General features: G+C 46.7%; 4 protein-coding genes across 13 annotated transcripts in view; 2 read left to right on the top strand and 2 right to left on the bottom strand.

Annotated features, from left to right (window-relative positions):
- Positions 1 to 26,049, top strand: part of GARNL3 (GTPase activating Rap/RanGAP domain like 3) — a 102,024-nt gene extending 75,975 nt beyond the window's left edge. For 3 of the 5 annotated variants that reach the window (XR_009152281.1, XR_009152279.1, XR_009152280.1), the window contains exons 22-30: positions 335 to 493; positions 3,133 to 3,199; positions 4,717 to 4,824; positions 4,961 to 5,079; positions 6,388 to 6,523; positions 8,679 to 8,888; positions 10,369 to 10,483; positions 12,810 to 13,499; positions 13,602 to 26,049. Coding sequence is in view for 2 of the 5 variants with exons in the window: in XM_058159071.1 (XP_058015054.1) it covers positions 335 to 493; positions 3,133 to 3,199; positions 4,717 to 4,824; positions 4,961 to 5,079; positions 6,388 to 6,523; positions 8,679 to 8,888; positions 10,369 to 10,483; positions 12,810 to 12,996 (1,101 nt within the window). In the remaining 3 variants the exon portion in view is untranslated. Of the gene's footprint in view, positions 1 to 334; positions 494 to 3,132; positions 3,200 to 4,716; positions 4,825 to 4,960; positions 5,080 to 6,387; positions 6,524 to 8,678; positions 8,889 to 10,368; positions 10,484 to 12,809; positions 13,548 to 13,601 lie in introns of those variants that run through there. The other 2 variants (XM_058159071.1, XM_058159070.1) reach the window with 2 other exon arrangements.
- Positions 26,050 to 29,091: 3,042 nt separating this feature from the next.
- SLC2A8 (solute carrier family 2 member 8) lies at positions 29,092 to 43,942 on the bottom strand. Of its 2 annotated transcripts, none has more exons than XM_058159075.1 (11): positions 43,716 to 43,942; positions 41,596 to 41,749; positions 40,695 to 40,857; positions 40,384 to 40,590; positions 37,921 to 38,020; positions 36,345 to 36,556; positions 34,552 to 34,698; positions 33,439 to 33,547; positions 32,612 to 32,776; positions 31,459 to 31,604; positions 29,092 to 29,547 (listed from the first exon to the last, which is right to left on the bottom strand). In XM_058159075.1, the coding sequence occupies exons 2-11, from the start codon at positions 41,688 to 41,690 to the stop codon at positions 29,407 to 29,409; spliced, it is 1,485 nt and encodes a 494-aa protein (XP_058015058.1). In that variant the 5' UTR covers positions 41,691 to 41,749; positions 43,716 to 43,942; the 3' UTR covers positions 29,092 to 29,406. The 2 variants fall into 2 exon arrangements, with proteins under 2 accessions (XP_058015058.1, XP_058015059.1); XM_058159076.1 differs by lacking the exon at positions 43,716 to 43,942 and adding an exon at positions 42,119 to 42,860.
- Positions 43,943 to 44,139: 197 nt separating this feature from the next.
- FBXW2 (F-box and WD repeat domain containing 2) lies at positions 44,140 to 64,323 on the top strand. Of its 5 annotated transcripts, XM_058159403.1 has the most exons (9): positions 44,140 to 44,214; positions 48,203 to 48,308; positions 48,912 to 49,303; positions 50,112 to 50,621; positions 52,113 to 52,307; positions 53,380 to 53,513; positions 54,900 to 54,986; positions 57,176 to 57,345; positions 61,660 to 64,323. In XM_058159403.1, the coding sequence occupies exons 4-9, from the start codon at positions 50,132 to 50,134 to the stop codon at positions 61,946 to 61,948; spliced, it is 1,365 nt and encodes a 454-aa protein (XP_058015386.1). In that variant the 5' UTR covers positions 44,140 to 44,214; positions 48,203 to 48,308; positions 48,912 to 49,303; positions 50,112 to 50,131; the 3' UTR covers positions 61,949 to 64,323. The 5 variants fall into 5 exon arrangements, with proteins under 5 accessions (XP_058015386.1, XP_058015383.1, XP_058015382.1 ...); XM_058159400.1 differs by lacking the exon at positions 48,912 to 49,303 and having other exon boundaries at positions 61,660 to 64,322; XM_058159402.1 differs by lacking the exon at positions 44,140 to 44,214 and having other exon boundaries at positions 47,714 to 48,308.
- Positions 64,324 to 68,941: 4,618 nt separating this feature from the next.
- LOC131186118 (uncharacterized) overlaps positions 68,942 to 69,267 on the bottom strand; it is a 1,350-nt gene continuing 1,024 nt past the window's right edge. Inside the window, exon 2 of the mRNA XM_058159393.1 lies at positions 68,942 to 69,267. This exon is cut by the window's right edge and continues 821 nt beyond it. Coding sequence (XP_058015376.1) covers positions 69,059 to 69,267 — 209 coding nt within the window. The 3' untranslated portion in view covers positions 68,942 to 69,058.

The following is a 69,267-nucleotide window of genomic DNA, read 5'->3' as shown; positions in this document are numbered from 1 at the left end:
TAAAACAGGCTGCATGGGGACTCCTGGAAGGAGCGGGATGGGGTGGGGAGGCAGTCATGAGTAGTCATGAACTCTTTCTGCACAGAATCTTAGCTAGAGGTTTGCCCGAACCCCCAGCAGCCCGCTCCTGCCTATCTTGAGATGCAGAGAGCTTTTTCAATCTTTTGCAAAAGCCAAAAAACGTTACAGACAATAAGAAATCCGGTTAGGTGGTTTCCTATGGACATCCTTAATTTGCCTGTGCTGTTTTTCATATTCAGGATTTTCCACCCACCCCCGGTCTGTTCCTGCCAAATTTCACAGTCCCTTTTTTTTTCTGATTTTCCTGGCGCAGGAAATCTGCTTATCCGACCCACCTGTGGTCATGACATTGGTGGATGGCCCCACCGGCGAAAATGACAACCTGATCTGTGTGGCCTACCGACACCAGTTTGACCTGGTCAGCGAGAGCACGGGCGAGTGCTACCGGATGCACAATGTGGACGCGAGCAGGGTAGGTTCAGTACAGAGTCCGGTACACAATTCAGAATTAGGTTCGCATTGGAAGATCCTGTCCTTCAGAATCGGAGGGAGAAGAAACCGAGGTATTTTCCCCCGATAGTCCAATAGTAATGGGAATATTGCGCCACGCTGGCACAGTGGTTAGAGTGCAGTACTGCAGGCTATTTCTGCTGACTGCCGGGTGCCTGCAATTTGGCAGTTCGAATCTCAACAGACTCAAGGTTGACTCAGCCTTCTGTCCTTCCGAGGTGGGTAAAATGAGGACCCAAATTGTGGGGGTAATAGGCTGACTCTGTAAACCACTTAGAGAAAGCTGTAAAAACACTGTAAAGCAGTATCTAAATCTAAGTGCTATTGCTCTTCCTCCCTTCCTCCCTCCATTCCTTCTTTCCTTCCTTCCTCCCTCCTTTCCTCTCTCTCTCCTTCCCTTGTTTCCTCCCTCCGTCCCTCCCTCAGCCTTCCATCCTTCCGAGGTTGGTAAAACGAGGACCCAGATTATTGGGGGCAATAGGCTGACTCTGTAAACCGCTTAGAGGGGGCTGTAAAAGCACTGTGAAGCGGTATATAAGTCTACATGCTATTGCTATTGCATCCAATTTTGGTCGTCATGATATAAAAAAAGATGTTGAGATTCTAGAAAGAAGGCAGAGAAGAGCAACCAAGATGATTAGGGGACTGGAGGCTAAAACATATGAAGAATAGTTGCAGGAACTCGGTATGCCTAGTTTAATGAAAAGAAGGACTAGGGGAGACATAATAGCAGTGTTCCAATATCTCAGGGGTTGCCACAAATAAATGGGAGACAATCTATTCTCCAAAGCACCTGAGAGTAGAACAAGAAGCAATGGGTGGAAGCTTTTCAGAGGAAGAGCCAACCTGGGTAACTAAGGAGAAATTTCCCGACAATTAATCAGTGGGACAGCTTGCCTCCAGAAGTTGTGGGTGCTCCATCACTGGAGGTTTTCAAGAAGAGTTTGGACAGCCACTTGTCTGGAATGTTATAGGGGTCTCCTGCTTGAGCAGGGGGTTGGACTAGATGATCTCCAAGGTCCCTTCCAACTCTGTCATTCAGTCAAAAGTCTGTAGAGATTCTCAGTCATCCAGGTCATGGTTGTCCCAAAGGTGCTTTTTCAAGAGGCAACTGGACTTTCTTGTTTTTTTACTTTTGAAGATGTTTTGCTTCTCATCCAAAGAAGTTTCTTCAGCTCTGATAGGATAGTGGAGAATGGAAGGATTTATATTCCTTGCAGACAGCTGGACATTTGCATCCTTCTGGTGGGTGGAATGGATTTCCAGAGGAAAACATTGCAGATTACAGGAACCAGAAGGACTACTCAGGAGATCCTGAAGACACAGATAAACCTCCAAGCGCTTCAATGACCCTCTAAAAGGGATTCCCCACCATCCAGTCGGAGCTGAAGAAGCTTCTTGGATGAGAAGCAAAACATCTTCAAAGAAAACCAAAGGAAGTCCAGTTGCCTCCTGAAAATGCACCTTTGGACTTGGATGACTGAGAATCTCCATAGACATAAACCTCCAAGTGCTTCAATGACCCTCTAAAACAGGGGTCTCCAACCTTGGCAACTTTAAGCCATGACGGACTTCAACTCCCAGTCTGCCAGTTAAGTTCCGCCAGGCTTAAAGTTGCCAAGGTTGGGGACCCCTGCTCTAAAAGGATGCAAATGACCAGCTGTCTGCAAGGAGTATAAATCCTTCCCTTCCCCACCATCCAGTCAGAGCTGAAGAAGCGTGTTGGATGAGAAGCGAAACGTCTTCAAAGAAAAACCAGAAAGTCCAGTTGCCTCTTGAAAAAAAACCACTCTTTGGGACTGTCATTCAGTCCACTTTCCAAATTGCGGGGTAGATGAGCACAGGCCAATTCCAGCTTCGGCGGTGACACGAAACAATCGGGAACGACAGTTTCCATAGTGTTGTGTCTTGCCCGCTCTCACCACAGCCGGGACCTTCTTATCTGCTTCCGAACGCTGAGGAATGTCCTAGTATGCCTCCCGGCCCCAGCCCTGGCTCCATGCCCAGACAGGCTGAGGAGGAGGAAGCACCTCCCGGCCCCAGCCCTGGCTCCATGCCCAGACAGGCTGAGGAGGAGGAAGCACCTCCCGGCCCCAGCCCTGGCTCCATGCCCAGGCAAACGGAGCAACTAGACCCCTCCCCCTCCCCCACAGCATGTGAGCCTGAGGGAGGCCAATTACCAACAGCTGCCGACTGGAGTGACCCTTGCTTCAGAAGAATTGATAGGCGGCGGCGTCAGAAGGAAGGGAGGGGCAGGCCTGGATAAGTGCTGAGTCATGGAGCCACACCCCATGGCCTATATAAAGGACCTGCTTTCTGGCATTCTCTGAGTCAGGCAAAGTCGAACATATCTTGCTGAAGTCACTTTGTGGTCTCCTGCCTGCCTTGAGGACTTTGCTAGGACTTTGGCAGAGCTGCAGAGGCATGCCTGATTCAGATTTCCCTGACCCGGCCGTCAGCGGAGGAGTGGGACACGACACATAGAGAGTACAGCATCTGAAAGCTAGAGGGGAGAGGGGAGGGAAAGGAGAGATCCTTGCACTCGGTTGCAGTCAGCCTGGCCTCCAGTCCGCCCACTATCCTTGCCCATTATCATTGCAGGTTAATTTTGTTGCAGCTATTGATGTATATGAAGATGGAGAAGCTAGCCTCCTTTTGTGCTACAATTGTAAGTACCATTTTCTACTCCGGAAGTGCCGAAAAGCTGAGACTTCTTTGGCATCAACCTAGACCAGGCCTAATTTATCATATGTGCGTCAGGCTCTGAGTAATGCTACCCATTACAAATCAATCTCCGAGGCATTGCTTTTCCCCAAAGAACAAATTTGTATTTAGAGACAACATCTTGGAGTTACCGGTGAAAAGCCAGTACTGAAGTTCCCAGACTTTCCACCCCAATATAAGTTTCTGTTTCTCAAGCTCCCAAAAAAACCGTCACGTTTGTCCAACCAAGATGGGAGCTGGTTGCTCGGCGACTTCTCTCCTCCTCCTCCGGTCAGCCAGACGTTGGAATGTATGGTTGACACATCGACTAGCTATTGTTGTGACCTAGGCCCAAGTAGTTATTACCAGACACAATCAGTCCTAAGCTAATGTATTTTATTAGAACAGCTGAGAATTACTTCATTCTCAGCTTAGTCCAAATTAAATCCAAAACAAAGTCGTTCAGAAAAAGTCCTTCGGCCTTATCACAGACCTTTGTCTTCTTTGGCACCCTGCCAAAGGCTTTTCTTGGCAGGAATCCCAAGAAGTTCAGAAACAAGAGACTCTGACAAGAAACAATTGTAGCAACGTTGCTTTCCTACAAAAAGCCCAAGAGCCGTTGCTGCTCTTTTAAGCCTTATGGGATGGGCCAATCATCTCCTGGCCTTACTCCTGAGTCATCCTTTTTGCTTTAGCTGCTCTTGCCTTCTGGCAGCTCTGCACATGCGTGCACTAGGAACAGGATCCTCCTGTTCCTCTGCCTCTCTGCTGTCCCCCTCTGGAGGCTCCGGAGTTCACACATCACTCCCAGATGGCCCTGGTCTCATCTCTACCTCTGATGCAGAGCCCTCATCCGGGCCTTCCCCAGACTCCAGGACTGGCCCATTGTCCTCCCCAGCCTCCTCACTGACTCCACTGCCAGCTCCACAGGCTGCTGGCAGACCACAACAGATTTGTGCAAGCTGTGTGAAGAAGTTTGGAAAAGGACTCCCCCTCCCCCAGCTGTCATGCGATGGCCCGGTAGACCCATTTTTCCTCTCTCACCTGGCTCCAGATCCTCTCTATGAGTCTGGGGAGGGCAAAAACAGCCTTCCCCACCCCCCAGAGGCCCTCTGGAGGCAGTAATGGCCTGTTTGCCAACTTCCAGTTGGACAGGAAGTGACGTTTTTTGCTGCCTCCAGAGACTCCTAGACCTCCTTCTGTTTTTATGCCAGCTCTCCTCCTCCTCTTCTTTTTCTCCTCCTCCTCCTTCTCCTCCTCCTCTTCTTCTTATTCTCCTCCTCCTCCTCCTCTTATTATTATTATTACTATTCCCCTTCTCCTCCTCCTCCTCCTCTTCTTTTTCTTCTTCCCCACCTCCTCCTCTTATTATTATTATTATTCCCGTCCTCCTCCTCTTCTTCTTCTTCCCCTCCTCCTCCTCCTCTTCCTCCTCCTCCTCCTTCTCCTTCCACAGTTGTTCCTTTTTTGTTGTTGTTGCAGATGTTTGCTATTACCGTAAAGTGTGTCCCTTCAACGGAGGCACGGCTCTGGTCCAGCCCCTGGCCTCAGACTACCATTTCAGCTGGAACCAAGTTCCTTACGCGATCGGTAAGAAAACCAAGCCGCCTGTGACCTTTCAGCTGGGCTGGGTTGTCCAGGAGCACATCTTGGAAAGCTTCAGGAATGCCTGTCACCTTCTGGGTTGTCTTCTTCGTTGATGACCCTCTTCTACTGTCTCCTGCAGTTTGCGCCTTTCCTTACATCTTGGCCTTCACTACTGACTCCATCGAGATCCGGTTGGTGGTGAACGGGAACCTGGTTCATACAGCTGTGGTCCCAGCCTTGCAGCTGGTGGCATCGAGGGTAAGGAGAAAAGGGCAGAACCAGATCTGCCCCGTCAAATTCCTTTTCCCCCCAGGATGGGTTTCCTCGCCATTTGGGGTTAGCTCTGAAGATATTGGAATCCTCAATGTTCTCTTCTTGCTTCTCCGACCCATCATTAAATTTCCAGCCCGCTTAAGTTGTACAACTCAAGACGGCTCCCAGTTATGAAGTCTCCTATGGAAGGTTTGGAACCCTTTCTCTCAAAATGTTTGAGGGTTTGGAGGTTTTTAGCAATAGCAATAACTCTTAGACTTATATACCGTTCACAGTGCTTGACAGCCCTCTCCAAGCAGTTTACAGAGTCAGCCTCTGGCCCCCAACAATCTGGGTCCTCATTTTACCCACCTCGGAAGGATGGAAAGCTGAGTCAACCTTGAGCCGATCAGGACCGAACTGCTGGCAGTTGGCAGAGTTGGCCTGCAATCCTGCATTCTAACTACTGCGCCAGCATGGCAGAGTGGAATGGAGTGGAGTGGAATGGAATGGAATGGAATGGAAGTAGAGTAGACTAGAGTAGACTTGAGTATAGAGCAGAGTACAGTACAGTACAGTAGAATGGAACGGAACGGAACGGAACGGAACGGAACAGAACAGAACAGAACAGAACAGAACAGAACAGAAATTGAATAGAATAGAATAGAATAGAATAGAATAGAATAGAATAGAATAGAATAGAATAGAATAATATACCACAGATATGTAATCCTATGGTCCCCAACAATCTGGGTCCTCATTTTAACGACCTTCCAAGGCTGAATCAGCCTTGAGCCTCGTCAGGATCGAACACCAAGCTGTGGGCAGAGTCAGCCTGCAATGCTGCATTTTAACTGCTGCGCCACCATAACTCTTCCTTCTTTTAAAGAGACCGGACAACCATTTTTCTGAAAGGGTTTTCTGCATCAGCAGGGGAGGTTGGATTAGAACAGGGGTCTCCAATCTTGGTCCCTTTAAGACTTGTGGACTTCAACTCCCAGAGTTCCTCAGCCAGCTTTGCTGGCTGAGGGACTCTGGGAGTTGAAGTCCACAAGTCTTAAAAGGGACCAAGGTTGGAGACCCCTGGCCTAGAAGACCTCCCCAGGTCCCTTCCAACTGTGTTCTTCTGTTTGCATAGCGGACGAAAAGGTTCATTTATTGTAGAAGCCTGTAACGGCATCTCCCATTCGCTGGATGTTTGGGAACTCTCTTTCTCCCAGCCGCAGTTATGAGGCCGCTTTCCAAAGAAGAGAGCCCGTTAGACAAGGGCTAGGAGGAGCTGCCTTTGCTAACTCAACTCCCTTCTCCTTCCAGTCAGATATCTACTTCCGAGCTGCCACAGCAGTGAGCGAGGTGTCCAACAGCAGTTCGAAGGAGACCAGCTCGCCAGGATCCCCTCAGACGCCTTCCGTCCAGGAAAATCTGATTTTCTCTCCTTCCGCAGCAGAAGGTAAGGAGACTGGGCTGGATGATTTGCTGAAGCATCGGTACTTTCCGACATCGATTCCAAATATCGGGCTTTCTGTTTTACCCCATCGTAGAGGTTAGGCTGCCTCATGGAAGGATCAGGTCGACATTCCTCCCGAGAAATGTCTGTGGAGATTCTCAGCCATCCAAGTCGTGGTTGTCCCCAAGGTTGCCTTTTTTTTCAAGAGGCAACTGGGTTTCCTTCGTTTTTCCTTGAAGACGTTTCACTTTTCCTCCAAGAAGCTTCTTCAGAATAGAATAGAATAGAATAGAATAGAATAGAATAGAATAGAATAGAATAGAATAGAATAGAATAGAATAGAATAGAATTTTATTGGCCAAGTGTGATTGGACACACAAGGAATTTGTCTTGGTGCATATGCTCTCAGTGTACATAAAAGAAAAGATACGTTCATCAAGGTACAACATTTACAACACAATTGATGGTCAATATATCAATATAAATCATAAGGATTGCCAGCAACAAGTTATAGTCATACAGTCATAAGTGGAAAGAGATTGGTGATGGGAACTATGAGAAGATTAATAGTAGTGCAGATTCAGTAAATAGTCTGACAGTGTTGAGGGAATTATTTGTTTAGCAGAGTGATGGCCTTCGGGAAAAAACTGTTCTTGTGTCTAGTTGTTCTGGTGTGCAGTGCTCTATAGCATTGTTTTGAGGGTAGGAGTTGAAACAGTTTATGTCCAGGATGTGAGGGATGTGTAAATATTTTCACGGCCCTCTTCTTGATTCGTGCAGTATACAGGTCCTCAATGGAAGGCAGGTTGGTAGCAATTATTTTTTCTGCAGTTCTGATTATCCTCTGAAGTCTGTGTCTGTCTTGTTGGGTTGCAGAACCAAACCAGACAGTTACGGAGGTGCAAATGACAGACTCAATCATTCCTCTGTAGAACTGGATCAGCAGCTCCTTGGGCAGTTTGAGCTTACTGAGTTGGCGCAGAAAGAACAGTCTTTGTTGTCCTTTTTTAATGATGTTTTTGATGTTAGCTGTCCATTTGAGATCTTGCGATATGATAGAACCTAGAAATTTGAAGGTTTCTACTGTTGATACTGTGTTGTCAAGTATTGTGAGAGGTGGAAGTATGGAAGGGTTTCTCCTAAAGTCTACCACCATTTCTACAGTTTTGAGTGTGTTCTTCTGACCAAGAAGCTTCTTCAGTCGGAACTGAAGAAGCTTCTTGGAGGAGAAGTCAAACGCCTGACTATTTCTTGAGCTAGCATATGTTGTTGAATTAAACGTTCTGTTTTCTTCTGAAACTTTTCTTTTCTTGGATTTAACCGTGGTTGGCCTACCGGGGGTTGAAAAGCTCAATAAATTGTGTGCCGGCAGGTGTCGCACATTGGCGGTTGCGATGCATATTTTGACTGACAGGGAGCCGCAGCAGAGGGGTGAAAGAGCCACATGCGGCTCCAGAGCTGCAGGTTGCTGACCCCTGGTCTAGATGATACATGAGAGGAAGTGGGGAAACCATGATTTGGTTACCCCGCTGCAGATCCATGGAACTCGGCGCGAAGCAATTCAAAAGTTGAAAAGAACTATCTGTCCTTAAAGGTAAAGGTTCCCCTCGCACATATGTGCTAGTCGTTCCCGACTCTAGGGGGCGGTGCTCATCTCCGTTTCTAAGCTGAAGAGCCAATGCTGTCTGAAGACGTCTCCGTGGTCATGTTCCCGGCATGACTCAATGCCAAGGACACACGGAATGCTGTTCCCTTCCCACCAAAGGTGGTCCCTATTTTTTCTACTTGGATTTTTTTATGTGCTTTCGAACTGCTAGGTTGGCAGAAGCTGGGACAAGGAACAGGAGGTCACCCCATTACGCAGCACCAGGGATTCGAACTGCTGAACTGCCGACTTTTCGATTGACAAAGTCAGCGTCTTAGCCAATGAGCCATCGCATCCCCTATCCTTAGCTACTCTTATTGTTGGGATCCTTATGGGTCACTTTTTTCAGTGCCGGTCACTAAACAATCAGTTGTAAATCAAGGATTACCTGTAATATGAGTGTCTTGTGGAAGGCAAAGATTCCGGGAATGTTCGGTTGACTATCGGCTCTTTGGCCAAACATCTTGAGCCAAGCTGAATGTCATCAGGAACTCTTCTCTTCCCCCCTCTCAGGTGAAGCTTTGTGCAGGAATATCTACAAAATCCCCCTCAGCAATCTGGTTGGCCGGAGCATCGAGCGCCCGCTCAAGTCTCCGATGGTGCCCAAGGTCATCACCACCCCGACGTCATCTGGCATGGCCCCGATTCCGGTGGCACCTTCCCTCTCCTTGTCGCGGATAGAGATCAAAGAGATTGCCAGCCGAACCCGCAAGGAATTGCTCGGTAAGGACTGCGGGAGCTCAGCGTTTTCCGAATTAATCCACGAAACGGGACTTTTCAGATCAACTTTGAGCCTGGCCTCTGGGACCAGGGAAAGGTTCTTAGGTTGCATCATAAGAATTGATTGATCGATCAGAACAGGGCTGGAAGGGACCTTGGAGGTCTTCTAGTTCAACCCCCTGCTCAAGCAGGAGGCCCTATACCCATGATGGCGAACCTATGGCATGCGTGTCCACAGGTGGCACATGGAGCCATATCGGTGGACACGCAAGCTCAGCTCGGTGCGCATGCGCGCACTGGCCAGCTGATTTTCGGGCCTTCTGGGCCATCCGGAAGTAGGGAAACAGGCTGTTTCCTGCCTCTGGAGGGCCTGGGGAAGGCTGTTTTCACCCTCCCCAGGCTCCTAGAAAGGCTCTGGAGCCTGGGGAGAGCAAAAAACAGGCCTACTGGATCCACAATGCTATTGCATGCCAAAAGTGGGGAGAGCACGGGGGGGTTGCGGGCGCATGCGCAGGGGGCGGGGCGCATAGAATTATGGGTGTAGGCATGCATATGACACACCCTCCCCTGGTGCTCCCCCCGCTTTTGGCACGTGATGGCAAAAAGTTTAGCCATCACTGCCCTATACAAATTGAGACAAGTGACGGCAGGCCACAACACCCAGTACCTCTGTCGTGTCCCACTCCCACTCCAACGAACGAGTCAAGGAAGTCCATTACAAACTTGGCAACGAAGCCTCTGCAGCTTGCCACGTTCCTTCGAGGTTTATCAGGGCAGGCAGGAGTCCAAGTTGTGACTTCAGCGATAGAGTCCGATATCAGCAAACTAGATGAGACTTTGCTTGACTCAAGGTTGGAATGCCAAAAGCAGGTCCTTTATATAGGCTGTGGGGTGTGGCTCCGTGACTCAGCATTTATCCAGATCTGCCCCACCCTTCCTTCTGCTGGCGTCGCCTCTCAGATCTCCGGAAGCGAGGATCCTCCCACTCTGAATTGTTTTCAGCTGGATCTGCTGTTAGTAATTCCACCACCTGGCTGGCTTCCTGCTCTGAAGGCTGAGCCAAAGGAACACACGCTGTATGAGTGAGGTTTATCGGGCTTGTCCTTTCATTCCTTGAATCCTCTCCGGGCATGGGGCCAGGGCCAGGGGCTGGAGTCATGACAGGCCGTTCATCTTCATTATCAGACTCAGAGTCTGATAAAAAGCCCGGTTGGACGGGAGGGGCCCGGCTGAGGAGAGGAGGGAGGACGAGTCACAACAACCTCTGTCACGGTGAGCCTCGGTCTCTTTCTTGTTTCAAGGTGTAGGCAAGCTTCTTCATAAAATGGGCATCGGTGAGACCCGTCTTTATTGTTTTACTATCATGATTACGATGATTATTTCTGACAATCATTACCTACCTTAAAGGTCCTCTGGAGTTAGAAATGCGAGAAAGGAAAACGTCTCCCAAGGATTGACAGATCTTCTTTCCTGGTTTCTCCAGGTCTCTTAAACGATCCTTCTTCGAAGTCCGAAAGTGGCCCAAAGCAGAAGAAGCTTCCATCAAAACAATCAGACCCCCCCAAACAGGGAACTCTACGGTCCTCCAGCAGTGACAGGTAAGCAGCCACTGACAGGAGAGAGAGTTGGGGATGAGGCTACAAGCCTGCACCCCAGTTTGCCAAACTACCTGATACTTTGAAGCTATCGATGAGGGCTAGAAGTATACATTCATTGAGAGGATAACATTGGGTGCAAGACAATCCAAGGTAGTTTTCCTATATTCTTAGCTTGGAAGATGCATTCATCTCAAGGCCACTATTCCAACTTAATGTTTCTGTGATGGCTAAAACTTTTCTAAGATCAATAGAGTAGAGTAGAGTAGAATAGAGTAGAGTAGGGAATAGAATAGAATTAAGAATAGAGTAGAGTAGAGTAAAATAAAATTGGGAATAGAATAGAATTAAAAATAAAGTAGAGTAGAATAGAATAGGAAATAGAATAGAATTAAGAATAGAGAAGAGAAGAGAAGAGTAGAATAGAATAGGGAATAGAATAGAATTAAGAATAAAGTAGAGTAGAATAAAATAGGGAATAGAATAGAATTAAGAATAGAGTAGAGAAGAGTAGAGTAGAATAGAATAGGGAATAGAATAGAATTAAAAATAGAGTAGAATAGAGTAGAGTAGAATAGAATAGAATAGAATAGAACTAAGAATAGAATAGAGTAGAGAAGAGAAGAGTAGAATAGGGAATAGAATAGAATTAAGAATAGAGTAGAGAAGAGTAGAGTAGAGTAAAATAGAATAGGGAATAGAATAGAATTAAAAATAGAGTAGAATAGAGTACAGTAGAATAGAATAGAACTAAGAAAAGAATAGAGTACAGTAGAGAAGAGAAGAGAAGAGTAGAATAGGGAATAGAATAGAATTAAGAATAAAGTAGAGTAGAATAAAATAGGGAATAGAATAGAATTAAGAATAGAATAGAGAAGAGTAGAATAGAGTAGAATAGGGAATAGAATAGAACTAAGAATAGAATAGAATAGAATAGAGTAGAGTAGAGTAGAGTAGAGCAGAATAGAATATGAATTTGGAATCGAATCGAATAGAATATGAATTTAGAATAAAATAGAGTAGAATATGAATTTAGAATAGAGACTTCACAACTAACGAAAGAGTAGAGTAGAATATGAATTGAGAAGAGAAGAGACTAGAATAAAAATTGGTCATTTTAAATGCCAACCTAGTTCGAAAGCACGTAAAAATGCAAGTAGAAAAAATAGGGACCACCTTTGGTGGGAAGGTAAAAGCGTTCCATGCGCCTTTGGCCTTGAGTCATGCCGGCCACATGACCACAGAGACGTCTTTGGGCAGCGCTGGCTCTTCGGCTTTGAAACGGAGATGAGCACCGCCCCCTAGAGTCAGGAACGACAAGCACATATGTGCAAGGGGAACCTTTACCTTTACTTTAATCGTCATACATTAAAATGAAATTCCGTTGCATTCAGTTCTCAAAAGACAATCCTTATTCATATACCCACACACACACATATATGACACAGAGAACCATCACAGTCTAGTTCAGATGTGTACATATACATGGCGGAGGGTGGGGGGAGAATGAATCCTGCAAGTTTACAAGACAGATAGAATAGAATAGAATAGAATTTTTTTATTGGCCAAGTGTGATTGGACACACAAGGAATTTGTCTTGGTGCATATGCTCTCAGTGTACATAAAAGAAAAGATACGTTCATCAAGGTACAACAAGGTAGCATAAGAAGGAACGAAGCCATTACAGAATCTAGCAAGTCCTGCTCTAGACGCTTCGGAACCTCTTCCCTGCAGGGATGCAAACAAAAAACAGGCCATGAAAAAAAATCATGACATACTTCTACAACCCATCCACCCAACTGGGATGAGAAAACTTAGAACTCCGCCGACTCCGACCGGACCTGTGTTTAACACACAGAATCATCTATTGCAATATCCTTCCTCTTAAAGACTACTTCAGCTTCAATCGCAATAATACAAGAGCAAACAATAGATTCAAACTTAATGTCAACTGCTTCAAACTTGATTGCAGAAAATATGACTTCAGTAACAGAGTTGTTAATACTTGGAACTCACTACCTGACTCTGTGGTCTCTTCTCAAACTCCCAAAAGCTTCAACCAAAAACTGTCTACTATTGACCTCACCCCATTCCTAAGAGGACTATAAGGGGCGTGCATAAGAGCCCAAAAGTGCCTACCGTTCCTCTCCTATTGTTCCCTTTCATTATATCAAATTAACATAGTTGTTGCGCACTTTTGCTTATATATATATATGTTTTTCTTTTATGATGTGTTGTTGTTTTATGTCGATGTTTGTGTATACCGTTGTGACAAAATAAAATAAAATTTTAAAAAAACCTCTTCCCATTTCTGCTTTCCTCTCCCCAGGCTTGTGGTAACCTCCTTTGAGAGCACTTCTGAAGAGCCTCACTTCTCTACCGTTTCAGATGTTGACCCCGTCCCGCTGGCGGAGGAGAAGGAGGAGGAGAAGGAGGAGGAGAAGGAGGAGGGCCTGCCCAGCGCTCGCTTCCAACTCGGGGCCTCATTTGATGAAGGTGTCATTGACTTGAAGTGAAGACAGCTGTGAGGACCCATTTTTGCACGCACTCGCCTTCCCCCCACCCCCACCCAAGTTCTCTGCCATCGGCCCCCACCCTGCCCGCCCCCATTTTGTACAGCGCTCTTAAAACGGTATCCGTCACAGCCAGAAGTCCTAGTAATTTTAGAAGTCGTCACCACATGCAATCCAAGAGAGGGGCCCAGGGATCCAACTTGGGAGGACTGAATTGTCTCAGTCGATCGATGGATTGAACCAGAGGCCAACTCTGGATGCCTGAATTGTTTCAGTTGATCGATTGATTGAATGAGAAGCCAGCTCTGGACGCCCAAATTGTTTCAATCGATCGATTGATCGAACAAGAGGCTAACTCTGGGAAGCCTGAATTGTGTCAATTGATAAATTGATTGAATGAGAGGCCAGCTCTGGATGTTTGAATTGTTTCAATCAAATCGATTGATCGAACAAGAGGCCAACTGGATACCCGGATTATTTCAATTGATCAACTGATTGAACGAGAGGTCAACTCTGGATGCCTGAATTGTCTCAGTTGATAAATTGATCGAACAAGAGGCCAACTGGATACCCGGATTATTTCAATTGATCGATTGATTGAACGAGAGGTCAACTCTGGATGCCTGAATTGTCTCAGTTGATAAATTGATTGAATGAGAGGCCAGCTCTGGATGTTCAAATTGTTTCAATCGATCGATTGATTGAACGAGAGGCTAGTTCTGGATGCCCAAATTGTTTCAATCGATCAATCAATTGATTGAACGAGAGGCCAGTTCTGGATATCCGAATTGTCTCAGTTGATCGATTGATCGAACAAGAGGCTAAGGATGTGTGTGTATGTGTGTGTGTATTCTTTTTGGTGACGAGAGCGGTCACCCAATTTTTTGTGTGGTGTTGTTGGGGGGGGAAAAGGCTTTGGGCGAAGGATCGGATGAGTTTTAATCAGTGAATTGATTAAACCTCTATGTTTTCACATGGAACATGGATTTTGAGGAACAGACTGCTGACAGTTCAGGGGTGGGCCAAATTCTAAGTGCCCCCTTCCTTCATGGCAACGACCAAGAGTCACGTTCCTTTTCTCCATCAGCGCTGAGGGATGGTGATGACCTTGGACAGCCTTAGAGATTGTCCCCAGATTAGGAGATCAGAATGGAAAGAATGGAAAATGGAAGTTCTCCAACCAACATTTCTCATCCTTTGAAGTTAGAAGGGGGGTCCTGGATCCATGCCGGGGATGGCCTCCACCTTCCTTGTCTGAAACAGGCCAGGGATCCTGCCTCCTCCAGGGTCTTAGCTTATATTCCATATTTATTATTAATTACCCAGCTGCGGCGAAGCAACTGGCCATTGCAATCTGCCCTACGAGGAAGATCCTAGAAGCATCTGGGTTGGTCATTGTCTGTAGGGCACTGTAGGCTGCTGGACCCGAACATCACAATCCAAAGGTGTATTTGGTGTGTGGAGGATTTGCCCCCTGCAAATCCTGCCCGTGACCGCGAGACTTAATTTCTGATTGGATCAGCAGGGAGAGGTTATTAGTAAAGGATGGCCCAGCCATCTCTACTCAATCGATTGCTTTGGCACACTCAAGATTCGGTTGTGCAGTCTTGAAATAGCTTTTTGGTCTGATCCGGGGGAGGGGTGGGTGGCAAAGAAATCTGGAATACTTTCATTTAAAAAGGTTGGAAGTTAGAAGGGACCTTGGAGGTCTTCTAGACCAACCCCCGCCCCCCCCGCCCCTGCTCAAGCAGGAGAGCCTATCCTATTTTGAGACAAACGGTCGCCCAGTCTCTTCTTTGAAATCCTCCAATGGTGGAGCACCCACAGTTTAACACCCCACACCGCACCCCCAAATATATAAATCCTGTCCAATTAACGACGGTTGCTTCTACTTAGGAAAAAAAATTCTTGTCGAGGAACCTAATCCATTACAAAAAAACCAACAACAACACCCTTTCGGTTGCAACAGATAGGAAGACGAGAGCTTTCTCAAGCTGAACATCTGTTCTTCCCCTTCCCGCCTCATTTTGATTCGTGGATAAATGTCTCTCTATTTCCGCCCCCCCCCCATTTCTGCCAAGTAGAAAAGGACAAGGTTAGGTAGAGCAATACAGCTGTTTCTTTATCCCCGGACATCTCCGAAAAATACTGCAAGCCAAAAGCTCTCTTTGGATGAGTGACTTCCTAGTGACCATGAATGGATTGGCCAAAGAGTTTAAACTTGAAGGTGACCGCTGGGGTAAGATCCAGTAAGATCCTGGGATCAGTGGTGAAATCCAGATTTTTTTTTTACTACCGGTTCTGTGGGCGTGGTTTGTTGGGCGTGGTGTGGCTTAGTAGGTATGGCAGGGGAAGGATGCTTCAAAATCCCCATTCCCACCCCACTTCAGGGGAAGGATACTGCAAAATCCCCATTCCACTCCTGGGGGAAGGATACTGCAAAATCCCCATTCCCTCCCCACTCCTGAGGGAAGGATACTGCAAAATCCCCATTCCCTCTCCACTCCTGGGGGAAGGATACTGCAAAATCTCCATTCCCTCCCCACTCCAGGGGAAAGATACTGCAAAATCCCCATTCCCTTTCCACTCCTGGGGGAAGGATATTGCGAAACCTCCATTCCTACCCCACTCTGGGGCCAGCCAGAGCTGGAATTTGCCAGTTCTCCGAACTACTCAGAATTTCCGCTACCGGTTCTCCAGAACCTGCTGGATTTCACCCCTGCCTGGGATCCGGTAACCGGTTGAGCTTTTTCAAGAGAGGCAAGGAAAGCTTGGAAGAGATACCATACCTCCGGGGTAGGGACACTTGAAGCTACTTCCAACCTCTGGTAAATAGGTTTTGGAGCTTTGGGTTTTTCAAAAAGTTGGCAACCCTGTTTTAACCAGAGGTAAGCTGGTACCAGAAGTGTCCCCTGACCCTCTCTTGGGGGGCGGGAGAAATTTCTCTCAAAGCCACCTTTAATCTCGGCGACGTTTCCACGTGCCCTAACCCATCTCCTTGGCCCTTACCTTTAATAATAATAATAATAATAATAATAATAATAATAATAATAATAATAATAATAATAATAATAATAATAATATTTTAATTTGTATACCGCCCTTCTCCCGAAGGACTCAGGGCGGTTTACAGCCAAGATAAAATACAATGGAAACACATACAATACTAAAAACAGACGTTAAAAAACTTATTAAATTTGGTCCAATTTTAAAATACAATCAAACTATCAAACTATCAAATTTGGTAGTTTCTGACCTGTGCTTGGTTCAGACACCCTTGTCTACGGAGGTTCTCAAATCATCCAGGTCATGGTTGTTCCAAAAGTGCTTTTCCAAAAGACAACTGGATTTTTCCCGGCTTTTGTCCGTGGGAAAAACTTCCGCGACTCTCAGAAGGAGCGCTAACGACCAGAGGACTGCAAATGAATATTAAATCCTTCCATTCTCCGCCTTTCAGCTAGAACTGAAGAAGCTTCTTGGATGAGAAGCGAAACGTTTTCAAGGAAGGGGGGGGGGAAAAACCCCAACAAGGAAGTCCAGTTGCCTTTGGAAAAGCACCTTTGGTTCAGACGCTCGTAGAAACCAGATCTCCATCCGAAGGTGATCAAGTAGGGTTTCCTGCCTGGGCAGGGGGTTGGACTAGAAGGCCTCCAAGGTCCCTTCCAACTCTGTTATTATATATTATTAAGGAGTCCTGCCCCAGGTGAGAAAGACTGACACCTGACGGCTGACCTCTGCTCTGGTGCCAACATCTCCTTGCCAGGTTCACCAAGTTGACTCCGATTCGCCCTCCCTTGCACGAACAATCCCGCTCTGCTCGTTTATTTATGTGTAATTTATTTATTTATTTATCCCCCTGATCGGCAGACCGAGCAATACTTCCAAGTTAACGACCCCCTTCCAAGAACCAAACGGTTTGGTTTGGACCACGGAAGACGGCAGGATGTCTATTTTATTTTATTTTTTTATTTTATTTTCATTTTATTTTAGAACCGGATCGTCGTCTTTAAGCTTTCGTGAATCTCCGACTACAGAACAGAATAGAGAATAACAAGAGCTGGAAGGGGCCTTGGAGGTCTACTAGTCCAACCCTCGATGCTCAGGCAGGAAACCATATTCCGTTTCAGACGAAATGGTCGTTCCAATCTCTTCTTTAAAACTTCCAGTGCTCACAACTTCTGAAGGCAAAGTTGTTCCACCGATTCATTGTTCTAATTGTCAGGAATTTTCTTCTTAGCTCTAGATTGCTTCTCTCCTTGGTTAAGATTCCATCCATTGCTTCTTGTCCTGCCTTCAGGTGCTTTGGAGAATAGCTTGACCCTTTCTTCTTTTTGGCAGCCCCTCAAATATTGGAAGACTGCAATTATGTCACCCTTAGTCCTTCCTTTCATTAAACTAGACCTATCCAGTTCCTGCAGCCGTTCTTTATACGTTTTAGCCTCCAGCCCCCTCATCCTCTCTGTTGCTCTTCTCTGCACTCTTTCTAGAGTCTCAACAGTTCGTCAGTTTCCTTCCTTCCTTCCTTCCTTCCTTCCTTCCTTCCTTCCTTCCTTCCTTCCTTCCTTCCTTCCTTCCTTCCTTCCCTGGCAACGTCTCTTCTGAGATTAGAACGAGGCAGGTCTAGGAAGAGATTCCCACCTCTGGGGGGCAGGGGAGTGGCGATCTCCAGTTTGCAACCCTTCCCGGTGGCTCCTCCACTCCGCCTTCGATCTCCTACCTCTTTTTACCCACCAAGGTTCCATGATCCAGCCCCTCTTGGCCTTCGCCTGATTGCCTTATGTTTTTTGCTCATTGGACAGAGCAGTTAAAATCCATCTCGGGCGGGACGGTTATATAAAACAAATCCTTTGGACTGTTTTGCCTGCCCCATTCGTCCTGGGGCGGGGGGGGGGGGCAGGCCTCTCGCACCCTTGGCTGGTGGAAAACAAGCTGCTGAATTTCTAGATCTAATAGAAGAGAGTCATTGGGTTGAGTTTGCAGGGATACCCTTGTTCTGTCCCCCTCCTCAGTCCGGGAGACAGGAGCGATGGCTTAATTAGCCGGCAACTATCAGCTCTGGCAGAAAACTAGCAAGTATCTGCCAAGTGTCTCTGTTATCTCTCTTGATGCCGGTGAGTCAGCCAGGAAACCAGGAACAAACAGGACTTCAGCTCTAATTCTCTCCCTCTAAGCAGTTGATTTGCTTGCCATGAAGTGGTATAGCAGCCCTTGCTGCTTTTATATCCTGTGGGGTGTGGCTCCATGACTCAGCACTTCCTAGGCCTGCCCCACTCCTGCTTCTGTTGTTCCCGCCTCTCCTGCCTACGAAACCTAGGGTCCAGCCAGGCCTGATTGCCATCAGCCGGGTCTGGAGGCGTGGCCTGGGGGGGAAGAGTCAGGGGTCGGAGTCCTCATTATCTCTTCCACCTGGCCTGCCTCTGACTCCTGGAGCTGAGCCAGGGAAGCCAGTGCTCCAGAGGTAAATCCTGATGGCCCTTCCCCCTCACTTTCCGAGTCACTTTCTGGCAGGGCCCCCGGCTCGGGGGGCGCAGACACAACACCCTCCAAGAAATATGATGGGAAAAGGAAGAATCCATCAAGCAACCAGCTGGTCGGTGCAGACTTTTCTTTCCTGAGGATACAGTGCCCCATTCCCCACGTCTCAAAAAACAGCTAGTCGGCAACACGAGAACCAGCGCACAACGAAATCCGAATCTACCCACTGCTTTCCAAACACATTCTAATTTCTAGCCGCCCTGCAGATCGGTGGCACTGAATCATTCACACCCGTTCCCCTTGGCTGAAGGAGCCAGCCGGGGACGATGAGAATTGGAATACAGCCCCTCTTGGAAAAAGGGGGCCCGGCTTTCCCAAAAAAAGTCCCAGAACGGAAAGAAGCTGGGTTGAGAGACAGAGGGAAGGGCGCACAAAAGCTCCGTAGGGCCGCCAAGATTTGGGCAGAAATAGATTCGGTGGCTTTTGGGAATTTCTTTTGAATGTAGCATCTCTTGGTGGTGGTTTTTTTAACGCGTGCGTTTGCTGGAGATGAGGCACTTGCGTTTCTACTTTGGTGAAAATTATCCTCCCACCCCCCACCCCTTCCATTTTCTCTGCTATCACTTCTTTGATTCCAAAAGAACATTTTTATTTTATTTTATTTTTTGGGTGTAATCTTGCTCTTGCAAAATCTCGCCGCAGTGGGTGGGGGTGGGGGCAGGAGGACGCTTGTTGTAAATTAGCCGAATAATTCTTACCTGTCGCTCTCATTTTGCCGAGAGGTATGTTTTTCTTCTGCTCGAAGGTCGTGGCACCGGCGACAGTTGTACAATCAAAGGTCTTCCAGGCAGGGTAGGTTAAGAAGATTTGAGTGCGCACAGCAGATGTGTCACTGGGCTTTGAAACACGGTTATAACCATTTCAACTTTTTACAAGAGTAGATTTGTAGCTCGGGGTTCCACTGTGGGGTTCCTTGGCGGTCTCCAAGCTTGTTTGTGTTCTCACAGATGTTTCGTTACCCAGCTAGGTAGCATCATCAGTGCAAACCCCCCACCCCCTTCTAAGCACTGGTGATGTTGCCTACAGTAGTGGCCAAAATTGTGGAAACCCTTTCGGGGAAAAGTATATTTTCTAAAACTAGCTAATAACACAACTTTTCTTTTCTTTTTTGGGAGGGGAGTAGTACCATAAAATTATATATCAATGGAAAGATAATTTAATCAAGAATGTTAACGCAATGACTTTTATGAAGGATTTGCTGTTAGAATAGCAGTTGCGGTATAAAGAAGAAAAGTGAAAGGCGTAGAAAAAACGAGATATACAAAAATGATCCCCATGTCAGTGAGTACTTCGTTGGGTCACCTTTAGCACGAATGACGGCCTTACGACGTCTTCCCGTGGAGTGAACCAAGTCTTTGAGTTCTGTAGCTGTTCTAATGTGAAACCAAGATTGAATGTTTGCTTCTATTAACTGGGTTTTATTGCTGGGTCACTTCTGACTAACAAGTTTCTTTAGTCGGCTCCATAGCTTTTCCATTGGGTGAAGGTCTGGGCCATTCCAGCAGTGGAATAGGATTATCTTGAAACTCAAAAAAAAAAAAAAAAAGTGGTGTTATTAGCCATCAAACCTCAAAATTACACTTTTCCCAAAAGGTTTCCAACAATTTCGGCCACTACTGTAGCTGGATAACGAAACATCTGTGAGAAAACGACCAAGCTCGGAGAACACCAAAGAACTCACAATGTCAACTCGTCTTTTGCTATCTTCAATTTTGTTTCTTTTTGGTTTTTTTGTGCCTTTGAGTTGGTCTTTAACTCCTGGAATTTGCCTGGAGAAATCCTGGTAGTTTTCTCAGCAAAACTGGTCAGAATTGGTCTACCCAGGGCTGAGAAGAGAGAGAAAGAGAATAACTAGCCCAAAGTCACCCCGTTGGCTTTGCGTCTCAGGCAGTCTAGAACTCCCAGCCTCCTGGTTTTTCTAGCCTGATGCCTTACCCTCTGCCCCAAACTGGGTCTCCGTTGCTGCCGCTCGACACCTGACCGCAAATTTGCCAAGCGTTTTTTACCGCTTCCCCAAAAAAGAGAGAGAGAGAGAGAGAGACTCTTGTGATGTCCCCAATTCAAATGTTGCCTTGAAGCCGAGTCTCCTAACTGAAAAAAAAAAGTGCCCCCCACCCATTAAACCGGGATTAATCCCTCCCACCATCTTCATGGTGAAAAACGGTGCTGTGTTTGTGCGATGACTGCATCGCCCCTTTTGAAATGGCGGTGATAGTAGAAAATTCATCCATCCGGTATCGGGGGCGGGCGGGTTGTTGTTGTTTTTTCTTTCCCCAAAGGCAATTTTGGGAAATCACAAAAACCAAACGCAGAGAAGGAAAACTGGTTAAATTTTGATGCTTTTACCCAAAAGACCATGACTCTTATGTAATGTTCTCCCAGCCGTGGTTAATTCTGATTTTCATTCACGCGGGCAACTCTTTCGCCGTGGCTTGACGGATGAAGCCTCTTAGCAGGGCTTTGCTACCGGTTCGCAAATGTGAGTGTGCGCATATGGGCAGAGTGTCAAAAACCAGGACGTGATGACATCCGGGCAGGTGGGCGGAGCCTCCCACATCCGCCGCTACCGGTTCGCGCGAACCGGAGTGAACCAGCTGAATTCCACCGCTTAGGTGAAACTTGGTGGTCTTTGCTCATCCAGCCACACAAAATACGGACCACCAGGTTTTCCTGCTGAAAGGAGATTGTAGGCGACGGTTATTAATCGCTCTTCTCTCCCGTTACTGAAAGAATGTGCAATCAGGGTAGTGTGTTGTGTTGTTTTGTTTTTTTAAAAAAGAAGGATGATCTGTGCTTAAACTTAAGAGGTGGTAGAATTTACTATACCCATGGACTGCTTTTCCACTTCGCCTCCCAACACACGCTCTTACTCTCGAACAACGAAACCAGGTTAACCTTTTCTGGCCTGGCACCTGGTACAAGTTAACCATACTCCCCTTTCAGCACCGGCCCATGCTGGTTGGGGATGCTGGGAGTTGTAGTCTTAGGAGATGGAGGGAGGCCGATCTGCCTTGTTTTGTTTTGTTTTGTTTCCTGTCTTCCTTTTCAGCCGAAGGCTGAGCAGCGTTTTTTTTTTCCCTGCCCGGTAAGACCTTCCGCTGTTGCAAATAAAAAGAAAAGAAGAAGGGAGAAAACGGCACCTAGCAAAACGAACCACCTTGGCTCCGAAAATGTGGCGCAAAACGTTTTGCCTCTTTTTCAAGATCGCAGCCACAATTGTAGCGTTGGACGTTATTACACCCTGATCTGCTGTGGTCGGCTTTGCACGTCTGTTCCTGTTTGTGCCATTGGACTTGGTGTACTTAAATTTTTCCATGTTTTCCCTGAGGTATTCTGATGTCTCCAGAGGAAGAACTCTTCCTCCTCCTTTCCTCCCTTCTTCATCCCTCCTCCTTCTCCTCCTTCCTCTTTCTTTATTCCTCATCTCTTCCCTTCTCCTCCTCTTTCTCCTCCTCCTCCTTTCTTCCCTTCTCCTCCTCCTCATCCCCTCTATCTTCTCCTTTCTTCCCTCCTCCTCCTCTCCCCTCCCTCCCTCCCTCCCTTCCTCTTTCTCCGTTCCTCCTCCTCCTCGTTTCTTCCCTTCTCCTTCTCCTTCTCTATTTCTTCTGCTCCTGTTCTTCTTCCTTCTTCCTTCTTCTCCTTCCTTCTTCCCCGCCTTCCTCCTCCATCTTCCCCTCTTCCCCTTCTCTTCCAAGTCTTCTTCTTCTTCTTCCTCCTCCTCCTCCCTCCCTCCCTCCCTTCCTTCCTCTTTCTCCGTTCCTCCTCCTCGTTTCTTCCCTTCTCCTCCTCCTTCTCTACTCCTTCTGCTCCTTTTCTTCTTCCTTCTTCCTTCTTCTCCTTCTTTCTTCCCCTCCTTCCTTCTCCATCTTCCCCTTCTCTTCCAAGTCTCCTCCTCCTCCTCCTCCTCCTCCTCCTCCTCCTCCTCCTCCTCCTCCTCCTCCTCCTCCTCCTCCTCCTCCTCCTCCTCCTAAGTTGGAGGTGGGAGAGAGCGGGTGCTTTTGGCAAGAATGACTTGCTAACATTTACAAAATAACTCCTCTCGCCGGACAGAAGGCACTCTGAAGCTGATGCGTGTACAAATCCGTTTGTCGTCGACACTGGTTGCTTGTTTTCCTGTCTTCTCTTTTCTTTCCAAAGAGCGTCCTCCAGCATTATCTGGCACGAGTTAGGTGTGATTCCCCCTGTGCCCCCCCCAACTCCCCAAAGCAACAGATGGAGAAGGAAGGCAGATTCGGCTAACCTCCGTTCCACCTTCCCCTCCCTCCCCCACATCTCCCCTTTCTTGTTATGGGGTGTGAAATCATGTTTGGATGATCCAAGCGCCTTAGAAGAAGAATCAGGGAGGGGACGGACGGGGGAACGACAACCGATTTATTGGCAGGAAGGAGCCGGGAGAAATCGAGGTGATGTTTTACCGCTTAAATCTACGATACCGAAATCTCACTCTTGCGGATTTACTGACGAGTAAAGGTGTCAGCCGCTCCTTTCCAGGGCCAGCTGTTGCTCACACACTCACCTCTGGTTGATCTCACCGGAGATGGATCCCATGGCGGATGATTTAGAAAATGCAAGTTAAAAGTGGCTGTGAAGATTCTCAAGTCAACCACGTCGCAGTTGTATCAGAAGTGATTATATATATAGTGATATATATATATATATATGGATTATATATACATATATATGTAGGTCTTTGGTTATTCGGGTTTTCTCCCGTATAAAATTGGAAGTGTCTTGGCGACGTTTCGACGAAATCTCATTCGTCATCTTCAGGCTGGTGTTTACAGCTTCGTGCTTCTAGGAGCTCTTATGCTCACATAAGAACAAAGCCAAAGCCTGAAGATGATGAGTGAGATCTCATCAAAACGTTGCCGAAATACTTCCAATCTTACACGGGAAAAGACCCGAACATACCAAAACCTGCATATATATATATATTTGAAAAGGCCACTGGATGGATTTTTTTCCCCCCTGAGGAGAAAGAAGACGTTTCACTTCCCATCCTGGAAGCTTCATCAGTTCTATTGCATGGTGTGGGAGATGGAAGGGCAGTTTTTGACTGTTGAGATTAGTTGGCAGGGGAAGAGGAATGATAGAATGATAGGAGGTGGGGGGTGAGAATGGAAAAATTGTGCTTTCTTTGCAGGCAACTGGTCTGAGATGACCCTGAGGTCACGAATAAAACTCCCAAGTAACAACAACGGCTCTCAAGAGTTGTTATCAATCCTCTCCCCCAATTCTCTCTGCTCGATTTGTAGCTCTTGTAGCTCGGGGTTGAACTGTGGGGTCCCTCGTGCTCTCTGAGCTTGGTTGTTTCCTTGGAGACGTTTCATTACCCAGCTAGGTAACATCATCAGTGCTAGAAGGGAGTGGGGTCTGTGGAATGGAAGAGGAGAATGACTGTGAATGTCCTTGGTGCTCGCTGAGCTTGGTTGTTTTCTTGCAGATGTCTCATTACCCAGCCAGGTAACATTATCAGTGCTAAAGAGGGAGGAAAACTCTGGGGTCCTGGTGCTCTCTGAGCTTGGTTGTTTTCCTTGGAGACGTTTCATTACCCAGCTAGGTAACCTCATCAGTGCTAGAAGAGAGAAGACAACTGTATATAAAAAGAACAAATCCCCTCCCTTCTAGCACTGAGGATATTACCTAGCTGGGTAATTAAACGTCTGCAAGAAAACCACCAAGCTGAGAGAGCATCAAAGACCCCGCAGTCCTCTTCCTCCTCCTCCTCCTCCTCCCTTCTAGCACTGATGGTGTTACCTAGTTGGTTAATGAAAAGTCTACAAGAAAACAACAAGGCTCAGAGAACACCCAACAACCTCACAACTCTCAACTCCACTTCGCTGTCTTTAATGTTGTTTTTTGTTGTGCCTTTGAGTCAGTGGTGGGTTCTAACCGGTGTTAACCACCGGCTCGCTTCGCGCAAGCGCATTGACTTACTGAGCAGCTGAGGCATGGCAATCTACTCGGCCGTGCCTTTCAGCTGGGCTAAAAACGAAGGAATAAAGGTAGGCGTAGCGCAGGGGCATAGCCCAGATGACGGTCGGAGCGAACCGGTTTGCTGTCGCATCAAGATCTCCGCTACCGGCTCTCCCGAACCGGGGAGAACCGGTAGCAACCGACCACTGCTTTGAGTTCAATCTTAACTCCTGGAACTTCCCGGAGAAATCCTGGCAATTTTCTTGGCAAGATTTCAGAACTCGCCTCTTTCTTCCCAAAGCTGAGAGCGAGTAACTGGCCCAAAGTCACCCAGGTGGACCCTGAGGTCACAGATAAAACCCCGAGTAACCACAACGGCTCTTGGGGAGTGTCAAGGCCAGGTAACCACAAAGAAAACACAACTTTCCCATTCTCACACATCCCCTCACCCGCTATCCTGTCAGAACCTGCCGTTCCCCCTCCTCCCCCAATTCATCTCGGCTGTCAATCCCTTGCCCTTCCATCTCCTGCAACCGTCCAATAGAACGGATGAAGCTTCCAGGATAGGAAGCGAAACCTCTTTTTTCCTCCCCACCCCCTCAAAATATCAACCCAGTTGCCTTTTTTTGCCCCCACCCAAAAAATAATTATTTATTTCAAAAATTTAAAAAAACAACCCTCACTTTTGATACAAGTTAAAAGTGGAATGGTCTCTTCACCACGCCATGCTCCATGGGTCGATCAGAGAATTAAATCACCCGAAATCTTTTTTTGGGGCTTAAATCTCCCATTCCTGCCCCTTCCCCCTTCTCGACGCCTCTCAGATCATGGCTTTACTCACACCTAACTTTGTTTGCTGGATTGTGCCCCTTTGACTGTTAACTCTTAACTAGGATTTTGTACTTTTCAATGATTCTGTGCTGTCAGCCTGTGGCTTCTCCTCTTGTCAGTCTCAAAAGTTTAAATTATACCACCAAGTGTCTTAAACTTAATTGTATTGGCCATTGTTTTTTCAATGCTATGAGTAAATAATGTATTATTTTCCTTTTTTTTTCTTCTTCTTCTTCCTGTGTGTTTTCAAAGCTTGTAAAAAAAAACAAAAAAACACAGAGAGAGCAAGAGCGCGCGAGAGAATCATACTTTGAATATAATGGCAAACATTTGTTCTGAAAGTTCCATAGACTTTCACAGCTGTAAAAAAAATCAACTGTTGGGGTATTTTTTTTTTCCTTCCTTGATATGTAATAAATATTTATGACATTTGATAATGCGGTTTTATCCTTGGTTTCTTCCCCTGGAGTGTGCTTGTAATTCACGAGCGCCTCAGAACTGTTCTCGCTCCTCCCTGAACTTTTGAATACCGAAGAGGAGAGAAAAATACACCTTTCGCCTTTTGTGAATACACACACACAACACACACATCCTGATCCTTTTTTTCCTGGGGCCACATTTGACCATGTATCCTCACAATTTCCCCTGGGGAAATGAACAGTGCTCAAAAGGAAGCTGTTTTTATTGCTTGAGCCTACAAACAGGAATCTTAAAAGTTAAAATTCCCTTCGCACATATTTGCTACTCATTCCAGACTCTAGGGGGCGGTGCTCATCTCCGTTTCAAAGCCGAAGAGCCAGCACTGTCCGAAGACGTCTCCGTGGTCATGTGGCCGGCATGACTCCACGCTTCAGGCTCCAGGCTTCAGCTTCGTGCTTCTGGGAGCGATTTATGGAGAACAAACAGCACAGATTATAATAAATGGTAGTTTGACAGAAGTTATTAAGATTGCGAAAGGAACGAGACAGGGATGTACCTTATCACCACTATTGTTTGTTTTGACTCTGGAACCATTATTAGATAAAATACGAGAATTAACGAAAATAGAGGGAATTAAGATTAGACAATATGAGTACAAAGTTAGAGCTTTTGCAGATGATGTAGTGGTTATTTTAACAAATCCTATAAATTCAAGTAGATTTTTGTATTTGGTGGATTATTCAAAATGTACTGAAGAAGAAGATAAAGTTCCTGCCACAATTTTTCCTTTTGGGAATTATAAAGGATTGTACAGGGATTGAGACTAAATTGATTCTGAATTTAATAACAGCAGCAAGACTGTTGATTGGACAATACTGGAAGAAAGAAGAGATACCTACAATAGAAGAATGGATACTGAAAGTTATTAATTTGGCTGAGATGGCTAAAATCTCAGCGTTTTTAAAAGACAATATGCAGGAAAGATATTTAATTGAATGGAAAAAATGGATTGATTATCTACAAAACAGATATCAGATTAAGAAATATCAGATTGCCTTTGAATAATTAGAAAGTTATTTTATGTAATGGGGAGGGGGTTGGGAGATGAAAAGCTTTGGATGTGGTTATTTGGATTGGAAGGGAAAATTTTATTCTATGTTTGGTTTATGTATAACAATACCTTGTGATTGACCCGGGAAGCCGGGGGGGGGAGGGAGGGGGGAAGGGGTTTTTTTTTTGGGAGGGAGGGGGGAAAAAGGGGGGAAATGTTTTTGTTTTTTAAAACTCTTTCAATAAAAAAAAAAAAAGCCGAAGAGCCAGTGCTGTCCGAAGACGCCTCCGTGGTCATATGGCCAGCATGACTCCACGCCAAAGGCGCACGGATCGCTGTTCCCTTCCCACCAAAGGTGGTCCCTATTTTTGCTACTTGCATTTTTTTACGTGCTTTCGAACTGCTAGGTTGGCAGAAGCTGGGACAAGTCACAGGAGCTCACCCCGTTACGCAGCGCTAGGGATTCGAACCGCTGAACTGCCCACCTTTCGATCATCAAGCTCAGCGTCTTAGCCACTGAGCCACCGTGTCCCCTGACTGCACCTAAAGGCTAAATCAAGTTCAACAGTATTCAACGAAGGGGTCAGATTCCGCCCTCTTGTGGCTACATAGGGATTCCAGGCTAATTCCCTGTTTGACGCCTCCCCCTCGCTCGGCCATTCTCTCTCCGACATCCATGTTACTTTTATGGATTTCAGATCAAGATCAACCCAGCCAGGAGATCTGGTATGGAGGTGGTTGTCAGGGTTCCAAGGAACACCCCCAACCAAATAAAGCTCCGAGGCTTGAGGTTCCTCAAAGTTCCAATTTATTCGAGATGTCATGTTGGCACAGCTGGGAGAACCCGAAATTGAAAGCTTCCGGGTTTTCCACACCCAGTTGACAGTTCACAGCTCTGCCCCACACCCACAAGTTCATCATATTGTCCAATCCACTCTTCACACTCAATGGGATACAGTCTTCAGGCAGTCTACATCAGACGCAGGCAAAAGTCCTTGAATACGGAATGTTGTTATGACTAACTTTCTACCGCTCCAACAATAACCCCCTCCCAATTTCCCCAGCTAAAATATGTGGCAGTTAAGAAGCAAAAAGAAAACTGCCTTCCAAAACTGACAGTGGTATTCAGATGGTTCGTACCGGTTTGGGCGAACCGATAACAGAGATCGCAGGTGGGTCCGCTCACCTGCCCCAGCTCTATGCCGTCCTATTTAAGCACATTTTCAAGGATGGGCGCATGCACGGAAGGCCAGGCACATACACAAAACGTGCGCACACGAAGCAAGCGTGTGTGTGGCGAACTGGTGGTATGAATATTGGCAACTCCACCGCTGGACCATACACACTCCTGCACAAGCGTTTGACAAATCTTTTCTTGATAATCTCCAGCGATGGAGCACCCACTGCTCCGAGTTTGCTGTTCCCTCCCCCAAACCATCCTGACCAGCAATGCAACTGGAATTCGCCTCCTTCAAATCCAGTCGACTATTCTGCGTTTGTATTCCGGGGCACGTCAGAGCAAATCTTGACCTTTTTCTGTGCGGCATCCTTTCCAGTTTTTTTTTTAATGCAATCTTATCTGCTTTCTATCTTCAGCCTTTCCTTCAGCTATCGAACACAGTTTTCCGTTGTTGTGGTCCGTCAGCAGCCTAAGGAGCTGGCAACGGAGTTGGACAGCGATGAGGCTGAGGTGAGACCATCGGGAAGTGAGGTGCAGACTCCAGAGCCTCCAGAGACTGATAGTAGTGAGGCAGAGGAACAGGAGGAGCCTGTTCCTAATACACGCATGAGAAGAGCTGCCAGAAGGCAAGAGCAGCTCAAGCAAAGAGGACGACTCAGGAGTAAGGCCAAGAGATGATTGGTCCCTCCCATAAGGCTTAAAACAGACCAGCAACGGTGTTTGGGCTTTGCCAGAAAACAAAGTTATAGCTGCGTCTTCTGCTTCGTCTTCTGCTTCGTGTACGTCTTTGTTTTTGTGGCTTCTGGACGTTTGCCAGGAAGGGCCTTTAGCAGTTTGCCTAATTGGACCGAGGTCTGCGATAGGACTGAGGAATTTGTGTTGGGAGGCATTTGTTTTACTTTGAGTTGAACGAAGCTGGGAATGAAGTCATTCCCAGCTGTTTGAATAAAGTTTTCTTTTTTTCACGGACTAAGTTTATTACTAATTACTTGGGCCTGGGTCACAACATCCGTTCTCTCAATCATGCTTTTTATATTTCTTTACCAAACGGGTCCAAGGACGGTTTATTTACATAACAGAAGTTACACCACCCTCGTCTCTCGTTTCCAAACTCCGTAAAGATACAAACGGCTCAGTTACTGTAGTGGTTTTTTTAACGGTTATTTATTGAAGCCACACTCTAAACAGGATCCTTGTTTCCAGTGTCGGAAGATTTACGTTAGGAGATCTGAGCCCCCTGGGCCTGCAAATCACCAAAAAGTAGCACCGCTTTCATTAAGGACATTTTCCTGCCCTCTCGGTGAGAGGAAAAGTTCTAGTTCCAAAAACTGGAACTGGCCAGAACCATGACGCAATCTTCATGGATCAATCTCCTCGGAAAATGAAAAGAACAGAAGGCTTTTGGCCTCCCCAATCAATGTCTTCGCCACCGATTGAGTGAAATCCACGATTAAAAATGAAAATATCGTGTGCCGAAGTCCTAATGCGGCCTGCGAAAAAGCGCCTCGATCTCTTCTAGACTTTTCCCTTTCGTTTCGGGAACGCAGACGACGGTGAAGATCACGTTGAGCAAACAGATAGACGAGAATAACCAAAAGGTCCCATAAGAGGTTAGGAGAACCTGGACAAAAAAGAAGGAAGTTGGGTTAATTTTGGGGCAAGGCATGGGATTCGGGTAAGGGCCCGGCGTGAGCTGCACCACCTGGCAAGGCCGGGATAATGCTCCGTTAATTCTATTTCTTAACCCAATTTAGACGGCCGCCCGTCTGATGAGAAATGACAATGGGTGGCGCACCCCAATTGGGGAAAGTTCATAGAAGATGGCCAAAACTACCTTTAGATGCCACCCAGGTGTGCTATTCACTTACTTTCCCTAGCGGTTCGCAAATGTGTGCTTTTGTGAACACTTCTCTTGCACGGGCCCCATCCACGCATGTGCCCAGCCTTCCACACAAGTGTTTTGCTGTCCACACGTGTGCGCAGCCATAAAAATGTGCCTAAATAGGATGGCCTAGGGGGAGGGGGCACACCCATGATTTCCGCTACCAGTTCAGGCAAACCGGTTCGAAAACCTGTTGAATACCACCTCTGATGCCACCATGGGTCTCCTTCCACACACATCCGAGAAATGTATTGTTCTTATGCAACTGCACCTTTTCTGAAACGCGGTGTGTCTGTTTGTGTGTGTTTGTGTCTTGAGACGAAAAAGGGAAGAGCTACGTTTCAGAGCATGGATAACAGCTCCATCTAAACCTTTTCTACAGACGGTTGTGGAAACTGCAGTGCTGGATCACAGGCAGACACCAAGAGGAAGACGTTGGGCTAAATAATTTTATTTATTTACTAAAAGGTAAAGGTTCCCCTCGCACATATGTACTAATCGTTCCCGACTCTAGGGGGCGGTGCTCATCTCCGTTTCAAAGCCAAAGAGCCAGCGCTGTCCGAAGACGTCTCCATGGTCATGTGGCCGGCATGACTCAACGCCAAAGGCTCACGGAACGCTGTTACCTTCCCACCAAAGGTGGTCCCTATTTTTTCTACTCGCATTTTTTTACATGGTTTCGAACTGCTAGGTTGGCAGAAGCTGTGACAAGGAACGGGAGCTCACCCCGTTACACGGCAGCACTAGGGATTCGACCCGCTGAACTGTCGACCTTTCGATCGATGAGCTCAGCGTCCTAGCCCCTGAGCCACCCGCATTCCTATTTACTACTGTGCCTTTATTATTTTTATAAATAGCTCCAGGTGGCTAGAATTAGCAGGCCAGTCATCTGACTTGTTACAAATCTACTTGATCTTTCTCTCGGCATTTCCCTTCCCCAAACTGTTCTGACCTAGGCTCCCTTAACAAGCAGGAGGCAGGAACTGGTCCCAGCAAAGCCTCTTTTATTTACACGACTGTGAATTATGTTCATTCACATTCAGCAAGGTTGGTCCAAACAGTTTTGCAGAGGGATATTTCTCCACACACCTTAATCTTGTTTGACAAGCCGCCACATAACTTGTTTCCAAACACAGAGTAACTTGGCAGTGTCTCTCAGAGTCACTGAGCGAATGAATTGTTTCCTGCAAAAGCCCCCTCCCCATTTACTCCTCTTTTATTTCCTATGGGAGGGGCCAACAACCTCCAAGACATGGCTTTACTCCCAAGTCGACCCTGCTTCCTGAGTTGTTCTTGTCTTCTGGCAGCTCTGCGCATGCACACACTGGGAACGGGCTCTAGCTGTTCCTCTGCCTCGCTGCTATCTCCCTCTCTGCCTCCGATGCAGAGCCCTCGTCCGAGCTTTTCCCAGCCCCCAGAACTGGCCCAAGTTTCTCCCCAACCTTCTCACTGTCTGACTCTGCTCCCAGCTCCGCTGGCCGCTGGCGGGCCACAACACTTAACAGATCAAAACCATCATGAAGCATCTCGGGACCAAAGCCCAACAAGATCAACCGAAGGACCTTCCCCCCAGCCAATGACGTTTGTCCCACTTCTCCTGCAGAGGCCAGCTGGGATTCCCGCTGCTGTGCTGACGTCACCCTCGTTTACCGTGAGGTCGTGGAACTCCTTGGTGACCAGGAAAGCCATGAGCCAGTTGGTGAGGACACAGGCCCCGCTGGCGATTCCTCGGGCCCTCAGGGGAAATATTTCAGACATCATCAGCCAGGGGATGGGACCCCAACCCAAGGCAAAACCTGTGGGTGGCAGAACAGCAAAACGAGACTGTCAGATCAGGCAATGGAAACATGATAGCCCTACTTAGCAATGGATTGATGGTATAAGGCCCAGCCTCTCCCCCTTATTCAAGAAAGGAAAGACTCTTGAAACTTGGCATTTCAAAAAGAACCTTTTATTGAATAGAGGTGATAGCAGGGCGAAAAGAAAGCAGGCTCCGAGGGCCTTCAAGCCATACAGTTAAAATAAAAGGAATTAAGAAACCTCACCCGACGGTCCAATGTGGATTCAGCCAATCATTACATTACAAACCTTACATTCCCCAAAAGATGCAAAAATGCCAGGGTGCTTAGGCGCCAGGATAGAAGTTATAAATCAACAAATTGCAAGATACAGAATATATGTTCTGTCCCCCCTCGCCTCCGTCCGAGCGATGGCTTAATTAGCCGGCACTATCAGCTTTGGCAGCAAACTAGTGAGCGTCTGCCAAGCGACTCTGTTATCTCCCTTGATGCCGATGAGTCACCCAGGAACAAACAGTACTTCAGCTCTTAATTAAGCAGTTGATTTGCCTGCCACGAAGAGGCATAGCAGCCCTCGCTGGTTTTATATCCTGTGGGGTGTGGCTCCATGACTCAGCACTTCCTAGGCCTGCCCCACCCCTGCTTCTGTTGTTCCCGCCTCTCCTGCCTACGAAACCTAGGGTCCTGCCAGGCCTGATTGCCATCAGCTGGGTCTGCAGGCGTGGCCTGGGGGGGGGAAAGAGTCAGGAGAAGGAGGCCTCTTTATCTCTTTCGCTTGGCCTGCTTCTGGCTCCTGGAGCTGAGCCAGGGAAGCCGGTGCTCCCGAGGTAAGTCCTGATGGCCCTTCCCCCTCACTTTCCAAGTCATTTTCTGGCAGGGCCAGAACATCTGAGAATTGAAAGCTGCTGGGAAAGTTCCAGGATCAACCCCACTACCCAACAACTCCAGATGACGGGATTCCCTCTTTTTTCTAGAACCACCACTGCTGCAAGACTCTCGCTCACCCATAATGAAGAAACTCATGCTCAGCACTGCTAACCAGGCCAGGGGGTGTCCTTCCTCCATAAGGGGGGCGTTCGGCAACTGGAGATAGGAGGAATTGTTGGGGCTGGGGACGGTAATTCTGAAATAGATCCCAAACACCGCATCGCTGGCAGCCATGATCACTCCTAGGGACGGGAGCGGGAGAGAAAGAGAGAGCAGAAGGTTAACCCCCAGGGGTGGGATTCAGCCAGTTCGGACCGGTTCGGGCGAATTGGATGCTAATGTTATATCTGGTTCGCTGAACCGGTAGTTGGAAGGGCTGGCTGGCCTCATCCACCTTGCCTCACCCCTCCCAGGAGTCTCCACGCGGCCTGTTTTAGATGCCAGGTAAGTGCAGCGCCCACGCGGAGGCTCTGGGAGAGCGAAAAATGGGCCTCCCAGAAGTCCAGAAATGAGCCCGTTTCCAGCCTCCAGAGGGCCTCCGGAGCCCAGGGGAGGCTGTTTTCGGCCTTCTGGAGGCTCAAAGAAAGCCTCCGGAGGCTGGGGAGGGCGAAAAATGGGCCTTCTGAAAGTTCCAGAAGTGGGACTATTTCCATCCTCCAGAGGGCCTCCAGAGCCCGGGAGAGGCTGTTTTTCATCCTTCCGAAGGCTTGAGGAAAGCCTCCGGAACTTGGGGAGGGCAAAAATGCCCCCCTCAACTGTGGTGCAGGAGTGGCCCATGCCCACTCAGCAACTGGGCAGAGAACCGGTTGCTAAAAGTTTTGAATCCCACGCCTGCTTTAATTTTTTTGAGGGGTGGGGATGGGACTCAAAACTTGGGGAAAGACCACCAGCCCTTCCTTCCTACCTGAGATGATCAAAAGAATTTTTCGTCCAGTTTTATCGATAATGAGAGCGGCCACTGCTGTGAAGACAACTTGGATGGAGCCAGCGATGACGGTAGCAGCACTGCTGTTCTGGAACGCACAAAGAACACGGAAGGAAGCTTTTTGGGGCCTTTTAGGAAAAGGACAGATACTCAACTTAAAAACCCTTCAAAGTTACAAGCAACACCCCCAATGAAAGAAAACTCCGAGGCTTAGAGTTTCCTCAAAGTTCCATTCTATTAGATGTCATATTGTCACATCTGGGAAAACCCGAATCTGAAAGCTTCCAGGTTTCCCCCACCCAAAAGAAAGTCCAAGTCCCTGCCCAGCACCCACATATCCATCACGTGGTTCAGTCCATGCACCGTCCCAACTGGAGAGGCCTCACAGTCTCACCCCTCCAGGTGCAGGGCAAAATGTCCTTGACTCTCTAAGAAAGGAATGTTATTTTGACTACCTATTTCCCATACTCGATATAATCTCCCCTCCCAGTTTCCCACAGTAGTAAATGTGGCAGGCCTGAAAGTCCAATGCAAAAGATGGCTTTCAGGCCTGACACAAGGACTTTGTAAGTTAAGGAAATGTCCTTTGGAACAATGTCTAGTCTAATAAGGACCAGGGGTGATAGGATAGCAATCTTCCATTATTTGAGGAGCTGCCACAAAGATGAGGGGGTCAAATTAATTTCCAAAGCAACAGAAAGAGGCCAAGAAGCAACGGATGGAAACTAATCAAGGAGAGAAGCAACTTAGAACTAAGGAGAAATGTCTTAACAGCGAGGACAATTAACCAGTGGAACAGCATGCCACCAGAAGTTGTGGGAGTTCCATCACTGGAGGTTTTTAAGAAGAGACTGGACCACCGATTGTCTCAAATGGTACAGGGTCTCCTGCTTGAGCAGGGGGTTGGACTAGAAAACCTCCAAGAAGAACTTGGAGGTCTTCCAGCTTTATTCTGATTGACTACCTGTGTGATTTGTTTTGGTCAATACGACCAAGGGGTGTCGTTCCACCACCCCAAATTCAAATCGAACGGAGCCGAAAGACATCAGCCGGGATAGCCCAGGAGAAACGATCCAGAGTGAACTTCCTCACCTTAAAGTTGGCGTCTTCGAAGATCGTTTCGGCATAAAACATCAAGGCGTTGATGCCGGATGCTTGCTGGAAGAACATCATGGCTATTCCAATCAGGAACGGCTTGTAGATGGAGGGGTTCTTGAACTCGGCGATGCTCATTTCTTGCTGCAAAGGAACAGACGGGTAGTCCTCGACTTACAAAACAGTTCATTTAGGGATCGTTCAAAGTCGTGACGGCACTGAAAAACGGGGCCTGGCACACATCAGACCACTGCGGCGTCTTCATACTTGCATGAACAAAATTCGGAGACTTGGAAACTGGCATGTACTTATGACAGTTGCAACGTCCGGGGTCACATGATTCCTCCTTTTGAGACCTTTTCGAGAAGCAAAGTCAATGGGGAAGCCAGATTCTGGGCCTCTGTGGCTCAGACTGCTAATGCAGTCTGTTATTAACAGCAGCTGCCTACAATTACTGCAGGTTCAAGTCCCACCCAGGCCCAAGGTTGACTCAGCCTCCCATCCTTTATAAGGTAGGTAAAATGAGGACCCAGATTGTTGGGGGCAATGAGTTGACTTTGTATATAAATATACAAATAGAATGAAGACTATTGCTAACATAGTGTAAGCCGCCCTGAGTCTTTGGAGAAGGGGGGGATATAAATGCAAATAAAAAAAAAATTCACTCAATAACGGTGTGACTAACTTAACCGCAGCGATTCACAACAGCCATGGTTAGGTTGGTCGGTTGGGAAGGTTGCAAAACGGAGCAAAGTTCACTTAGCAACGGTCTCCCTTAGCAACAGAAATTTTGACGCTCAGTGGTGACCGTTAAGTCAAGGACAAGCCTGTATTTTACTTTCGCTTTGTTTAAACTGTATTTCTTCATTTATTTATTTTTTAATGGCTGCGAGCCGCCTAGAGCAGGGGTCTCCAACCATGGCAACTTTAAGCCTGGAGGACTTCAACTCCCAGAATTCCCCAGCCAGCTTTGCCAAGGTTGGAGACCCCTGACCTAGAGTCGCCCCATGGCGAGACAGGCAGCAAATAAATTTAATAATAATAATAATAATTTCAGAGTATATATCCAGAGCTGGCATCTTAACCAATTTAGGAGAATTGTATTTTAAGGAAGGCTTATTATTTTCTTTTTTTTCCTTTTTCCCCTCCCCCTCCTCCTAATACTTCTTTTGAATTTTTCTTTGTATTTTCTATTTTGGAAAACTGCCCTCTTTCCCCAAAATAAGAGCTAACCAGAAAAGAAGTCCTAGCATGATTTTTCCAAGATGCTCCTAATATAAGCCCTACCCCCAAAATAAACTCCAGTTAAGATTGTCACCCGGATGGGTGCTTTTTAGTACCGCATTTCCCCCAAAATAAGCCCTAACCAGAAAATAAGCCCTAATGCGTCTTTTGGAGGAAAAATTAATATTTATTTATTTATTTATTTATTTATTTTTCGTATTTTTATACCGCCCTATCTCCCTAGGGACTCAGGGCGGTTCACAGCCAGATAAAAATATACATATAAATACAAATAAAACATCCATTAAAAAACTTATTATAATTGGCCGAATAATTAAAATGATAATAAAAATAATAAAATCCCCATTAAAACCAATTCGAATTTAAAATCTAGTCCAGTCCTGCGCAAATAAATAGATGTGTCTTAAGCTTGCGGCGAAAGGTTCGAAGGTCGGGAAGTTGGCGAAGTCCTTAAGACCTTGGGGAAACATGGTAATTTTTTTTAAAAAAGTGCAACAAAAATGAAGGCTTAAATAAAGAGGCAACCTGGTGGATTCTTTTGTCACCTGTTGGTGGACGTTGGCTTCAATCTCCCGGCATTCCCACTCGTGATCCACCAGAGGGCCCCGCAGGAATTGCAAAGCCGCGATGGCTTCCGACTGCTGATTTTGGCGTAGCAAGAAGCGCGGGGTTTCGGGCATGAAAGTCATGAGCCCCAGCAGGAAACAGGGAGGGATGGAGCACAGCACCGCCAGCCAACGCCACTCCAGAGCCATGCCTGTGGGACGGAAGGAGGAAGAGCTGTTTTTTAGGGCCGCCCGAGGGCGTGAAAGGAAAGGATGGAGTCAAGGAATATCTAGTGTTTTATCCAACAGCTTGGAACTGTTGCAGGTGGCTCAGGGGGACACAGAAGGACCAGCGGGGTCCTCCTCAGAAGTGGCACTCAGAGGTGGCAGCATGCCAAGAGAGACATCCTAGGTTCAAAAATGGGTCTTTTATCTAGGGTGGCTTTTTAAAATCGCTATCCTGTTGGTTGTTCGTTCGTTCTATTTTTTAAGTGAAAATTTAGCGATCGCTTTCTTTGGGTTTTCAGGATGAAAATGACGTAACAGGTGCCCTGTTACCCACTTTTCCCCCCTTCAATCTCCTTCCTTCCTTCCTTCCTCCCTCCTTCCTTCTTCCCCTCCCTCCCTTATCTCTTTCTTTTTTCTATCTTTTCTTTTTTCCTTTCTTCCTTCCTCCCCTCCCTCCTTCCTTTCCTTTTCTCTCTCTCCTTCCTTCCTCTTTCCTCCTTCCTTTTCTTTCTTTCCTTTTCTTTCTTTTTCTTTTCCTCCTTCCTTCCTTTCTTCCTTTTCTTTCTCTCTTTCTCCCTTCCTCCCTCCTTACCTTTCTTTCTTTCTTTCTTTCCTTTTTCTTTTTCTTTCTTTTCCGTCCTTCCTCTTTTCTTCCTTTTCTTTCTTTTCTTCCTTCTTCCTCCTCCCTTACCTTTCTTTTTCTTTTCTTTTTCTTTCTTTTCTTTTCCTCCTTCCTTCCTTCCTCCTTCCTTTCTCTCTCTCTCCCTTACCTCCTTCCCTTATCTTTCTCTCCTTCCTTTTTTCTTTCTTTCTTTTCCTTTCTTCCTCCTTCCTTCCCTTTTTCTTTCTCTCTTTCTCCCTTTCCTCCCTCCCTTACCTTTCTTTCTTTCTTTCTTTCCTTTTCTTTTTCTTTCTTTTCCGTCCTTCCTCTTTTCTTCCTTTTCTTTCATTTTCTCCCTTTCCTCCCTCCCTCCCCTACCCTTCTTTTTTCTTTCTTTCTCTTTCTTTCCTTTTTTTCTTTTCCTTCCTTCCTTCCTCCTTTCCTTCCTTTCTTCCTCCTTCCTCCCTCCTTACCTTTCTTTTCTTCCTTCCTCCCTTCCTCCTTTCCTTTTTCTTTCTTCCTTCCTCCCTTCCCTCCCTCATATTTCTTTTTTCTTTCTTTCCTTTTCTTTTTTTTCTTCCTTCCTTCCCTTCCTTCCTCTTTCCCTCCTTTCTCTTTTGTTTCTTTTTCTCTTTTCCTTCCTCCCTTCCCTTTCCTTCCTCACATTTCCTTCCGGGGCAGATGGGACAAAACACCTCCCTCCGTCCAAGTCTGGATTTAACAATGCAACTTAAGCCAGGACGTGACCTGCTAGGTAAACTCCCAGGATTCCAGTCGCCACCATCAGCTGAACGCAGGAGCCAAGGACTCCTCGGATCCTGGAGTGAGACGTTTCGGATATATAAATCTAAGACATAAGCAAGAAAGGTTAAATTAACCACCGAGAAGACGGAGAAGACCAAGGCAGCTCATGGAATCTTACTGTCGCCCTCATCTTCCCGTTAAAACTGGTAGTTCTCCTATTTTCCCATCTTGCCTTGAAAAGAAGGAACAAAAATGAGTTTCAAAGACAAGGATCAGTTGACTTCAACTCAACACGAGGCAGCTTAGATTATTTGGAGAATTCCCCTATTCCTGTATCCAGAAAAACCTCCTCTGCATAAAAAAAACCTCAGAAGCCATTGCCTTTCAGAGTTCTTAAGGCAACTAGCATAAGGCAACTGGCACATGATGAGTGAAATTCCAAAACTGAAACTTCCGGATTCTTTTCCCAGTTATACAAACCCCAAGAGTCCCACCCGCTAACCCCTTTGCCGGTCACATGGTCCAACGTTCTTCCACTTTATTCGAAACCTCTTATTTTTTTTATTTTTTATTTTATTTCATTTTGTCACAACAGTATACACAAATATTGTCGTAAATAAAACAACATATCATGAAGAATATATATATATGTTTTCTGAGGTTTTCACGGGTGTTTGTATGTAGGTCTTTGGTTGTTCGGTTTTTCTCCCGTGTAAAATTAGAAGTGTCTTGGCGACGTTTCGACGAAGTCTCATTCGTCATCTTCAGGCTTCAGCTTCGTGCTTCTGGGAGCAAAAGCACGGCTGAAGCCTGAAGATGACGAATGAGACTTCATCGAAACGTCGCCAAGACACTTCTAATTTTACACGGGAGAAAACCCGAACAACCAAAGACCTACATATATATACATTTGCAAATATTTAAAAAAAAAAAATAAAATAAATAAAAAAAAAAAAATACATTTGAAAATATTTGCAGATCCCTCGCATCCTGGACATAAACTATTTCAACTCCTACCCTCAAAACGACGCTATAGAGCACTGCACACCAGAACAACTAGACACAAGAACAGTTTTTTCCCAAAGGCCATCACTCTGCTAAACAAATAATTCCCTCAACACTGTCAGACTATTTACTGAATCTGCACTACTATTAATCGTTTCATAGTTCCCATCACCAATCTCTTTCCACTTATGACTGTATGACTATAACTTATTGCTGGCAATCCTTATGATTTATATTGATATATTGACCATCAATTGTGTTGTAAATGTTGTACCTTGATGAACGTATCTTTTCTTTTATGTACACTGAGAGCATATGCACCAAGACAAATTCCTTGTGTCCAATCACACTTGGCCAATAAAAATTCTATTCTATTCTATTATATATATATATATGTAAAAAAATATGCATCAGCTATATTAATTTGATATAATGAAGGGAACAATAGGACAGGAACGGTAGGCACTTTTGTGCTCTTATGCACGCCCCTTATAGTCCTCTTAGGAATGGGGTGAGGTCAATAGTAGACAGTTTTTGGTTGAAGATTTTGGGTTGAAGATTTTGGTTGAAGATTTTTTTTTTGCCACTCCTTCTGCAGATGCGAACACAATCCGACTTTGACCGCTTGAATAATGTTACCATACCCCTCAACCCCCCTTCTTCCCCTCAGGGGAAAAATGTGGCAGCGTCCGGAAACCTAAGGCCTAGTATGGTTTCCAGGCCTGACAGCTTGCACCTTCTCAGCTGCTATGGCCGATTTAGCAGTAGGAATTTGCTCTTATCCTGCGGGGAAATCACTCTGGCAAAAGACTGACACATGATGCCCCTTACCCAGGAGTAGAATTCATTTTTTTTTTTTACTATCGGTTCTGTGGCTGAAGCTTGGTGGGCGTGGTGTGGCTTGGTAGGTGTGGCAGGGGAAGGATATTGCCAAATCCCCATTCCCTCCCCATTCCAAGGGAAGGATACTGCCAAATCCCCATTCCCTCCCCACTCCAGGGGAAGGATACTGCAAAATCCCCATTCCCTCCCCACTCCAGGGGAAGGATACTGCAAAATCCCCATTCCCTCCCCACTCCAGGGGAAGGATACTGCAAAATCCCCATTTCCTCCCCACTCCAGGGGAAGGATACTGCAAAATCCCCATTCCCTCCCCACTCCAGGGGAAGGAGACTGCAAAATCCCCATTTCCTCCCCACTTCTGGGGGATAGTGCAAAATATCCATTCCCATACCACTCCTGGGGGAAGGATATTGCAAAATCCCCATTCCCACCCCACTCCAGGGGAAGATACTGCAAAATTCCCATTCCTTCCCCACTCCTGGGGGAAAGATCTTGCAAAATCCCCATTCTCACCCTACTCTGGGGCCAGCCAGAGGCGGTATTTGCCGCTTGTCCAAACTACTCAAAATTACCACTACCAGTTCTCCAGAACCTGCTGAATAGCACCCCTGCCCTTACCGGAACTACCAAGGATGTGACACCACTGGCCAAGCCACACAGCAGCCGTCCCAGATAAAGCATCCAGATGTTTTGGGCCGAGACGATGATCAAGAAACCAAACACGTATGGGATCGCGCAGAGCATAAGGCTAAGTTTCCGGCCAATTTTGTCCACCACGTATCCTCCAAGTGTCCCGCCAGCTGCGGCCCCCAGCGTGACCACAGACTGCCAAAAAGAAAGGGAAGAAAAATGAGAAAAGGAGAGAAATGAAATGGCGGGTTCAAGGGGGGGGGAGTCTGATTGGCCCACAAGTCCTTGCGGCAACTCACCCCAAACCATGACGCTTGCGTGTCGTCTAGTCTTAGTTCCGGGTTGTGGCTTTGCTTCAAACTAGGGATAGCCGGCGAGCTGTAGCCCAGGACAAAACCAAAACTTAGCGGTCCTAAGACAGCGGCGAAAGTTGCCAAGTAGAGATTGTGGTTTTGGACTTTGCTGTGAGAGAGAAACAAGGATGAGACAAATCGGGGGTAAATATCAGTTTGGGGCCAAAGGGACTGTTCTACCGGGGAACAGAATTCACTCATGCGCGCCATCCACACAGGTGAGCAACGTCAAGCAACATGGCAATTCACTCATGCACACCATCCACACATGCATGTGATGTCAAAAACACAGCAATATAGGACAGGAATGTGCCCGGGCAGGTGGGCAGGCCCATCCGTAGGTCGCCACTACTGGTTTGCCCGAACTGGTCTGAACCAGTCTGAATCCCACCTCTGCATCCATCCATCCATCCATCCATCCAATTTCTACTTTGGGCAGCTCACCAATTCAACTGATCATTTCAGAAGCAGGAATACATAAAGGTAAAGGTTCCCCTCGCACATATGTGCTAGTCAGTCCCGACTCTAGGGGGCTGTGCTCATCTCCATTTCAAAGCCGAAGAGCCAGCGCTGTCCGAAGACGTCTCCGTGGTCATGTGGCTGGCATGACTCAACGCCAAAGGCGCACCGAACGCTGTTCCCTTCCCACCAAAGGTGGTCCCTATTTTTCTACTTGCATTTTTTTTACATGCTTTCAAACTGCTAGGTTGGCAGAAGCTGGGACAAGTCACGGGAGTTCACCCCGTTACACGGCGCTAGGGATTCAAACCGCTGAACTGTCGACCTTTCGATCAACAAGCTCGGCGTCTTAGCCACTGAGCCACCCTTATCAGGAATGCATACACACCTCAAATAAATCTCCAATTGAGAAGGTCTTCCAGCAGCATTCAACTCCGCCTCTGGGTTCGGCTCCAAAAGAGGTCTGTATTCCTCGGAAGCCATTCTCTCTGGCTGTGCCCCAAAGAAGACGCTTAATGATAGGGCAACTTGGCCTTAAATCCCTTGGAATCATGAGGAAATGTGGGGAGAAAAGACAAGAAAAAAAAAAACCCCACGATAAACAGGAAGAAGCAAATCATATGACTTCAAATCACTAGCTTCCTTAAGTTATAAACTGCTGGCTCTTTAATTTTAATTTCCCATCAGAAAAAGACGCACAGCCTCCGTTCTTTGGTTTGTTCAAAATGGAGATAGTTGCAGTGGGTTTATTCTTGGAATAGCTTTGAGGACGAGGGCATATAATCATCTTTACAGCCAGTCATTCTCTTTCCCGATCTCTTTCTTAAGACTTAAGCTAACTTTATTGTCACTTTAAATGTACACTAATCGGCACACATTAAAATGAAATTTCGTGGCATACAGCTCCTTACTTAGACGGTGACCTCTGCTTTCTCTTATCTGACCAACCGGAAAAGCAAGAATGAGATAAAGAGGAAATGATGTTTTAGAGGACAGCATTGATGGCAGTCTGAAGAAATCTCTCTCTAAAAAAAACCCCAGAATTTCAGGATTCAGATCTACAAGCAGCAAGTTCATGACAAAAGCTCAGTGGTGGGTTTCAATTTTTTTAAACTACCGGTTCTGTGGGTGTGGCTTGGTGGGCGTGGCGTGGCTTGGTGGGTGTGGCAGGGGAAGGATACTGTAAAATCTCCATTCCCTCTCCACTCCAGGGGGAGGTTACTGCAAAATCCCCATTTCCTCCCGATCATCTGGGACTCGGAAGGCAGAGAATAGATGGGGATACGGCCAGTCAGAATTTTTACTACCGGTTCTCCGAATTACTCAAAATTTCCGCTACCGGTTCTCCAGAACTGGTCAGAACCTGCCGAAACCCACCTCCGCAAAAGCTCACACAAATCGCTTGCACTTCGACACTACATAGGCTAGCCTTGTCCAGTCTGACATAACCCCCCCACCCCCATGCAATGGATCTCCTTTTCAATCATCATTCCAAACTGCTTCTCTAAACTGGCTTGAAACTGACTAGACCTTAAATCGGTTTCTCGCCTAAGGCTTTTTTGCCCACCCAATCAGCTCAATCCTGTGATTGGAAAAAAAAACAAAAAACCACTTTTTCTGATGTTGGGGAGTTTTCTTTTCGCTTCTTAACTGCCAGGGGGATGAGAAGCAATCTCATCTATATGTAAACTGACGTAATATTGGAGGGGGGGAAGGAGCAGAGGGGCAGCTTTTCACTGTCATTTCTGACATGGATGCCAAGAGGTTGGCAACCTGCGATCTCCGTGTCTCTCTGCTCAGAAATCTTCCGGGAAGATGAGCTATATATAGACTCTTTTGGGGCGGGGGTGTGCATTAATTTTGGGAAAGCTGGCATTGATTTCATCCGTTCCCCGCTTTTTCTCCCCTTTTGGGGAATCAGCTGCCACATCCAAGAGGAGGGAATGCTGGGCATCGCAAACAGAGGCAACGGCTGGCTCTTCCGATTGGAACATCCTTCCACCCTGTAAGGACCTGGAGTCCCAGGTTGACAAAGTAATAATAATAATAATAATAATAATAATAATAATAATAATAATAATAATAATAATAATAATAATAATAATAATAATAATAATTTAATTTTTATACCGCCCTTCTCCCGAAGGACTCAGGGCGGTTAACAGCCAGATAAAATACAATACAATATACAATAAAACCCATTTAAAAAACTTGATTCAATATGGCCAAATTAAAATGACCTGATATAAAACCCCGTTTAAAATCCAATTTAAAACCCATGTTATGCCAGTCCTGCTCGAAAGAATAGATACGTCTTCAGTGAACTGAGATGCGGATCTCTGCAGAGGGCGCCAGGTTGGGGAACGACCCAGGGAGGGATCTGGGCAAAGCAACCATTCCACCTTCTTGCAAAGCCCTCCAAAGGGACAATATTGGCCTTCCAGAGCATGCAACACATGCAAAAAAAAAAAAAAAGGCTGTCCCGGAGGGCCCCCCCCCCCCACTCACCTTTCCACCACCCCCCTCACTCCTTTTTAATTCCAACGCTTCCCCGCCGACCCAAATCAAGACGTGCAGCAAGGTTTGCAAGGTGGAACCAAAGACCCTCCGGGATCCGGTTTCCGAGCGGGGGCCAGAAGCCGCCGGACCGGAAGTCCGTCGACTTCAAAAAGGAAGCGGCATCCGGTCCTGTAGAGGCCTTTCTAGGAAAAGGAATGGGGACTCGGATAGATAAATCCGTTTTCAATTTATTTCTGCCCCTTTTTTTTTTTTCCCCACCTCCCACCCGCCCCGCTTCCCCAGGTCCGAGTCTGGCTTTTCCGGATGGACCTCGATAACCCAAGGCCGACGCGCGGGGAAAAGGACGCTCCGCCCTCTCCGTCTCTATGGACGGAAGCGTCTTCCTCTCCTTTCTAGAGACGCGCGCAGGCGCGCGGGGGGATGACGTCAACGCCCCCGCGCCGGAAGCTCCCCGGCCAGGAGCTCTGCTGGGATCCGGTGGCGGCAGGTTCGACCCCCCTAAATGAGAGCGGCGGGTGGGAGGGAGCGAAGGGGGAGAGGGAGGGGGGAGCCCGGTGGGGGGGAGGCAAGCCTGGGGTAGGGGACCGGGAGGGGGCAGGTTGCTATGGAGACCCCCTGCAGCCGGGGGCGGGGCCAGCAGGGTGGGAAAGAGGAGGGTGGGACAGGCTTTCCATGAGTGGGGGCATGGAGGCCTCTGTGGGGGGTATAAGTCAAGGGGTGGGGGCTGCTATTGCTTGCCCCCCCTCCCTCTCCTTCCAGGGATGAGCCCCAACTTGGCCCTTTGCAAGCTAAAAAGGGGCGGGGGGGCCCCCATCAGAGTTTGGGGGGGGGTCTGGGTGGAGGTCAGAAATCCCTTACAAATTTTATCCCCCCCCTCTTAAAAAAAGGGGGCCAAAATAGAGAAAAATCACAGAGGCAGTCAATCAGGATCCTGAGCTGGAAGGGACCTTGGAGGTCATCTACTCCAGCGGTCCCCAACTGGTTGGTCCGCGAGAAAACGTTGGCGGTCCGTAGAAAAATAATTTGCGTTTTCTTATATCGCGCTAAATACTATTTTATCTTTTTTTTAAAAAAAAAATTCATATTGGCGGTCGGCGGGATTTAAAATTATGAATTTAGTGGTCCCTGAGGTCCGTAAAGGTTGGGGACCCCTGATCTAGTCCAAGCCGATTTGTCGTTCCAGACAAATAAGTCTTCTAAAAAAAAATGATACGGACCAAAAGAAAAAAAAAGGCAAAATAGTTACAGGCGGTCCTCGACTTACAAGTTTGTTTAGTGGACTGTTCGAAGTTAACAACATCACTGGAAAAAAAGTGACGTGGGACCGTTGTTTTTTCCCCCCCCCACACTTAACAACCCGTTGGAGCATCTCCATGTCGGTCATGTGATTAACATTCAGATGGTTGGCCACAGATTCACATTTACGACGGTCGCTGCGTCCCTGGCCCGCGGGGTCCGCCTTTTGCGACCTTCCGACGAAGCCATAAAATGGGGCGAAACTCACTGAGAAAAATTCTCGCTTAGCGACATAACTTCCGGGCTCAATGGTGGTCGTAAGTCGAGGACTCCCTTTAACGTAGTCTTATGAAACGACAGCAGGGTGTATGGTAGGAATGTATCAGTATCATTGAATATAGAACCATAGGGTTGGAAGGGACCTCGGAGGTCTACTAGTCCAGCCCCTTGCTCAAGCCGGGACTCCTATTCCATTCCAGGCAAATGGCTGTCCAATCTCTTATAAGGCTCCATATAAATATAATAAGATCCAGCAAAAAAGATAACAGTAAGAGAGACCCTTAGGTCACACATAGAATAACATAGTTGCAAGGGACCTTAGAGGTCTTCTAGACCTATCAGGAGACCTTATATCAGTGATGGCAAACCTTTTTGGCACCAAGGGCCCAAACCGGAACTGCTGGAGCGCCAGCCATCTGGTGTTTGTGCATGCCAGAGCATCGGAAACCCGAAGGCCAGCTAGCCGTGGCATGCATGCCTGGTTTTTGGCAGCTTTCCGGGTTGTTTTTGGCCTCAAAAACATGAAAATGGCTGAAAAATGGCCAAAAATGGCCCGGAAAACAGCCTGGTTTTTTGGCCTAAAAATGGCCCAAAAATAGCCTGAAAATGGCCCAAAAATAGCCTGAAAATGGCCCAAAAAAACCAGCCTGAAAATGGCCAAAAACGGCCTGTTCTTTGGCCATTTTTCACGCCATTTTCGGGTGTTCTGGCCCCCACAAGTACCAGCTGGCCGCTGCTCATGTGCGCACTGGAAACCAGAAGAACAGCTGGTGATGGCACACCTGCCTACAGAGCATGCCATCTCTGGCACGTCTTCTATAGGTTCGCCATCCCGGCCCTATACCATCTCTGACAAATGGCTGTCCAGTCTCTTCTTCAAAACCTCCAGTGATGGAGCCCCGCACAACCTCTGGAGGCAGCCAGTGATGGAGGCTCCTGCCCATCAGAGCAACCCCCTGTGGGGATAAGGCTGGTGGGGAGAAGCCTCTCTGGTTTTTCACCTAGACAGGCAACCAAACCGGGAAGTCAGAACTTCCCTTTATTATAAGGTGGCAGTAACAGCATCTCCTGTGCATTTCTGAAAGCGCTTCTCTCTCCTTCCCTCCTTTCCGCTCTCCAGAAAACCAGGGAGGGCCCCTTCTGAGTCACTTTCCACGCCCCCCCATTCCTTCCCTGGGCTGATAATTTTTGCTTATCAGTTGCGGCTTTTCTTCCCCGAGGTTCTTTTCTACAGCTTTCCAGGAACGCTGGAGACATGTCTGTGCTAGTTCCAGGTAGTCTCTGCCCAAAGAATAAGAGCCGTCTGTCTGAAGTACACAGCTTGTGGGAAGCAATTGCCCCCATCCTGTGGCTGCAAGTATTAAATCCTCGTAGGCAGAAGCATGGAGGAAATGTACAGAGATAGGCTTATGTGTGTGTGTGGGGGGGATATTTGTGATTTTGTGCTGTAATTGTTGTGTAGAGCAAGTTCCTGGAGGCAGTTGGCTGCAATCCAGGGCCAGTTTTGTGCTGCATGACGGCCCACGAAACGTCATTCCTCCTGTTATTGGCCGTTGTTGATTATTATCTTCTTTTTTTTTTTTTAAAAAAAACTTCCCTGTCATTTTATCCTGTCGGTTTGTTAATCCTTAACAGTTTTCTCCATCCTGCAATCTAGTAAGTGGCTTATATAATGAAGCAAAGCAAAAACAACAAAAAAGAGAGAGCGGGGCCGTTTCCATGAGACGACTTCAGCTTTTTAGCATAAATGATCTGCTAAAAGGAAAAAAAAGAGAGAGAGAGAGAGAAGGGAAGGGCAGGAGGAAAGAATAAGGGAGGGGAGGGGGGAAGGGTGGAGAGGAAAGGGAAGGGAAGAATGAAAGGAAGGGGGGAGAGGAAAGGAAAAGGAAGGATGAAAGTAAAGGAAGGGAGGAGAGGAAAGGAAAGGAAACAGGGAAAGGAAGGATGAAAGTAAAGGAGGGGAGGAGGGAAGGGAAGGATGAAAGAGTAAGGGAAGGGAGGAGAGGAAAGGAAATGGGAAAGGAAGAATGAAAGATGAAAAGAAGGGAGGAGAGGAAAGGGAAGGGAAGGATGAAAGTAAGAGGAGGAGAGAAGGGAGGAGAAAGGGAAGGGAAAGATGAAAGTAAAAGAAGGGATGAGGAAGGGAGGAGAAGAGAGGAAAGGAAGGATGAAAGAGTAAAGGAAGGGAGGGGGAAGGGAGTAGAAGAAAGGAAAGGGAGGGAAGGGAAATATGAAAGTAAGGGAAGGGGTAGGGGAAGGGAGGAGACAAAAAGGAGGGAGGGAAGGATGAAAGTAAGGGAAATGGAGGGGAAGGGAGGAGAGGAAAAGAAGGGAGGGAAGGATGAAAGAGGAAGGGATAGGGGAGGGGAGGAAGGGAAGGGTGAAAGAATAAAAGAAGGGAAGGGGGAAGGGAGGAGAGGGAAGGGGGAGGGAGGGAAGGAAGGACCATTCTATTTTTTTCCCCCACTGACATTTACCCAAATGGGTAGCCCCACTTTTTTATTTTTTATTTTTAAATCTCATTTCTGAATCCTAACTGAAATAACTAAACTCTTGAAAAAATAAAACCAGCTATTGAACGTCCCCGTTTCATTTAGGCAGGTTCTGGAGATGCGTTAGTAACTGTGGCTGTTAGAGAAAAACCAGGCCTATAAGAGATATATTTAATTTAGCCCTAAATTAGAGACCTTCGGAGGTTGGGGGGGGGTCTTTGGTGCTCTCTTGAGCTTGGCTTGTTAGTTTCACGGCCCAACTAGGGTCCCATCCTCAGGGCCTTCCCTGATGTTTTGGGGTTGAATCCAGATGTTCCCCAGGCAGCCAGAGGCCGATCGTTGTAGAGCGACGTATCTGGAGGATCATAGATCACCTGAGCCAAGGCATACTTTAGGAGAGCTTGATGGGTCTCTTGAGGAGCCTATGGCGGCCTTGGTTACTGATACGAGTCTTTGTGATTTGAACAGGAGAAATGGCCACAGAGGAAAGGCAGGCCCTGCTCGGTTCCAAGGAGCAGAAGGAGAATTGGCAGCAACCCACTGAGCACCATCCAATCACAGACAACTATCTAAGGTAGATGGCAACCGCTTTCCCTAGCAGGCTAGGAATAAAAACTGGGGATCAGAGAAGGCGCTAAGGGTTTCCGTTCACCGCTCCTCTTTCCCGTTGAGTGGTTGGAGCAGGGGTGTCAAAACTCGATTTCATTGAGGGCCGCATCAGGGTTGTGTTTGACCTCAGGGAGCCAGGGTGGACATGGCCGGCTCGACATCACTCATGTTGGGGGTCCAAGTGCTCTGCCAGCGAAAACAGGCTTCCGAGCGCCGTTTTTGCCTGCGCCGGCCTCCTGCGACCGCCTGCCAGCACAAATGGAGCTTTTCACTGGCAGAGGCACCGCAGGCCGGTCCTTCGCTGTTTGCAGAGCGGCCCCATGGGCCGGATCTGGCTCGCAGGCCCCTGTGTTGGAGCATCAAACAGCCAAGCAAGCTGTTCCTGTCCAAACTGCGCCCTTGTCTTGTTTAAGTCTTCACAGAATCGGTCCTATTACAGGTGGTCCTTGACTTAACGACCACGGTTGAGCCTGAATTTTCCGTCGCTAAGCATAATGGGTTTCCCCAGTGAGTTCCCCACCCCCACCCCGTACAATTCAGTGAGCTTTAACGACCTTTCTTGCCACAGATCTTAAGGGATTCCCTGCAGTTGTTAAGTTAGCGACACGTTGTTCGAGCGACACGTCGTTGAGTGAATCCGGCTTCTCCCTATTGCCTTGGCTTGTCAGAAGGCTGCAAAAGGGGATCCCGTGACCCTAGGACACCGCAATCGTACCATATATCTGAACCAGTTGTCAAGCGTCCCGGTTTTGGTCATGTGACCGTGGGGATGCTGCAGTGGTGGTATTCAGCCGGTTCGATCCGGTTCGGGAAAACCGGTTGCAGCGGCTGCAGGTGGCTCTGCCAACCCTCCTGGACATAATCATGTCCCATTTATCCACGTTTTTGACACTGCGCATGTGTGGAGGAGGTGCGTGCGCGCAAAGCGTGCACACTCACATTTGCGAAATGGTAGCGAAGGTAAGTGGATACCACCCCTGGGATGCTGCAAAGATGTAGGAAAGTGTCGTGTCCCACTCCCCCTCTGACGACCGGGTCAAGGAAGTCCATATCAAACGTGGCAACGAAGCCTCTGCAGCTTGCCAAATTCCTTCGAGGTTTCTCAGGGCAGGCAGGAGTCCAAGTTGTGACTTCAACAATAGAGTCCGATATCAGCAAACTAGATGAGACTTTGCTTGACTCAAGGTTGGAATGCCAAAAGCAGGTCCTTTATATAGGCTGTGGGGTGTGGCTCCATGACTCAGCATTTATCCAGGCCTGCCCCTCCCTTCCTTCTGCTGGCGTCGCCTCTCAGATCTCCGGAAGCGAGGATCCTCCCACTTTGAATTCTCTTCAGCTGGATCTGCTGTCAGTAATTCCAGCATGTGGCTTGCTTCCTGCTCACACGCTGTAGGAGTGAAGTTTATCGGGCTTCTCTGTTCACTCCTGACATCCTCTCCGGGCATGGGGCCAGGGCCGGGGACTGGAGGCATGACAGGCCATTCATCTTCATTATCAGACTCCGAGTCTGATAACAGGCCCGGTTGGAGACGGGAAGGGCCCGGCTGGGGAGAGGAGGGAGGACGAGACAGAACAGAAAGGGTCTAAGTCCCTTTTTTTCAGGGCTGTCATAAGTCTGAATGAATGGCTGGAAGTCAAGGACTCTTTGTATCAGCACAGGGTTCGAGCACCGCGCAGGCTTTTGAGTGTGGGTGTTTTAACGTCTTTGTAGCGATGTTTGGCTTGGACGTTTGAGTAGCACTAACCTCCTCCTTTTGACGTTCCGCAGGTAAATGTTTCCAATACCTTATGGAGAGAAAGGAGTTTGAAGCATGGCTTGATAATCTTTCTGTCACGTTTCTCTCTCTGCTGGACTTGCAGAAAAATGAGGCACTGGATCACCTGATTGCCTTGAGCGGGGCCGCTCAGCTCAAGCACCTCTCCAACAACCTCGAGGCGCTTCTCAAACGGGACTTCCTCAAACTGCTCCCGTTGGAGCTGAGTTTCTATTTGCTAAAATGGCTCGACCCTCAGACCTTACTCACCTGTTGCCTCGTCTCTAAGCAATGGAACAAGGTCATCAGTGGCTGCCTGGAGGTGTGGCAGACGGCCTGTCGGAACCTCGGCTGGCAGATCGACGACTCGGTTCAAGAGGCCCTGCACTGGAAAAAGGTCTACTTGAAGGCCATCCTGAGGATGAAGCAGTTGGAGAACCACGAGGCGTTTGAGACCTCCTCGTTGATTGGACACAGTGCCAGGGTTTACGCACTTTACTATAAAGATGGACTCCTTTGCACAGGTAGCGAGAGCTGCTTTGCAAGAAGGGAGTAGTTGGAAGTCTACGGGTTGTAATGTGTGGAATCGAACCCAGAAACCCCGAAGCCAATGGCATCGCACTCGTGTCAGGGGCACGGAGGCGCTTCCTGGGTCGAAAGGATTCTGTTCTGACCCAGCTCCACAAACCTTCTGTAGTTGAAGCAGTTATTCTTTTATTAGGAGTACCAGCAGCCGCAGCAAAAAGTTTGCCTTTCACCACAAGCTAAGAAGTTTGTCCGGCAGGGAGATGAATAGGGTTATGAATTGTCTGTCACACCTATTCATCTCCACCCCCTGCCTTTTATCCTCAGAGCTAGGATGGGGCTCCGTTAGCATCGGTAGCTTTTCCGTCCCAAGGACTGGCCCATAGATTTCCACTGTTCTCCTCTCCTCTGCCTTCTGTGCATTCGCGTGTCAGGCACTGGACCCAGCTGTTCCTCCTCTTCCTCATCAGCCACCTCCAGACCTGGGGGTTGTTGACTCTCCATCTGAGGGCTGACAGATGGCCCAGGCTCCGCCTCTCTCTCTGACAGCTCCATTCCCTCTTCCCCCTCGGAGCTCTCAGGTTGCCTTGATGCTGACCTTGACTCCCACGCCACCGCCCCCTCTGCCAGAGGGGCCAGCGGGCCACAGCAGATTAGCTGGTGACATCACAGGGATGCCTGTGGAGGCTCCTTTCATGTCCTCGGCAGGAGCTGGAGCGAAGGATGGGAGCTCACCCCATCCCAGAGCAGAACTCGGGTCTCAAACGCAAGCTTGCTGCTTGTCAAGCAGGCGTCCCAAATTGTGCGAGCCGCCAAAACAATAAGCAAGGCTCACTGGAGGAATTCCCTTACCCTACCCCACCCCACCCCAGAAAACAATAGGAGGAATTCCTGCAGAGCAAAACACGCACTCACATTTATACATTTCAGGACAGGAAGAGAAAAAGATACGGTCGTAAGCCCAGATAGTCATAATTAGCAAAACCTCAAATTTACCTCCCACCTCGTTCCTGGTTTCAAGAACGAGAAATTCTCTTTGTAGAAAGAAACCCATCAAGTTACATCACCACGGACGTTCTGTTAAAAGTCGACTGAGGACTCGGCGCTTCAAGGCTCTCTTTAATTAGCACCCGTTCTATTCTATGGGGAGTCCTCCACTTGCGACCATAACGGAGCCTAAAAATGTCCTTTGCTAAGCGAGACGTTTGTTAAAATGCGTTTGGCCCCGTTTTTACATTCTTTCTTGCCACAAAAATAAGACGGTCATTAAGGGACTCCCAATGTCTCTGGGTCGTCTTGTACCCGTGCACAAATCTTATTATTTTGGCGATGTCCCAGATAACCAATCAGAAGCTTAAAATGAATCCCTACGAAAAAAAGTGTCGTCGTGCAGGAAATTGGTTGGCTGCGGATCGGGTCATCCATCCTCTAAGCCAGCTGGCTCCCGGGCTCCTAAACTCACTTTTCTTTTCTTCCCTTGCGGCTGGTAGGCTCAGACGACTTGTCGGCCAAGCTATGGGATGTGAGCACGGGTCAGTGCGTCTACGGCATCCAGACCCACACCTGCGCGACGGTCAAGTTCGATGAGCAGAAGCTGGTCACCGGCTCGTTCGATAACACCGTAGCCTGCTGGGAATGGAGCTCGGGAGCCAAGACCCAGCATTTCCGAGGCCACACCGGGGCAGGTATGTCGGTTTTGGAGGAGAGCGTCGCGTCAGTTACCCAATTGTCTGTATAGTTTTGTCATCCGGAGCTGCTTCCTCGGTTTAGCAATCGTTCCGCCACCCGCCTTGCAGACTGCTTAGGGCAAAAACACCGACGGGGGAAGGTATTTGTAGCTCGGGGTTGAAGCGATGGGTCCTTGGTACTCTCTGAGCTTGGTGAGTTTCTTCCAGAAGTTTCATGACCCAACTAGGTAACACCATCAGTGCTAGTAGGGAGTGGGGTTTGTGGAGAGGAGGCGTTGGGTCCTTGGTGCTCTCTGAGTTTGATTGTTTTCTTCCAGACGTTTCATGACCCAACTAGGTAACATCATCAGTGCTAGAAGAGAGTGGGATGTGGAGAGGAGGAGGAGGAGGAGAAGGAAGAAAAAGATGACGACTGGGGTCCTTGGTGCTCTCTGAGCTTGGTTGTTGTCTTGGAGATGTTTCATGACCCAACTAGGTAACACCATCTGTGCTAGTAGGGAGCGGGGTAGGTGGAGTGAAGGAGGGGAAGGAGGAGGAAAGTGGGGTCCTTGGTGCTCTCTGACCTGGGTGGTTTTCTTGCAGACGTTTCATTACCAAAGTCAGTAACATCATCAGTGTGGTCGGTGCTGCTAACATCTGCAAGGACATCACCCAGCTCAGAGAGCACCAAGTTAGCGATAGCAATAGCACTTAAACTTATATGCCGCTTCACAGTGCTTTTACAGCCCTCTCTAAGCGGTTTACAGAGTCAGCTTCTTGCCCCCCCAAACAATCTGGGTCCTCATTTCACCCACCTCGGAAGGAGGGACGGCTGAGTCAACCTTGAGCCTGGTGAGATTCGAACTGCCAAATTACAGGCAGCCGGCAGTCAGCAGAAGTTGCCTGCAGTACTGCACTCTAACCGCTGCGCCACCACGGCTCAAGTACCTCTCATGCCAGTATGTTCCTGCCACTCTCTTCCCCCTTCAAATTACTCTTCAGATTCTACCTCTTGGAGAGTCTTTGCCACATTCTCTCATCCGTAGTCGCGAGATGGCATGAAGGCAATTCCTCTTTCCTCCTGCTCTAGTTTTCAGTGTGGATTACAACGATGAACTGGATATCCTGGTCAGCGGCTCAGCGGATTTCACAGTGAAGGTGTGGGCCTTATCGACCAGCGTCTGCCTCAACACGTTGACCGGACACACGGAGTGGGTCACAAAGGTGAATCGCCTTTCTCCTTTTCCCAAGACACCCTCTTTGGTTGAAATAGGATAGCTCAGCACAGCATAGCACACCGTACCATACCATTAGAATTAGAATTAGAATTAGAATTAGAATTAGAATTAATTAGAATTGAATTCTTTATTGGCCAAGTGTGATTGGAGACACAAGGAATTTGTCTTCAGTGCATAAGCTCTCAGTGTACATAAAAGAAAAGATACATTCATCAAGAATCATAGAATAGAATAGAATAGAATAGAATAGAATAGAATAGAATAGAATAGAATAGAATAGAATAGAATAGAATAGAATAGAATAGAATAGAATAGAATTCTTTATTGGCCAAGTGTGATTGGAGACACAAGGAATTTGTCTTCGGTGCATAAGCTCTCAGTGTACATAAAAGAAAAGATACATTCATCAAGAATCATAGAATAGAATAGAATAGAATAGAATAGAATAGAATAGAATAGAATAGAATAGAATAGAATAGAATAGAATTCTTTATTGGCCAAGTGTGATTGGACACACAAGGAATTTGTCTTTGGTGCATAAGCTCTCAGTGTCCATAAAAGCTATAAGTGATAAATCATGATCACAGTCACTTAACAACAGAAATGCTGGGCACACAGTTGTGGTCATCCGCTGAGGACTAGCCATAGAGCATCTGGTGTTTTCCTGTCACGAGCGGATGGAAGGATTTACATTCCTGTTGACACTCCTCCATCGTTCACTCAGAACTGAAGAAGCTTCTTGGATGGGAAGCGAAACCTCTTCAGAGAAAAACAAAAGTCCATTTGCCTCTTGGAAAAGCACCCGTGTCTGATTGCTTTGGCGTGCAATGCCTTATAGCGCCGTCCCAAGTGGAGGAGTTCAAATAGTTTTATGTCCGGGTTGCGAGGGGTCTGCAGAGGTTTACTCAGCCCTCCTTCAGACCCATACAATCTATAGGTCTAAGCAGTAGCCTTGCTCCGGTTTGCAGGTGACATCAACTTTGACTTTGTGAATCAGGCTCAGGAAATTTGAGCTGAATGCATCAGAACAAATCTTCAATGCGTTAAGTTGGGTTGTGTCATGTACGTGCCCGCAGCCTTACTGAATTTTTTTTTTATTAAATAAAGTTTTTTATTTTTTTACAAACACGTTGTGTGAACAACTTGGGACCGGAGTATCTTACTTTTTATTACAAATAAAACAATATTCTTCATCAATACGATTGGCAATCCTTACAGACTTTTAGTAATAATACACATTAAATAGTTATACTAATAGTACACATATTTATATTAAGTTATAATCTTCAATCTTTTGATTATTCGATATTTCTCTGTGTTATTTTTATAACCGCCATATTAAAGTGAAATCATTATTTTTTTTTAATGGTAGGTGGTCTTACAAGAGAGCCAAGTCAAATCTCTCATGCATAGCCCTGGAGATTACATTCTTTTAAGTGCGGATAAATATGAAATCAAGGTAAGTCCCATCTTTTTATTTATCAAGCTTGAGAATTAGGGGAAGGCGGTGTTCTCCACTTACAACCACAATTGCGCCCATTTCAGTTGCTAAGCGAGACACGTTGAGTGAGTTTTGCCCCGTTTTAACAACTGTTCTTGCCACGGGCACGACCCCGGGACACTATGACCGTCATAAATGTGGGGAATGCTACGACAGTTGTAAGTGTGAAAAAATGATCCCAAGTTCACTTTTCTCAGCGCCGTTGAAATTTCAACGTGGACATTTGGAAGAGGAATAATTCTTTCAATTTTTAGGTTTTGAGGCGATGAGCTCACACTAAGCTGAGTGTGATATTTAACAATCACATTTCCATTTTGGGAAAGGGCATCTGTTGCAATTTTGGACAATTATATAATTGTCCAATTATATAATTGTTACAGACAGACAGCTACCATTAGAGGGAAACACATAGCAACCTTAAATATTCAAAGAGCCATTTGGACCCATTTCCCATAGAAAAGAGAACACCCGGAGCCACAAAATCCTTCCCGTGCCTGACTATTTCTTGAGCGGCCACAAAACTAGCATATGTAGTTGAATTAAACATTCCGTTTTCTCCTGAAACTTTTCTTGCCTTGGATTTATCCAGGGTTGAAAAACTCAATAAATTGCATGCCGGCGTGTGTCGCATATTGGCGATTGTGACGCATATGTTGAGTGACAGGGAGCCGCAGCAGCGGGGTGAAAGAGCCACATGCGGCTCCAGAACTCCAGGTTGCTGACCCCTGCTGTTGTGCCTCGCTCGCCCCCCTCTCCGCAGCCGGGCCCCTCTTGTCTCCTGCCAGACACTGATAGTACAGAAGAATGTCCTGGCATGCCTCCAGCCCCCAGTCCTGGCACCATGCCCGGACAGTCCGAGCAAGACGAATGGCCTGACATGCCTCCAGCCCCCAGTCCTGGCACCATGCCCGGACAGTCCGAGCAAGATGAATGGCCTGACATGCCTCCAGCCCCCAGTCCTGGCACCATGCCTGGACAAACGGAGCAGCTGGGCCCCTCCCCCACAGCATGTGAGCCTGGGGAATGTGAAGCCAGTCACGAGCTGGAAGTGCCGACAGCTGGAGGCTGGAGGGACCCACGCTTCCGGAGAGTGGAGAGGCGACGTCAGCAAAAGGAAGGGAGGGGCAGGCCTGGATAAGTGCTGAGTCATGGAGCCACAGCCCATGGCCTATATAAAGGATCTGCTTTCTGGCATTCTTTGAGTCAGGCAAAGTCTAAATTGGATTGCTGAAGTCACATCCTGGTCTCCTGCCTGCCCTGAGAACTCTGACAGAACTTTGGCAAAGCTGCAGAGGCTTTGCAGCCACGCTTGATATGGACTTCCCTGACCCGGCCATCAGAGGAGGAGTGGGACACGACACCTGCACTAGGCTGTGGGGTTTTCTGAAAAGTCAGTTGCTAAAGGAAGATTGTGTCTTCCTTGTGAATAGAATAGAATTCTTTATTGGCCAAGTGTGATTGGACACACAAGGAATTTGTCTTTGGTGCATAAGCTCTCAGTGTACGTAAAAAGACAAGATACATGCGACAAGAATCATAAGGTACAACACTTAATGATAGTCATAGGGTACAAATAAGCAATCAAATCATACTAGGAAACTAAATCGTAAGGATGCAGCAACAGTTACAGTTATAATTGGAAGGAGATGGGTGATAGGAACGATGAGAAGATTAATAGTAATCGTAATGCAGACTTAGAGACTAGTTGGAAGTGTTGAGGAAATTATTTGTTTATTTGTAATGGCGTTTGGGAAGAAACTGTCCTTGTGTCTAGTTGTTCTGGTGTGCAGTGCTCTGTAGCGTCGTTTTGAGGGTAGTAGTTGAAACAGTTTATGTCCAGGATGTGAGGGGTCTGTAGATATTTTCACAGCCCTCTTTTTGACTCTTACAGTATACAGGTCCTCCATGGAAGGCAGGTCGGTAGCCATTGTTTTTTCTGCAGTTCTAATTATCCTCTGAAGTCTGTGTCTATCTTGTTGGGTTGCAGAACCAAGTAGTAATTGTATGTGAGTATTTGGGAAAGGAGTTCCAGGCTCAGAGATAGCAGAACACTAAACAGGAGCGAATTTATTTTATTTTTTTACGTTGCCACAATTCCCTGGTTTTCTAATTCCCCCCCACCCCCCGTTGTTTTTTTTCTGTTGCAGATCTGGCCAATTGGACGAGAGATCAACTGCAAATGTTTGAAAACCTTGACCGTTTCTGAGGACCGGAGCATCTCTCTGCAGCCTCGGCTCCACTTCGATGGGAAATACATTGTGTGCAGCTCGGCGATCGGGCTGTACCAGTGGGACTTCGCCAGCTACGATATCCTTAGGTAACCCTTCTCAATTTAAAACGGGACGGCGAGAAGAGAACCTCGTTGCCAGTGGCTCCTTTTACCCAGAATGCGTCGGGGAGACCGTGCCGATGCCTATAAGAATCAACTGAGCCGAGCTATTTTCTTTCTGGATCAGTAGTTTTTCAGTATCACAAATATTTCCTGGAGGTCCCAAGATGCTTCTGGTACTTGCCGTACCCTGTCCGGAGTGTTCTAAAACTGTGGGGCCCTTGGTGCTCTGTGAGCTTGGGGGTTTTCTTGCAAGACGTTTCATTACCCAACTAAGAAACATCATCAGGGCTAGAAGAGAGTGGGATTTGTGGAGTGGAGGAGGAGGATTGTGGAGTCCTTGCTTAGTAGTTTTCTTGAAGGTGTTTCATTACCCAACTAGGTAACATCATCAGTGCTAGAAGGGAGTGGGATTTTCTGTTTATATACAGAAGCTCTGAGCTTAGTCGTTTTCTTGCAGATATTTCATTACCAAACTAGGTAACATCATCAGTTTTAGGACGGAGTGGGGTCTGTTTGCCTTGTCAGTGTCGGTAGGAATGTTTTTTGTGGTCATATTCTGTCGTATTGCTCCCTCTAGAGCAGGGGTGTCCAAACTTGGCCCTTTGGAGAGTGGTGGACTTCAACTCCCAGAATTCCCCAGCCAGCATGAGCTATAAATTTAAGCAAGTTGCTAGTTGGAGAATTCTGGGAGTTGAAGTCCACCACTCTCCAAAGGGCCAAGTTTGGACACCCCTGCTCTAGAGACTCATATCTTACTTGATTAAATCTCCCGGGAATTCTGATCTCTTATGTACAACTACTGAATCGCTCTGATTCAGTTCCTCTGAACGTAGCTAAGGTATAAAATCCGGCAGGCCTTGGTCATGATTTTACCGTCAGTTGTAATATATTACTATGCCCTGTTCTGTTCAGTTCTGCTTTATTTTGTTTATGTGTTTATTTAGTGTTAAATGTTTTGTGCTGGTCTGTGACTGAAATAAGGATTGACTGATTGAGTCTTCTCGGTGAAACCTTGATTAGGATGTTGTTTATTGCTAGCTTGTTTGCGTTGGGAAATCCTTGATTAGCATTAAACTTGGTGTTAATCTCTGGTTATCTGGGTGTTGATTGCTGGCAAGGAGGTGTTTATATACCGCTTCACAGTGCTTTTACAGCCCTCTCTAAGCGGTTTACAGAGTCCACATGTTGCCCCCCAATAACCTGGCTCCTCATTTTAGTAACCTCGGAAGGATGAAAGGCTGAGTCAACCTGGAGCCGGTCAGGATCGAATGCCTGGCAGTGAGCAGAGTTAGCCTGCAATGCTGCATTTTTTTTAACCGCTGCGCTCTTATTACCTCTACTTACCTTTTAAAAGATACGTAGATGTTATTTACCTCTGTGTGCCTGTTGATGACCCATTTGTCTCGAGTGCCAGACTTCCAGGAATCCTCTAGCATTTTTTAGGGGGGATTGGGCATAATCTAGAACTCTCACAGTTTCCCAATTTCAACTAATGTCAGGTCCGTCCCTTCATTGGGAAATTAAAGAGTTTTTATCATGTCTTCTAGCTGTTGGTAGATGTCCATGGATGCACTCTGCTAGTCTTCTACCTGTCCTACATAGTGACTGTTAGAATCCTTACATCGTATGTTTTTTTTTTATTGATTTTTTAGTTTCCCTCCATCACACACACATAAATGATTTATGAACAGAGTATTGGCCATATCATATCTTACACAATTCATATATTCCAATATATTTTACTTAGTTACAGTTTTTTGCCAAAATATTCTTTTTTCATAGTTTTTATTCATTTCCTAATATTTCCTTGCTCATTTTGTTAAGACACGTCTTCTTTCGCCCACGAGTTCTAATTTCTCCATTTTTATTCGCGTTCATTCTCTTTCATTCTTTTTTTTTTTTAACTATTTCAGTTTTTATCCTAATATATTCAGATGTATTCGGGGTTGCCTTTCGTCCATTTCATCTTTTCCTTTTCACAGCAATCCTTTCTTCTCCTCTCACTCCTTTCCCTCCCTCCTTTCTTCCTCCCTCCTTTCTTCTCTCCTCTCCTACTTCTTCTCTACTTCTCCTTCCTTTCTCCCCCTCCACCCTACTTCCTCCCTATCTAACCTTCTCTCCTACTCTTATTTCCCCTACCTTTCCTCCTCTCTTCTTCCTTTTCTTCTCTCTCTCCCTCCTTCTCCCTTTCCATCTCTCTCCTTCTTATCTCTTTCCATTGCTGTAGTTATTTTCAATATTTCTGGCTTGCACCATGTGTTGTGTAGATGACTCCTGGTTTTGTTTCATTTTTTTCTGGAGCTGCTGGTTTTCTGGAGTTTTCTGGTTTACTCTGGAAGACTTTGGTTGAATTGCGTGCTACAGTGATGCCAAGTGGTTACGATAGCCTGCCTGGTGTCTTCTGAGATATTTTACATACTGGATCCTAAGTGTTTGATATATCGATCCGTTCTAAAGCTGATGTGTGTGTGGATTGCAGCGTGTTGCGTTATCCCCTGTCCTGTTGCTTCGTCCGTTGTGATGAAATGTGCACTTGGAGAAGCAGGATATGTGTGTCTGTGTGTGTTTTGGCAACACAGTTTTCCCCGAAAGAGGCTGCATCGTCCCAAGGTAGAAGAGGGATTGGGGGGGGGAGCGCGGGGGGGAGCGCGTGTTTGCTCACACCCATAATTCAATGCTCCTCCGCGCCCCGTCCCCCCCATATGACTCTCCTGCGCTCCCCCCCCCATTTTTGACACGTGACGGCAAAAAGGTTACTGTTGGGCCCAGTAGGCTCGTTTTTCACCCTCCCCAAGCTCCAGAGGCTTCATTGGAGCCCGGGGAGGGCGAAAACAGCTTCCACCACCACCCTGAGCCCCCCCCTCCCCCAGGAGGCCGGAAATGGCCTGTTTCCCGACTTCCGGTAGGCCCGGAAGGCCCGAAAATCAGCTGGCCGGCGGGTGCATGCGCAATGGAGCTGAGCTAGGGCAACGCTCGCATGCCCACAGACACGGCTTCATGTGCCATAGATTCGCCATCACGGCTCTAGAATCTCTCAGGATAAATCTAGTAGGTTAGAAATTGCAGCTCTAGTCTGCTCGTTAAGGCATAAGCAAATAAAAAAATAGACTTTTATATTTCCTTTCCATGTAGGCCTGACGCCAATGCACCTTCTCCTCTCAGTGGCTTTAAACTACTCTCTTTTTATCCCTTTCTCGAATCCTCCCTGCTGCTCCCTTTCTAGGCACGCACCTCTCTTTCCCTCTCACTTTGCCTGGATATTTTTATTTATTTATTTTTATTTATTGAATTTCTAGACCGCCCTTCTCCCGAAGGACTCAGGGCGGTGTACAGCCAAACTAAAAAACATACACAATATACAATATTAAAAAACTAAATTAAGACACTTATTACACAATTGGCCGAAAAAATTAAAATAATTAAAATCTAAAAAACCCCAATTTAAAATATAAATAGAATTTAAAATTTAAAAGCTAAACAGTTTAAAAACGTTTAAGCTAGCCCCGCGCGAATAAACAAATATGTTTTCAATTCGCGGCGAAAGGTCCGAAGGTCAGGTATTTGACGTAATCCAGGGGGAAGTTCATTCCAAAGAGTAGGAGCCCCCACAGAGAAGGATCTTCCCCTGGGGGCCGCCAGCCGACATTGTTTGGCTGACGGCACCCTGAGAAGTCCCTCTCTGTGAGAGCGTACGGGACGGTGGGAGGCATGAGGTAACAGCAGGCGGTCCCGTAAGTACCCAGGTCCCAAGCCATGGAGCGCTTTAAAGGTGGTAACCAAAACCTTGAAATGCACCCAGAAGGCAACAGGTAGCCAGTGCAGTCTGCGCAGGAGTGGTGTTACATGGGAGTTACGTGGAACTCCCTCTATCACCCGCGCAGCTGCGTTCTGGACCAACTGAAGCCTCCGAGTGCATCTCAAGGGGAGCCCCAGGTGGAGAGCATTGCAATAATCCAGGCAAGAGGTAACGAGAGCATGAGTGACCGTGCATAAGGCATCCCGATCAAGGAAGGGGCGCAACTGGCGAACCAGGCGAACCTGGTGAAAGGCTCTCCTGGAGACGGCCGTCAGATGATCTTCGAACGACAGCCGTGCATCCAGGAGATTCATCCAGGATATTCCCAAGACTGCCCTCAATTCAGGCAACTGAATTTCGTTCTGAGCCCGTGAAAAACCAGCTCAGAAGGTTTTCCATCAAGCGGCAGGATCGCTTCCCACCCACTCACCCACGCAAAAAAAAATAGGTGGCATCTTATTATTTTCTTCTGGTTTGTTTTTTTTTTTCTCCCCTTCCTGCAGGGTTATCAAACCACCTGAATTTGCAAACCTGTCCCTGCTGGGCTTCGGTGACATTTTCGCCCTTCTGTTTGATAATCATTACCTGTACATCATGGACCTGAGGACAGAGAAAATGATCAGCCGTTGGCCGCTGCCGGAATATCGGAAGTCGAAGCGGGGTTCGAGCTTCCTGGCGGGAGAAATGGCTTGGCTGGATGGCTTGGACGGTCAAAACGATATGGGCTTGGTATTTGCTACCAGCATGCCGGACCACAGTATCCACCTGGTTTTGTGGAAGGAACATGACTGAACTCCAGCGGACGGACTCTGGGAGGTGGATTTATATATATATATATATATATATAAATATATATATTAAAATAATAATAATTAAAGAAAAAAAGAGACCGGAGACTGCCAGCAACGAATCCGAGGGACGATGCTTTGCATGAACCAAAGTTAACACGAGGTTTCATCCTGCAACGCACAATCGTTTTGTGGTTTGTTTTGTTTTTTGTTTGTTTTTTTATCATTTCACACACACACACACCCCCGATGCCATTTTGGAGAGGAGGGGGACGGAGAAGATGAACCAAGCCCCCTCCCAACACACACACACACACACACAAAGAAGCCTGTTAAATTTCTTTTTCTCAGAATGAAGGTATATCAGCAGCTTGACTGTTTCCACCGTTGGCTTTCTCTCTCTCACACACACACACACACATATATATCTATATATATATTCGTGTTCAAATATATCCATTTGAGCATATTTTGTGACTGGTTTGGGGTTTCTTGGGGGTTGGCAGGAGATAAAAACAACAACGGTTCAAGGCCAGCCTATGGAAATCCATTTCTTTCTTCCCACTTCCTGTTTGGAGGGGGGAAAAAATTTAATTCGCTTGATCTTTTTTGTTGGTTGGTTGGTTTTTAAACCGGCTCTGATTCCCCGCCATTATGTAAGATTTGAATACTGGTAGTCCTTGACACGAATACTGGTAGTCCTTGACACGCAACTGAGCCCCGAATCTCTGTGGCTTGAGTGAGACAGTTGATGAATGAATTTTGCCAGTTTTTTTTACCACCTTTCTTGCCAAGGGTTGTTAAGTGAATCGCTGCGCTTGTTGAGTTAGTCCCACGGCTGTTAAGTGAATCGGGCTTCTTCCCCCATTGACTTTGCTTGTCGGAAGGTCGCCAAAAGGGGAACACACAGCAACAGTCGTAAAGTACCGGTCAGTTGCCAAGCATTTGGATTTTGATGGCGTGTACGTGGGGGATGCTGCAGCGGTCGTAAAGATGAGTCGGTTGCCAAGGGCGCGAATTTTGATCACTTGACCATGGAGATGCTGCAACGGGGCGCGGGGGGCATTGAATTATGGGTGTGGGCACAGGCACGCGCGACCCATCCGTGCTTCCCCCGCTTCTGGCACGCAACAGCAAAAAAGCAGCCTGCAATTACTGCAGGTTCAAGCCCTGTAATTGCAGCAGCCTGCAATTACTGCAGGTTCAAGCCCGGCCCGAGGTTGACTCAGCCTTCCATCCTTTATAAGGTAGGTAAAATGAGGACCCAGATTGTTGGGGGGGCAATAAGTTGACTTTGTAAATATACAAATAGAATGAGACTATTGCCTTATACACTGTAAGCCGCCCTGAGTCTTCAGAGAAGGGCGGGATATAAATGTAAATAAATAAAAAAAAAAAAGCTAGCCATCACTGCCATATGCACACAACTTCAGAAATTTAATGAGCAGTGTGTCAGCTTTTTTGTTCACTTCTCTGCATATGGAAATTTAAACCGGGCCGTTCTTGCAGAAGAGCAGAAAATAAGATAAGAAAATAAGAATTTTTTTCCCGCCGAAGAGACGATTTGTCAGATCAGACGAGCTCTTGGAAGGAGCCAAGATGGTAGCTTTTTGATTCCAGCACTTTGTGAACAGAAGACTTAGTGACAGGAAAACAACAGGTCCTATAAGGCTAGTCCTCGGCTTATGACCACAGCTGTGCCCAACATTTCTGTCATTAAGTGAGCCATTTGTTAGGTGAGTTTTGCCCCCATTTGATGACTCTTCTTGCCACAAGGGAATTGCTGCACTTGATAAGTTATTATCACGGTTATATAATAAGTTGTTATTGACGGTTGTTAAGGGAGTGCCTTTGATTTTGCTCGTCGAAAGATCGCAAAAGGGGGTCACACAGCAACAGTCATAAGTACCGGTCAGTTGCCAAAGCATCTGAATTTTGATCGCGTGTACGTGGGGGATGCTACAAAGGTCGCAATTGTGAAAAACAGTCAAAAGTCTCCTTTTTTTTCCTCCCCCAGTGTCGTTGAAACCGAACTAATTTACTGAAGTCACTAAATGAACCGTTGTAAGTCAAAGACTACCTGTACTCCAGAGTTTGATGGAACTGCCCAGTAGGAATTTTCCTCGGGAAGAGAAAATTTGAAGTCGGGAAAAGCAAGTTGACTGCAGCTTGGCGCAAAGTAGGGTGAGGATTAGATTAGATTAGGAAGATTCCGAGAATGGTGTTGAGTCTGCAGTTAAATGACCGTAATCCTTCAAACGAAGATTGAAAAGGAACATCGGTTATTTGATGACTTTTTTTAAGATTAAGATTAAAGATGTCTTTAATCTGTTTTCAGTCTCATAGTGGATGCTGACTTTTACATTGGATTCTTTTAAAAAATTTAGATTTGAGAGCGGCTGGTTTGTTCTCTCTGTTCTTGGAAGCGGGCCGGGGGGGGATGGGGGAACCACATGACCTTCTCTTTCCGCGTGTGCTAATAAAAGTTTCCAGGACAATATTTCTTTTTAAAAAAAACCATTTGAAAAACGATATAAAATTCTCTCTCTGTCTCTCTTTCAAAACTTCTTGAAAAGGCAACTAGAGCTAGTCCTTGACTTAACAACACTTTTGTAAGGATGGCATGGATGGAAGCCAGCCAGCCAGCCAGCTATCTATCTATCTATCTATCTATCTATCTATCTATCTATCTATCTATCTATCTATCTATCTATCTATCTATCTATCTATCTTTATCTATCTAATGAGAATCGCCAACCAAGGTTTTGGTTATTTTTTTCTGACTTTTTATACCATGCTCAGCTACGCCTTTCGGTCTCCATGAAAACCAAACCACGAATTCAATTAAGGTTGATTGTGAGTGAACATCTTTGTGCTAACCTGAATCAATCCATCAACAGCTTTGTGTTGAAGGGAGTAGCTCGCAAGCATTCGCATGTTACGCAAACGATGGCCAATGCCAAAAGAAAACAAGAGTCAAGATGAGGCCAAGTGTTGTGGCTCCAGCCCCCACCCCCTCACCCCCGGGCCTGGCCCCCTGCCAGAGAGTGACTCAGAGAGTGAGGGGGAAGGGCCGTCAGGGCTCCCTTCTGCAGGGCCAGCTTCCCTGGCTCAGCTCCAGGAGCCAGAGGCAGGCCAGGTGGAAGAGGTGACGAGGCCTCTGTCTCCTGTATCTCCCTCCGCCCAGGAAACGTTTCCAGACCCAGCTGAGGACAATCAGTCCTGGTTAGACCCCAGGTTTCGTAGATAAGAGAGGCGGGAACAACAGAAGCAGGGGTGGGGCAGGCCTAGAAAGTGCTGAGTCACGGAGCCACACCCCACAGGGTAGAAAAGGGGCTGCTATACTGCTTCGTGAAGAACAAATCAAACTGCCTAGAGAGAACTTGAGTTGAAGTGCTGTTTATTCTTGATTTCCTGGTTGACACGCCGGCATCAAGAAAGATAACGGAAAAACCTTGGCAGATGCTCGCTGGGTTGCTGCCAGAGCTGATAGCTACCGTGGACTCAATTGCCGGCTAACTGAGTAATTTCTTGTGCCTCCCGGACTGAGGTGAGGGGGGGAAACACCAATCGTGAAAAGGCAACTACAGCTAATCCTTGATTTACAACAGGTTTATATAGGCATGGAAGCCATCCTTTGTTTGTCTGTCTGTCTGTCAGGATTCCAAGTAACACCCCCAACGAAATCAAACTCTGAGAAATTCCTCAAAGCTAACTTTTATTAAAGGTGTCATATTGGCACGTCTGGGAAAACCCGAATCTGAGAACTTCCGGGTTTTCCTCACCCAAAAGAAAGTTCAAGACCTTGCCTCTCACCCATATGTTCACCATGTCTCCATTCATATCCAGTCCATAACAAGATCTCCTCCTCCTCTTCTTGGCACAACTGCCGGGCACCTTGGCCTTGACTTTCTACAAAGAATTTTATTACGGCTACAACCTATTTCCCTCTGTGCTATTCCCCCCTCCCAACTTCCCACGGTAGGATTGTAGCAGGCCTGGAGCCTGAAAGCACAAAGGTAAAATATGACTTCTAGATCTGACACTATTGATCTATTAAATTTGAAAGGTTTTGGTTAGGTTTTTTTTCTGGCTTTTTGTACCATGCTTAGCTACGCATTTCGGTCTCCGTGAAAACCAAACCACGAATTCAATGAAGGTTAATGATGGGGGAACATCTTTGTGCTAACCTGAATCAATCCATCAATAGCTTTGTGTTTAGGGAGTAGCTTGCAAGTGTTCTCATGTTACACAAACGATGGCCAATGGTAAAAGAAAAAAACAAAGAGTCCAACCAGAGTCAGGATGAGGCCAAGATGAGGCATGACTTTTGAGGTGCATGGCTTCGTGAAAAGGCAACTACAGCTGGTCCTTGTTTTACAACAGGTTTATATAGGCGTGGAAACCATCTTTATCTTTCCTTCTGCTAGGAGGCCACAACTGTAATTGATTACAGTTGACAGTGTAATTAATCAATTACTACTGATTGACCCTGCAACCTGGTAATTAAGAGGCCATTAACCTGGCATTGTGAGCGTGATCTTGCTCTCTTTCTTTGCTCGTTTTGCCTTCCCTCCCCCCAATTCGGGTCAACCCAAATTTCCTTTTTGAAAAGGCAGAATTCAAGAGGAAGGAGGCATAATGAATAATTCAGGACTGTGATGCTGTAGAGCGACTGCTTGGAATCCGTTCAGCTCTTAAGCGTTCTAATGTTTGGAGCCTTTTTGCCAGAATGCAATTATTTCAGACTTGATAAATCTACGTGGACCATCGGACTCTCGTCACCGCTCGGGGCTGATTCATTGCAAGCAGCTTCTTTTTCCGTGAAATCTCCTTCAATGCTTGGCTTTTCCAGAGTGGGTGGAAAGACAATTGTTTACAATTAAGTCCTGGGGATGGTTCATAGATCTTAAGTTAGATGGTTCAACCATCTAAGGTTTCTTATTTTGACAACAAACCGCGTCTTGGAAGATCCCGGGAATGTTAAACCAAGTTTGAGGACGCTGCCATGGACGAAGGATTGATGGCAGAGTGGAAACCTTGCTCAGTGCTGTTGTAAATGAAAAGTACATGGGTTGCAAATGTACATGGGTTGCAAGCATGAACATGTTTCCTTGGGACATCCTTAGGGAAGGTGTCTAGCAAAGACCACAACTTACAGGTTCTATGCAGATCAAATCTAGCACTGCACACTAATTGGAAATGCAACCAAAGAAAATGTTGAAGAACTGGTAGAGTTTTTATTCAAGCACAGTTAAGGCCTTTGCAATCCTTCCGTCATGATTCGAACTGTGATCTTTCCGGTGACATGCACCCACATGTCAAATAAGCATGGATTTCTTGTGCCACAGACGTGAAAATGTGGGCAAGATTTCCATTGCCCGGGGCAATTATTCCTCCCTCAATCTTTTTTTGCATACCGAAGCTTCAATAACAGCATTGAGTAATCACCATGCAGTTAAAAGAACATATAAAATTTATTCTCGGCTCACAGAGATATGGAGGTAAGATTTCCTTAGTTCCTATTTTTTCTCGGCTTCCCTGAAAAGTTCCTGCTACAAAGGTAGGATGGTTGTTTGGAATAAAAGGCATCTTGACACCAGAGTAATAATAATTTGTGTTTGATCAGTTCTACTGAAAAACATAATTTTTGACCATCCACACATAATTTTTGATCATCCAAACTGAAATTATTTCTGTGAAAAACAGAACGCTTGAAGAACAAGTGACCTGGATGTTATTTATCCAAACTGGATATCAAACTCATCCCACTCTGAAATAATTAAATTTTCTTGACAATCCCATTCTTCATAGAGGAAGAAATAACCACGATTTTGTTACAGGCATGATGTCTAAACATCTCGGTGGGTTTTCTTTCTTTCTATTTTATACCAAAGGTGTTTTTTTCAAAAAGCTGCTAGGATGACTTGAACATTGGGCGCTAACTAACAAAATGAAATTCAACAGTGAAAAAAGTAAGGTTCTACATTTAGGCAAAAAAAACCCCAAAATGCACAGGTACCATATATGTGGTACCTTGCTCAATAGTAGTAACTGAGAGGAATCTTGGAGTCCTAGTGGACAACCGTTTAGATATGAGCCAGCCGTGTGCAGCAGCTGCCAAAAAAGCCAACACAGTTCTAGGCTGCATCAACAGAGGGATAGAATCAAGATCACGTAAAGTGTTAATACCACTTTATAAGGCCTTGGTAGGGCCACACTTGGAATACTGCATCCAGTTTTGGTTGCCACGATGTAAAAAAAGATGTTGAGACTCTAGAAAAGAGTGCAGAGAAGAACAACCAAGATGATTAGGGGACTGGAGGCTAAAACATATGAAGACCAGTTGCAGGAACTGGGCATGTCTAATTTAATGAAAAGAAGGACTAGGGGAAACAATATCTCAGGAGCTGCCACAAAAAAGGGAGTCAAACTATTCTCCAAAGCACCTGAGGGTAGAACAAGAAGCAATGGGTGAAAACTGATCAAGGAGAGAAGCAACCTAGAACTAAGGAGGAATTTCCTGACAGTTAAAACAATTAATAAGTGGAACAACTTGCCTGTGGAAGTTGTGAATGCTCCCACACTGGAAATTTTTAAGCAAATGTTGGATAACCATTTGTCTGAAATGGTGTAGGGTTTCCTGCCTGGGTTGGGGGATGGACTAGAAGACCTCCAAGGTCCCTTCCAACTCTGTTATTATGAAATTATGAGAAGCGAAATGTCTTCAAAGAAAAACTAGAAAGTCCATTTCTGCCTCTTGAAAAAGCATCTGGGACAACCATGATCTGGCATAACTGAGAATCTCCACAGACATATTTTTAAAGAGTACATTCGTTTATTGTTTGCTTGCTATCATAGGTGGTGGAGGATATTAACCAGTTCAATGAATCAAAATGTTCTCGGGGCCGGGGGCAGGGGGGGGCGCGTTCCTGACAAAAGACAATTGACGTTTTTGAGTTATTTTTATTAAACAGCAGATAAAGCAACGCCAGGATATAAAGAGAAACTAACTGTATTTTTAATCCTTTTGACTTCCTCTAAAGGGGTGAATGATGTGAAGAAAAACACTTCCTTGTCTGGCAATTCTGTTGAAGTGAAAAAAACAAACCTTTTAAAAAAATTTGGCAAGGCTTCCCAAGAACATGCGCCAAAAGGACTTGGAGACGTTATCGCTTTGATTGCCAAGAACGTGATCAAAAACCTTATTAACGCTGCTGATCAACGATACGTTGAACCTCCAGATGCTTGCGTCCCGCATGAGATACTGTTCCCCAAACTCATTTTCAAGGTATCTCCTACAGTTGTAAAGAATTGCAACGT

The sequence above is a fragment of the Ahaetulla prasina genome, chromosome 16 (assembly GCF_028640845.1).
Source record: "Ahaetulla prasina isolate Xishuangbanna chromosome 16, ASM2864084v1, whole genome shotgun sequence".
In the NCBI taxonomy this organism is placed as follows: domain Eukaryota; kingdom Metazoa; phylum Chordata; class Lepidosauria; order Squamata; family Colubridae; genus Ahaetulla; species Ahaetulla prasina.
Note: the sequence above shows the minus strand (reverse complement) of the source record. Positions and strands in the feature narration are given on the sequence as shown.

Bases quoted from the DNA above. Each gene is read 5' to 3' on its own strand.
- SLC2A8 (XM_058159075.1), bottom strand. From the start codon at position 41,690: ATGGCTTCCGAGGAATACAGACCTCTTTTGGAGCCGAACCCAGAGGCG. The intron at 40,591-40,694 runs GTGAGTTGCCGC...TCTTTTTGGCAG, and splicing joins CGCAAGCGTCATGGTTTGGG to TCTGTGGTCACGCTGGGGGC. The intron at 34,699-36,344 runs GTGACAAAAGAA...GTTCCTTTGCAG, and splicing joins AAGCCAACGTCCACCAACAG to CAAGAAATGAGCATCGCCGA.
- FBXW2 (XM_058159399.1), top strand. From the start codon at position 44,148: ATGACGTCAACGCCCCCGCGCCGGAAGCTCCCCGGCCAGGAGCTCTGC. The intron at 44,215-50,111 runs GTTCGACCCCCC...GACGTTCCGCAG, and splicing joins CTGGGATCCGGTGGCGGCAG to GTAAATGTTTCCAATACCTT. The intron at 54,987-57,175 runs GTAAGTCCCATC...TTTCTGTTGCAG, and splicing joins CGGATAAATATGAAATCAAG to ATCTGGCCAATTGGACGAGA.